Below are 72,089 nucleotides of genomic sequence, written 5' to 3'. Positions count from 1 at the left end.
AAAAAATGAAGCAATGTTTTTGTTCTGGGAAAGCAACTTCTTAATTTTTACTTTAATTACAATTATATATTTCTTATTTACCACATTTAACAATTGTAGATATTATAAAAGAAAAATGCTTTTTTCATATTTTACTAGAAACACTTAAATTGTTCTCTTTCAATTAGCATATAATAAGTAAATAAGAAATAAAAAATTACCCCTGGCAAGTAAGTAAACATAGTTATTGGGTTACTGTAGAAACATCTAGCAGGAAATTCCTTTTTAAAGTACTTTTTCAACCATTAGAGAGATCTGGAGGTCACTATTCTTATACAAATATATTTTATTTAAAAAATAACATAAAGTAACGTCACTAATTTATTAAATAATCGAACTTTTCTCGAATTCGTACTATCCTTAAATAAATTAACTGGTGGTGGAAAAATATAATACATTTTAATATCTTTGAGTTAACCTCTACGTTTTATGAGCCGGGAAAGCCTGATCGGTAGAGAGACAGAGTTCGTGGGTTCGAACCCCGCCGGCGGAAGGCTCTCTGTGTCGTAAATGTTGACTAATGCACGTTAAATCTGTCGAGTCGCAAAGTAATCCATGTTCCCATATTAAATCAATACCTCAGGGGGTACTGGATTTGAAATCAATCGTTCTCTTATTCAGGTAAAAATTACGATCTGTGGTTGAATGAATGGGTCCGTCCTATAAACGGGTGTGGCGTATGCGTGCGGCAGAAGTCGAATTCTTGGCCATAGATGGCGCCACTTTAAAACAAAAGCAATCGCTCCACTAAGTCTAAACAGGTTTACGTCAACCACAACTACGTTTTACATTTCTAAACAAATGTATTTAGTTATGAAAGTTCAGTCTTTTAATTTTAATGGAAAGCTAATAAGCAAATTCCCACTACTTGTTAAAAATATAACAACCATTTTTTTAAATTATTTAACAAACACACGAGTTTATGCGATAAATATTTTAATAAATTTTCAAATTATTATTATTTTATTCGGTCATGACCAGCAACTTTAAAATAAAAATAACACATGATTCCATGTTTATTAATACACGCAAAAATTTGACCAATGTGAAAGAGAATATTTACTCGTGACGCAATAAATTTCACCAATTCCAGTTAAGTCGCATCCGACTTTCAGACAAATAGCGAATGTTCGTATTAAATAGGGAAATGAACTTAAATTGCCTTAAAAGTTTCGGTGAATACTTTTCATTCTTTTAAGAGCAAAAATCATTGGTTTATGATCATATGATCAATACACACAACAATTAAATGAACTTGTAATTACTTTCAGTTTGGCAAAAAAAAAACTGCTAATAATTAAAAACCTCAAGGCATTTTTCCTAAGTGAGATATAATTATACAGATTTTCAAATTCATTCTCCCTGAGCTCAATAGGTGTTAAAGCTATTTTATCCTTAACGGTGAAATCAGGGATTATTACTTAAGTAATAATTTAAATTAGTTTTTTCAATTATTTATTAATTCAGGATCAAAATTTTGGCTAATTTATCTTGACTTTCAGTCAATCCGTGATGAAATGAATTTCACAAATGTCTGCTAAACAATGAGAAGCCACATTTTTTTTTCTCTTGGCAAATAACAAATTTCGTAATAAATTGCGAAATAAAGTACAATTACCGAAAAAACCTCGGTGAATACTTATTGCTATTTTGATTAAACGCAAAATTCATAGGTTTATGACTAAGGCGTAGCGTGAGAGGTGGGGGAGGGCGCATTTTTTGTTTTTAGAAAACTGATTGTTTATTTTAAGTTTTATGAATATATGCATATTTGTTTTTATATGTATGTCTTTCTATATATAAATGTGTGTATAAAACTTAAGGTAAACGAATAGTATTCAAAACACAAAAAATGTGACCGCCCTCCTCACGCTACGCCTATTTTTAATGGTCAACGTACATGACAAACATATGAATTTCTAACATAATATACTGCCAAACATGCTGACAAAAGCTCATGATCATAAGCGGTACGTTTGGGCTTAGTGTCAGACATAAGTGGTAAGTTTGGGTTTAGTTTGGGAGTCAGTTTCTTCGAAAAGAAAAATACTTTAACCCATTTTAGACCAAGAAATTTTATAAAATGTGGTTACATTTACATTGAAATATGCTTACCTTATTTTCTTTAAGACAAAAAAATTGTGTATGAAAATTTCTATTTTATATAAGAAATAAAATGCTGTGTATGGGCATACCACATTCACCAAATTAATGAACAAACCATTTAATTAAACGGTTGCTTTCTTATGAAATTTGTTTCAGTATTTTTTTTCAATTACTAAATTCCACTTTACTTCATCATAAAAACATATGATAAATCTCAAAAGCAATATTTATACATTTTCAAAAAATTCTTTCGTCAATAACCGTTTTAAGTTTTTAAAAAAATTAAATAGATTAAAAATTTCTCAACAAAAAGTGCCTATTCCAATTGAATTATTTAAAGTTTATGGATGTCTTCAGAGACCTTGCCAACAGCAGAAAAATAAAGATAGTAAAATACATAGTACGAAGAGTTAATAAAAAAATATTTATTGAAATGATGTTTTCGCGCACCTTTATTCGAAAATGGGTTAAGCTGCTAACCTGGGGGTGCTACCCTTAAAATTCCTCCAAGAACAAATCACTATAAGTGTGACATTTTAGTGAGATCTATAAATAAATAGCACCATTAATGATAGAAGCGTCAAACTTCACGTAAATCACACACATAAAACTTCAAGTCTGTGTGAGAAATCCTCTCGCCCATAACAATAATAGTTGAGCAATAATATCAGCGAATTTAAGTTTTCAGTTCTTATAAGAGGAGCATCTGTTTTTACTGTGGTATTTAGAAATTAGATTTCATTAAATAAATAAAATATTAATTGGAAAATGATGATGAATGTTTTGTTTGCTAGCGAAAACAAAGATTTATGAAAATTTGATTCATTTATCAGAAATACTGAAGAAGGAAATGCAGTGTCTAGAGAAAAGAGGTCCTTTTAATTAAAATTAAATATAAAATAAGCATGCTTTCTTAAAGCCAACGCAGAATTACTCCTCCAATATAAAATATGTTTTATGAAAATAAATTTATGTTTATACAGAACATTTACTTCCTATCTTAATTTTCATTTATCCCTAGTTACGCTTTTCTAGGATTCGTACAATGCTTATATAATTTTTTAGTGGGGGGGGGGGAGTGCGAAAATAAAATATATTTTAATACTTTTGAGTTTAACACTCTGTTTTGTATTTCTAAGCAAATGTATTTAGTCATGAAAGTTCAGTCTTTTAATTTTAATGGAAAACTGATTTAAAAAAATCCACTTCTTTTTAAGAATATAGCAACCATTTTTTAAATTGTTTAGCGAACATACGATTTCTGCTCTTTTTTTAAAACTATAGGAAGAAATTAGGCTTTGTTAGTTAAAATGTGTTCTTACAATTTTTAACGTGATAAATTTTCAACTTATTATTTTTCATTCGGTCATATCCAGCGATTTTAAAATAAAACTGACACATGATTCCATGTTTATTAATGCACATAAAAATTGGACATATGTGAACGAAAATATTTACTCTATAAGAGAAAGCACGAAATTTGAGATATAAGTATATAATCAGGACATAATATTTGAAATGGAGCAGTCACAAATAAATGTACATGCTGATCAAATATTATGTGAATCTAATAAGCTTTTAAAAATGAAGGATGTAATCGAATTAAGGACTCATCGAAGATGATTGCACAGATTATATGATATTCGATCAAATGAAAATCTAGAACAATTTATGATTCACTGCTTAGTTTTCGTGACTCATAAGAAATGAATTTATATTTCATTTCGTGGATCTAAAGTGAAGCGTGATTATTTACGTCATTTGCTTAAGTTACTGTAATACAAATTTCTGAGCCTACGTTCTGTGAATTCTTCGTTTGGAAATGAAATTGCTCGTAATAAGAGAATGTTAAAACCTTGAAATTTTTTTAATAAAAAGCATTTTAAACAAAGTTCTATCGTTTTTAAAACTTCCAAAGATATGATCTCATTTTATAAAATTCATCTTGCTTTTCATTTAATCAAATGTTATTTTTATCTGTATATATGTAGTATGTATTATTTTTATCCTGAGGAAAAAACTCAATTCATCGAAACCTTAAAAATTCATAAAATTGTAAATACTTAGGGCCAATTATTTAAAAAAATTTATACAAGTTAAATATTATTAAATCTCTGAAACGAAAGTATCATTACAATACTAAGTAATTCCAGGTTTCTTTGATTCGTAATATAAAATACTAATATTTATATATATTTTTTTATTTTCAACAATTTTTTATTGTTTTTGAATTAAAAAAAAAGAAATTCAAACCATTGTTTCAGATTATTTAATATCTAAAAGGAAAATAATACTACAATAAAAAAAATTCTCAGATTTAATTAAAAAAATAAGAAAATTAATTAAGGGAAAAAGTTTAAAAAGTAAATATAAGTTACTTGAATTTTCGTTTCCTTAGTACAACAGGCAATGTTGAATTTTCATATTTTTCGAGGACCCTTTTTCGACTCGAGATTTGCACACTGCTACGCTGGAAGTTACATTGTTTCATTGGTAGGATTGGAAACTGTTGTGTATGGCGGCATCTGACAAAAATAAATGGTTAGTGTTTATTATTCTATGAGTCAATTATCGTTAGAATGCAAAACCAATGATACTTATTAGTGTTCACTTTTTAAACAAAAGATATTTTTATAATTTTTTGTGCTGAAATATGTTCATGTGTGAGTGAATGTCAAAGTAAAGAGTGTAACAATCTATGGCAACAATTTATTCTTATCTATACTTTATTTCATTAATTTTAATTTTTAAAACTTTTCAAATTCTTTTTAAACTGTCTAACTCTAACATAATTCGTCTTTGTTTAATAGTACTCTAATAATAAATGTTTTCAAAAACTTTAACGGTTTTAGAATTTTATGATAATTGTATTTAATGACCTTTTCCGTTGACTCAGTTTCGACTCAATGTTTGCATACTGCTACGCTAGTCGTTACATTATTGCATTGGTTCGACAGGTTTTGACGACTGGATTGCATGGCTGAATCAGAAGAAAATAAATGGTTTGTGTTTTTTATTTAGAAACTCAATTATCGATATTTAGAATGTTAAACCAATGGTATATATTAGTGTTCCACTATTAGAAACTATTAAGCAATTATTATATCTTATGATGTTCAAATGAGCTGAAATATTAGGTCCATTATTTAAATACAAATTTTCTTTCTAATATGGAAAAAGATTTCAATTAACATTATAACATTAAACCAATTTAAGATTTTGTCTTCTCCCTTAAGAATTATGATGTATATAAGTTCTACGAGCTTATTATTCACTTTTCTTTTATTAATTTACATTTCAAAATTCTTTGTTTCGATCTTATAAAAGTCAAAATGAGTAAAATTTCGCCAAATAAAACGAAAAATTTAGATAATTTACATTTCGTTATTAAGTTTTAAAATCCTATTTTCGATAAGATCAAATTTCACAATTTTTTTGAAAATTTATTTCCATTAAAAGATTTTAACATAATTAAAAGTTTTAAATATAATAAATCCCTTGATAGAACTATATTTAATTATAATGATATAAGCAAAAATTTAGGGAGTATTAATATATCCGATAATGAATGTCACTGTGAGGAAGAGAAATATTTTGATTTTGTTGATAAACATCATAAACATAATATTACAGGTAATTTAAATATTACATAAAACTTAGAACTTAGGAATTTAATGATAAAAGGCGCAAAATTTAGACCCATTTACCATATATCAATCAATAAAATTCTGAAATACTTTCGTAATGATCTCATTAGTTTTTGTTTAAAGATATCAATTAGATTCTCTTTACCTTTAGGTATGCTAACAGAATGGAAATGGGGTGCTTATTATTACTTTAAAGACTTTGCTTTGAATAATAAGGATAATTTAAATAATAGCAATCCAACAAATTTTTCTAATATTTTTCAATCAATTAAGCAACTTCAAAAGACCTTTATAATTACTCCCATAGACAAAGCTAACAATAATTATGCAATCTTATGTAAAAAATTCTATACTGAACTTAAATACAGAATCAAAAAATAGTAAAAATTTTAAACTTAGTAATTTTAATGATAATATTGTCATTAAAAATTTTTAGCTTTGTATAAAAGATTAAAAATTGAAATTAGCAATATACAATTTCCTTACTTAATATTCAGTCCTAAATTTCATAAAATTCCAGTAAAATTTAGAACTGTCACATGTGGATCTAAAGTTATCCAACTAAATCTGGCAGCATTTTCTCTAACTACTTAAATAAAACTATTAACAATAATTCTAAAGAAGGTTTCTCTTGTATTATCACTAATAATCAACCGATTTTAGAATTCATTAAACATAATAAAATTAATTCTATTGCGACTTTTGATTTCCAGGATCTTTTCAATAGCATTCCCTTTTCTAAACTAAAAGAAGTTATGATTTTATAAATATCCTTTGTTGCGATTTTGATTATTGGGAAATTCTGATTAATTTTCGTCTTTTTAATAATTATCTTTACAATGGAAAGGATAAAATTTTCTTCAAATTGATGGAATAACACTAGTATCTAATTATTCATCTCTCTTAGCTAACTTACTTTTGCATTATTAAGAAAAAAATTATACTCTTAGTATTAAATTTGTTTTTAGATATATTGATGACTTAATTATCTTTAATTTCCAAGATTTTACTATTTTATTGAGTAATATATACCCTGAGGAATTAATCTTACTACGTTATCATGATGATAATATTAATTTCAATTTTTTGGATTTGGGTATTATAAAAGATGAAAATTTCTGCTTTGTTGATTTATACGATAAAATAAATTATTTTAATTTTAATATTAATAAACTAGTTATTTGGAATTCTAATGTTTCTAGGAGCATCTATTTAAATACTTCTTTTAATGAAATGAATAGAATTAAAAGAATATGTAGTAATATTTAAATATCCAAAAACAAATCGATGAACTCTTTCAAAATTTGATAAAAAACAATGGATATCCAACTAAAGTAATAGAATACTATGTAAAATCATTGAAATAATCGTATATTTTTGAGGATATATTAACTAAAAATTTACTTTGTTAATTTATATAATTTTTCCATGTGCAAATCCATTTCGGGTAAATCCGTTGCCAAAATTATTTACTAGATAATTTCTTTGTTAATTTGTATAATTTTTCCATGTGCAAATCCATTTCGGGCAATTAATGGTCAAAATTATTTGCTAAAAATTCCTTTACTAAAAAAATTCCTTCTTTAATTTTTATAATTTTTCCATGTACAAATCCATTTCGGGCCAATCCGTGGCTAAAATTATTTACTAAAAATTTCTTTATTAATTTATACAATTTTTCCATCCATTTCGGGCAAATCCGTGGCTAAAGTTATCTACTAAAAATTTCTTTATTAATTTATGCAATTTCTCCATGTGCAAATCTATTTCGGGCAAATCCGTGTTAAAATTATCTGCTAAAAAAGTTTTATTTGTTAATTTATATAATTATAAAAAAGAATTAAATTTTTCAATGCTAATTTATCTTTTCCTCAAATTCATGAATATAATGTTTTAGAAAATCCTTAAATAATGTTTAATTATAGTTTGAAATTTAACCATTTGTTAGAAACTATAGTTAAAAATGAAAAAAAAATTATAATTATGATATAAATTTCTATTGCATCAAATGAATTTTTTTCTTTCGTAACATTTTAATTGACATAAATAATGTTTAAGTACAGTTGAAAAAACTTTATTTGTTCGTTGTGTTAAAATCTCAAACAGACATTAAATTGCTTTTGCAACAAAAACTTTAATCGAGATCACGGTTTTTAATGTTTTCATGTTTTTCGTTTTTTTTTCTCGTTACCATTTTTCGTTCACTTAAAATCGGTATTAATGTCATGCAGTTACTAACTTTATTGATTTACTGAAATTAAAATTAAATTAACTAAATATATTCTGGGGCTTAATATGTAATTTTTATGCTCTTTAAGTAATTTTAGTATTTTTCATATTATCTTTATTGTCCGTCGTAATGATTTAAATTATATGGATATTGTCCGGTAAGGGTTCTTAGCGTCTTTTACATAATTACCGTCTTTTCTAATTCCCATATGTTTTATAACTAAATCTTTTTCCTCAATTTTTCTTATTATAATTATATTTCCAACAAAATCTCAAGAGCCATGCAGCTCATTTTAATTAATTCCATAACCCCTACGTATTATTGTCTATGTCTTAATTTCCCTACGTATAGTTAAATGATAAATTTTCATACCGCTGAGAAGATATGTTGCTATAGCCTATGAAAACATTTATTCAAAAGCTATAGCACACCATAATATTATGGCCAAAATTCGCTACGTAAAAAAATACTGAAGGATATCTTAATGTGGTTTCACTAATGGTAAACTATTACCTATGCAGAATCTTATAGGAATATTTTATGGTATTTTTGCTGAAGCGCCTGTTTATAATTGTCTATGTCTAAATTTTCCTATATATAGTTAAATAATGAACTTGCATAATGAACTTGCATAAATAATGAACTTGCATAATGAATTTGCATGAAAAAATGTTTCTACAGCCTATGAAAACATTTAATCAAAAGCTGTAGCACACCATTATATTATGACCAAAATTTGCTACGTAAAAAATGTCAAAGGATGTCTCAATGTGGTTTCATCAGTAGTAAAATGTCACCCTGTTTAAGGCAAAATTTTACCATAGGCAAAATCTCATAGGAATATTATATGATATTTTTATGAGAACCTTGCAAATTTTTCTAAGTATAGTGGCTAAGATGGTTTTGCGTGTTTTGCCAAATCTGATTCCCTTTTGTCAGATTAAATTTGCAAACTGGACTTAGCATGTCAAGTATCAAATAGCTTATCAAATATCAATCATATTTTCTAATTGATCAAGAATTTTTATTGAGGTCTATTATTTGGCTGGCAATTCCAATCTTATTGTCAGATTGATTTGGCAAACTTCTAATATAAAAGGTTATAAAAAGCATTCTTTTTGTGTGATTACGAAAGTTTAAATCGTGAAATGCTTTAGTGCTTCTTTTTTTAAATTCACTGAGGCAGGTGTTACTTTTCCTCTGATGCCTGGCAAATTCCTTCCCTATCCTGTAAGAAACATACAATGTAAATCAAAATTGTATAATTACATACTTACAAAATGATAATATTTCTTTCGTTTTAACCACAAAGAAATATATTTTTCCCGCTCTAATGTTAGAGCATAAAAGAGGGCATCACGTGTTTTTTCAACGCATGGTAAAATCGTAACACTCGGCCAAGAGGTTTAAGTCCCATGCAACGGAGTAAAGCTCAACTACTCGTTAGATTGATTATTTTATTATTTCCTTTTGATATTTTAATTGAATTAATGTAGTCAACGGTAATCCTTTTATTATTTGTTTAATTTTAATTGAAACAAATGCTTAGCATTTTATTTTTTAAGGATGTCGCGGGATTGAAAACATGAAGTGATTGAAGAAAAAGCTCTCTTTAATTTTGTACAGTAAATTAGGATTTACATTAAACGTTTAAAAATACAATTATATACCTTTTTTCTTAATTTTTTTTTTAAATCTTGATTGAAATGCATATTTATATGGAAAACATACACTTTAAATGCTTTTCCACTGAAAGAAGAGTATGAAAATGCGTTATAAGTATAGAAAAAATTATCGTTAACATTAAATTATACATAATAATTAGCGATCGTTTTATTATATAATGTATATATGTATATATATCTATATATATGTAATATATATATATATATATATATATATATATATATATATATATATATATATATATATATATATATATATATATATAATATATATATAATATATATATATATATATATATATATATATATATATATATATATATATATATATATATATATATATATATATATATATATATATATATATATATATATATATATATATATATATATATATATATATATATATATTACACGGCACCAAAAAAAAAGCCTCATTACAACTTCCCGAATGGCAACGTAAGAAAATCGACCAATGATTGCTGCTTAAAATGTCACATGGCAAATGTCACCTGAGGTGGCTCAACATATAGCGCTTTTAAAAACGGAAACAATAACCAGAGTGAGCATTATCATGTTGTTCAATTCAGATTCATGCCCTAAAAACATGATAATATTTAATTTAAACTCAATTAGGAATTAATTAGGCTGGCCTTCTCCATGACTATAAATAAATCACAAGGTCAGACTTTTGAGAAAATCAGTTTAGTATTGACTAAACAAGTTTTTAGTCATGGACAACTTTATGTTGGCCTGTCAAGAGTTAAGTCATTTGACAGCCTGTCAGTAATTGCTCCAAGATGCTAAATCTATAATTGTGTTTTCAAAGGAATTCTAAATGCTTAGTGTTAATTTCTTAGAGCTTTGCAGAAAAAAATGTTTTTTGGAAAAAATTTAATTGAAACTTCTACTGGCAGTAGGCAATGGGAACTGCCAAAATCAAAACTCCCCGATTAGAAATGCAACATGGTAATGCTAACAGCCATACATTTTAATTTATTGTATGTAAAACATCCTTATTTTGTTCTAAAATGTTTTGTACTTTATCACAAATGTTAATTAAAATAGAAATTGATTTCAATAATGCTGATCACCAAAAAATATTTCATTTGGCGATAAAATAAATTTTTGTGTTCTTGAAAATGAAAGACTTTTCGAGGGTTATTATCTCACAAGGAAAAGTTAGGGTTTAAAGTTTATATTTTTAAATAATAATTTTTTTTCCTAAAACTTTCAGAATTTCTAGCATTAACTAATTTATTATACACATTTAATTGAATTTAAGTGAGTAACTGCAATATTTGATAATTTATTTTGCTAATATGTTTCTCATTTAGCTAATGTTTCGATTTTTTTCACCATGTACAATCTAAATAGCTAATATACTTTTTTAAAAGCCAATAAGAACATTGATAGAATTCTTCTACATAAGTACAATACTATGTCTTTGATGATGATATACTATGTCTTTGTGCTAGAACATTGTGTTCATTGGCGAGCGAGAGCGGCAAGCCATGGTTCACGGCGTGAACCACATAGGATTGCGTAGCAATTCTCGGGGGTTGGCGAGCGCTTGCGAGCAGGGGCGGAGCCTCCTAGTATATACATACACATATATATATATATATACATTTCAAAGAAAAAAACATATTAAAAATATGAACTTACGTTGGAACAGGGTCACATTTTAAATCCTCACGGCAAGAGCAATATATATCGCTAGAATAATTGTAATCTTTGACAAATGTCACCCATAAATAAGAAGTATTTTACAAAAAAAGGAGCAATTGTGCAGAAAAAATATTTTAAGAAAATCATTTTCCATCCAGTTACATTCTTTAATTATCTTTAAAAAAACCAATTGAAAGTCTTTATGCATCCATATATTTTTCACCCTATAAAAAAAGAAGTAAAAAAAACTTTTTTAATAAAAATTTTGATCAGCGTCAGCTCCTTACACACTCGCGCCTTTTTTTTTTTTCCATTTTACTAATTCGTTTTCTGTATGAGACAAAAAGGCCCCCTGGATTTTTTTTGCCTTCTTTTTCCCAAACTGAAAACGTGTTGAATATTTCTTATTTTCATGACTTTATCCAATTTAAGAGCTTACTGAATCATTGTAGTGATAGTCTTATAAAAACGTACGTATTAAACGCTATACCTAGAATGATGGGGGTGGCCAGAATGGCTACTTAGATATATTTTTAGATGTCTCATGATCCCAGGTAGTGTTGGATATAAGCCATGCTTTGATATATATACGATGACACAGTTTCATTAAAAAAACAAGACCATCTAAAATAAGTATTTATAGAGAAAAAGAAACTCAATTATCTAAAAAACTAATGTATACGTTTAATTAAATATCAAACTTACGTAAGAGAAAAGATTTTTCATAGGCCCGTTAGTTAAAAACAGTAACGTAATGGAATCTAATTTCAGCTCCGGCCACAAAACCAAAGCCAACATTTACAATGGACATAGACCATCTCTTTAAAGCAAGAAACCTTACTCTGGTACAGAAGTGTCCATTAATACTTGCAGCTTTTGAATTATTGCTGTTAGAATCAATTTTTTATTTTAACTTCTGAGAGTTATAAATTCGGCTGAGACCTAAAAATATAAATATTTTCATTATAAAATTGCTGTTATGAAAATATAAGCGTGGTTTTAAAAAAAGTAAGATAAAAAAAAATGATTACACTGAAATTTCAATTTAAACGTATGTATGGTTATCCACAATATCTCTCTGCTATTTAGACTGATGTTAGAAACAATTTTTTTAAATCTTCTGAAAAGAATCTAAATAATAATTTATATTCTTTAAACTCTTAATTCATCAAAATTTGTAATCTATTACACTGATAACAAAGTATCCTGAAACGTATGCCACAATTTTAACGAAATCGTCTTCATCCATTATAGATGTTTGTTTTGATTTTGCTGTCAAAGTTAAAATAATATTTTTAACTTTCAATTTTTAGCAAAATCTCCAATTTTCCTTTACTTAAGTTTGATATTTCTTCACTGACGCATGCGCATTTCACCAGAACTGATACTGAAAATTTCGTTTTTGAGCAAGAACTATTTGAGAGAGAATCATATTTACCTTCTCTTGCAAGTTCTTTGCAAGTCTTGATTGAATTGCCTAGGGCAAATCCGAATAAAATACGGCAGCATTCACCTGTACGACAATCTTTGTTCTCAAAACATTCATCAGCATCGGTTATCTTAAATAAAAAAAAGTTATTAATTAATAAACGCAGTGTACTATCGATATTTCAAACGTTTATGTCTCAAAAACCGTTTTATGTCACTGCATATCCAACTAATGTTAATATTAATTCCTATGTCAAAATTTTTTTTTCTCATATCTTTTTTATGCTGAATATATTTCGAAATAAAAAACCATTAGTTTTTAAATCAGAATTTTAGTTCATTGTTCTAAAATTCTTTTCTACTTAAGGCATATGTCTTTTTGTCTAACTTTTAAAAATAAATTTATAACTGCTGTACAGTCGATTATCATTCTTCTTTTTTGACTTTACTTATTAAAATTCTATTTTAAAATGTATTTTGTAACATATTTAGCTCTGAATTTCTTTTCTCTAAAACTCGCTATAGCGAAATTCTTTGAGCATCATTTCAACTTTGTGATATTAAGAGTATAGTGTAGTTTAAATAAAATATATTTTGTATGGAATTTTATTTACAATAAGCTGACTCACTGTACGGGGAAAAAAGTGTATATACCATCAATAAACTAGTGCTGAAAAACACTACGAAGTCATGCACAAAACTAAAAAATATGTACCTACAAAATTAATATAGCTAAACAATTCTAATTTATTTCCTTTTAATAAAAAAAAACTTTCTTTGTCGGTGGCTTAACGTTGTTAGATTAGATGGAAAAAATTTTAGTAGTTCATTCCATCAAAATAAAATTAATGGCAATCAGTGTCTTTTAAAACAATGATATTGCTCTAGCTCAACTCTTGATGGTTAAAACTTGCCACGATTAAGCGATTTTCTCTGGTTCTCATCCCTGTTGAACACCAGTAACCTTCCACATTATCTATTGGTTTATATCGACTGTAATAACCTGCTAGACCCAAAAATGCTCTAATCTCAGTTTTGATCTTAGGTACAGAGAATTCGGCAACTGCTCGTATATCAGACGGTTTTCTATAACCTTGTCCGACAATACGTCTTAGATAAAGAACATGATCTTGAGCAAAACGGCATTTTGAAGGTTTATTCGAAAGTTCTGCTACTTTAATACGCTGCAGTGCGCAATTCAGATGTTCTAAATGAAGATTCCAGGCTGTGGGAAATACTAACATGAATTAAACTAATATGAGTCATCGAATAATGAAATAAAACTAAATTGCCAAAATAAACTATTTATTAAAATCTATAAAATGAAAAAAGACCTAGCACATGCTGGAACTTCCAAAATAGCCGGGAAAAGAAACTATGCACCCTGAAACTCGCATAAAAGCTAAAGTAAGCATGCGATAAGAAATCGCTAATCCAACTGAAAGCAGGCAAAATGTTCTAGTTATCAAGAGTTTCAGAGCGCATGCGTTAAAAATCAATAAATAACAAATACGAAAAGCTTTCTCCTAACAAGTTATTGTTAGATTTATATTGTTAGATTATTTTAATAAATTCCATCTAGATAGACTGTTGTCAGGAAGAGGTGTATAATCCCTCACTGGCACTGATGTTAAGGATTGTTCTGTTAGAAAATGCCCAGGAGTTAAAGGAGCTAAATCGTTGGACTCACTTGAAATTGGTGTAATGGTTCTTGAGTTCAAGCACCTTCAATTCGCACTAGAAGCGTGTAAAACTCTTCATAAGAAAGTATGGTATGTCCCAGAATGCGGAGTAAATGGTATTTCACGGATTTGACACCTGCTTCCCAGATGGCACCCAAGTGAGGCTTTGGCGGAGTGTTGAAATGCCAACTTATGTCATTGGTTAGATGATGGGATACTTTATCTGTGTGGATAATAGACCTCCAGTTGCAGTCCTCTTTCAGTATTTTGGATGCACCTATAAAATTAGAACCACAGTCACTATATAGATCAGTACACTACCCTCGTCTACTGATGAATCGCTTTAGAGCAGCAATGAATGCCTCTAAAGTCATATCACCCACTAGCTCCAGGTGAATAAATCTTGCTACAAAGCACACGAATCTTAAGAAATCTAAGAAGTATGTCAGCAAGAGAAGCAGAGTTTGAAAGTTTTTGACAATTGACTGTTTTATCTCGTTTTAACCGTCATGTGACAATACGCCGAAATAGGTTGGAGTTGAATTAATTGTGAAAACGTTGAATAGAATAGTGTGAACTGCGTCTTTTTGCATAATTCGAAAGGAAATTCAACATAGAAGGGAAAATCTAATTTTGAAAGAGGGAAAATTAAGCACTTCTTAAAAACATCTAATGAAAAAAACCCCTTTAAGGACTTTTAAAAAACGAAAATTGAAAATAAGCACCTTTAAGAACTTTTTAAAAACGCTACTCAACCTGTCTATGAACGATACAATGAATAAAGTAAATATTCAATTAAGATAAAAGTTTCAGATAATACAATGCACTTATGTATTTATTCTTCCATCTTAGAAATCATGATCTAATGTTTGTATGATAAAATTATATTTCTGCGTTGGTAACGACAGGAAACAAATCTCATTTTTTGCTTCCTTAGTCAAAACTAATTATTGATAAAATTGCATATAGATCAGATAGAAGAAAATAATTTTAATATTTTATTTCATAAAAATTCATTATACAAATTCATGAAGACATCAAACAGTCAAACCTGATTGTAACCTTCTGCAGACAAGGTAGCTTATGGTAATATGCTGTAATACGTCAACTCAACAGATTTAAAAGACGCTGGGAAAATTCTATACACATAAGAGTAAGTAAAGTTATTTTTACGATATTATATAAGGAATGTCTTATTTTGGAAGTATATACACTAATTCTTAATTTGAAAAATCGAATACGAACTAGCGGATAGAAATGATTTATTATAAAATTACTTGAAGCAATTGAGAAAGATTAAAAAATGAAAATCTGAATTAAATTATTATTTAATTAAATAGCCGTAGTACACAACGAAGAACTTACTTATATATTACTTACAAAAACTTACTTACATATTTTAATGGCGGAATTTGTTTTCTGTAGATGAATACTAGCGTGTTAGACAACAGCAAATTTACGCCAACTTATACTACAATCGTAAAGAATTTCCTCACGACATCCAAAGATAGCCTACATTGGCGTTTTCAGCAGCGAAAATAATTCCCGTATGGTGCGAATGCTTATAAGGAAGGAGAAACTTTTTCTATTATAAGTATTAAGATTTGTTTACACCCTAAAAATATATATGAAAGCTCGATTTAGGATTACTTTTTAAAAAAATCCGTCATACAATTTTCTGAGTTTCTCAACATCGGATTTAAAGAGATATTACATCAGTTCTTACAATGCAGTGTTTTAAAAAAATAAAATTACACAAATAAACCTGCCAGGGCAGTCTAGTCGGCAATATTTACTGACTTGTTTCGAGAAAAATTACAAATAATTAATACATTTCCTATAAAAACTACCCATTATGCCAAAAGCTAAACTCATTATTACTTTAAAACTTTTGCCATTCAACCCTCAACGCAACAAAAATTAAAATTATTAAAAATTTGAATAGGTTTTCCTTTATTTTTTTAAACAATATATTTTCTTTCCGTCATAAGAAGTATGATGAAGTATTATACATGCTAAATAAAGTATTAATAGTACTTTCCCACACAAGCAATAAATTTGATATGAGAATGAAAGTAAGACATTTCATTTTATATGTTATCTAATTGAAGTTTTTCATGGTACCAAATGTATTTTATTCAAAGGCTTCTTTTTTTATATAATTTTTTAATATTAAATATGTAATCTGTGTAATTAATTCTTTAGTACCACTATGGATGATACAATAAACAAAGTGAACAGCTTAATTACCTGAGTTGGTAATGGCTGGAAATAAGTTTCCTTTTTTGGCATCCTTGGTTGAAAATAAATATTTATAAAGTTGCATATATGCAGTTACAAAAAAAATAATTAGACTATTTTTTCATCTATGCATTTTACAAATTTATTAAGACATTACAAATTGCCAAATTTGATAGTAATTGCCAAATTTGAATTGCCATTTCTTAGTTTAAATTGTAACGCAGACAGGGCTCATTTCGTCAACAAGATCGTTTCATCGTCAAGGTCATTTCATTGACAGGGTCGTTTCGTCAACTGGGTTGTTTCGTCAACTGGGTTGTTTCGTCGACATTTTTATTTCGTCGGAAGGGTAATTTGGTGAACAGGTTTGATTCGTCGATAAGGTCATTTCTTCAACAGAGTCTTTTCGCTGACAGTGTCGTTTCGTGGACAAGGTTGTTTTATCGGGGATTGAATATCCAGATAGAATATTTCTGTTATTTGATAATCAAAAATTCTCTACAAATTTTGTCAAGAGGAAAAAAACTGTATCACATTTACATTTGTAGTTGCAAGTCAAAATACTAAACTTTTAAATAGAAAGGGGTTCTTGTTATGGAAGTGCAACTTCTTAATTTTTACTTTAGTTGCAATTTTATACTTATTAATCATCTTTAACAATCGAAGATATTCTATTATGAATGGAAATGCTTATTACATATTTCAATATTAACATTTAAATTACTGTTTTTCTATTAACATATAATGAGAACATAAGAACTAACTACTACATTAGGCTAAAATGTACGATAGGTGTAGGGAAACTGTGGAAACGTCTAGCAGGAATTTATTTTTATTACAATACTATTTTAACGTTTAGAGAGGTCTGGTAGGACACTATTCTCATACAAATATATTTTATTTACAAAATAGCATAAAATGGTGGTCACAATTTATTAAATGAACGAACTTTGTCTATTAAGACTGTTAGAGTTTTCTATGAACTATAAGTAACACAAATATGTGGAACACTATGCATCGTAGTTTGATTTTTTATTAAAAGCATGTTAATGAATAGTTTCAATATTTCGCTGATGCAATAATTCACTGTCTTTTTTTACTGTTATTTTCGCCCTTCATTCACTTGCACAAATTATTCACAGTTGCTACTGCAAATGATTTTGTGATGCTAATCTATAATAATGCGCTTTAAAAATTTAGCCACTAATTTTCGAAAAAAATACGTGTAAAATGTAACTAAAACATCAATCGTAAAAAAAAAATTCGTTTCTGCTACGCGATGTGAAGTAAAAGAAGTAGATAATTTTCAATTTTTAAAAAAAAAACATCTTTAATGGCAACTACAACAAAATATAAGAATTTTGCTTCAGGCTTAATTTAAAAATTTCAAAACAAATACACTAATTTACAAAAACAAAAGTAGCAAAGCGCCTGATCAAATAACGTCTATGCTAACAAATCTATTGAAGAATTATTTTCTATTGTTTTAAAAAGTCTTTTTTAAAACAATAAGAAGAAATTAGGCCTTGTTAGTTAAAATATGTACTTATACCATTTCTTAAGTGATAAATTCTCAAACTATTTTTTTTCGGTCATAAGCAGCGATTTTAAAACGAAAATAACACATGATTTTATATGTACACGTAAAAATTTGACGTTACACGTAAAAATTTGACGTAAGTGAACAAAAACATTTACTCCATAAGAGAAAGCACGAAATTTGAGATATAAATATATAAGCAGGACATAATAATTGAAATGGAGCATAAATAAATAAATGCTGATCAAATAATACGTGAATCTAGTAAGCTTTAAAAAAGAACAATGGTATATATTAGTGTTTAAAATTAAAAAAATAAAGTAATTATTATAATTTTTTGTGCTCAAAATATGTTCAAAATGCCGAGTGGCAGGGCTAAAGAGAATAGAAGAGCTGGTTCACTCCTTTGAAGTAGCTCTCGCCGCGCCAATCCTCCGATTTTCTCTAGTGACGTCACTTTGGCGCAAAGCTCGCACTTTTACTTCAAGAACGGTGCGTTCGGCCTTACCAGCTCTATCTAATATTGGAGCATTTCTTTTTGCGAGATATTCTAAGACATTTGTTATTTTCTATAATGACTTTCCTCAGTTTTTGCAGTGAATTTACAAGAATTTAAAACTATTATCGAAATGCCAGTTTGCGCGATTGCAACTTGAAATAATTTTGATAGAAAAACAAAAGCAAAAAATATAATTTTCCGCGTGTTCCCTAAAGTAAATGAACAACTATGTAAAGAATTGATTCCGAAATGACACAGTTAATATAAAACAGCAATACGTTTATTCTGTCGTTAAGAACCTTTAAAAAATTTCTTATCTAAATAGAAACCGCCTTGTTACTTAAAAAAGAAAGGCAGGTGAAAAAAATTGAAAATAGATAAAGTCAAAGCAAATTAAAATGTAAATAAAAAGTATAAATAAAATATATAGTATATAGTTGGAATTCTCCTAATTTCATAACATATTTTTTAATGTAGTTATTCTAAATATTTATGATTTTTTTTAAAAATTATATTCTCTTAAATTTAAATATCTATAAATTATATCATCGTAAATTTAAATATCTATAAACAATTGTAAAATTTCTAATGTCATTATGAACCTAAATTATTATTTTGTTTCAGTAATTAGCGTTTAAGGCTGATGTTTCCTAATGATTAAGTATAAACAAATTGCTATTAACGACATATTTTAAAATCAGGGATTCTAAATTTAACTCAACTTATTGTTATAAAAGAATACGTAGATAAAAAAGTGTTGATATATGCTTTCATTTTTCTTAATAATTAAAGTTAAAACTGAACTTTTTAAAATAAAGTAGTTATAGTGTCTTTTTCGCCAACTAGTAAAACATTTTTATAAGTTTAAAATGGTTTTTTTTTTAATATAATGGCCAAGAAAGTTTTTTTGAACTATGTTTATGAACGGAAATAATGTGTTAATTACGTAAAGTTTGAAAGCTAATAACCAGAAAAAGTCTAACTTATTTTTATAAAGAGAAAGATGCAAAGTTATCATAATATCTTTGCTTGCGATCTCCGAGATCTGTGGACACAGTGATGTCATGAGGAAGGAAATCGTAGCTTCAGCTCTAAGAGCGGAGTGAACTAGCCCTTCTATTCTCTTTAGCCCTGGCCGAGTGTAACAAACTATGACAACATTTCATTCTTATCTATACTTTAGTATGACTCATAAACATTTCATTATTTTTATTTTCTAAAGCTCTATAATTTATTTTTTAACTATCTAACTTCGTCTTTGTTTAAAAATACTCTTATAATAAATATTTAAAAAAACTTCAGCATTTTTTGTATTTTACGATAATTTTTTTATGACATGATGGAAATTAGCACTTAATATTACGGTGAGTTATAAAGGCTAATTTAAAAACCCAAACATTTAGGAAATCTTAATAGAATTTAAATATTGTCATTAACAATTTTTTTCTGAGCATAAAATTTAGATAAATGAAATATGTGCTTTAGCTGGTTTATATTCAGTTTAGACACATGAAATAAAAATGCAATTTTTTTAAAGCATACAAATAACGTCTATGCTAAGCAAATATTAATCTAAATTACTAAGTTAAGCTACCTACCACTTTGTGTTAAAATTTAGAACGATAAAGATTTAATTATCGAAATTTAAGAGTAGCATTATTTTATTGATATTTTATAAATTTTATAGAGTAATCAATTGTAATAAATACCCGCTATCATTATTTTTCAGCAGGTTGTTTTCAAAATGTTATAAATAATGATTAACTTTAGGAAATGGTACCCAGAAAATTAGAAGGAAAAAAAAGACATTGAGAAATAAGATCTGCGAGAAAGAAAAGACCTACGAGAAAAAAATGACCTATGAGAAAGAAACCAGATCTTGTTCCAGCACTACCTAGAGGTCATCAAAACATGGCATTATTTTATTGCAGATACAGACACGGAAATTTTTCCAATTAAAATATGCAAATTTTGTTTAGCCTACGCAATACCAAGTGATTATAATCTTATCGCATTAAGTTCTATTTTGTGAAACTGACTTATCATGTTTTTATTTAGGAACTATCTTATCTATTATAATCTAATCGAGTAACAGTTCTACTGCAGCTGCTTCGTTGCAGTAGTTATTAGTCGAATATATTACTGATTAGAGGATGTACATAGACTAGACAAACATAGATATGGCAAACACTAGTAGATAGAAATTCTCAACAGCTATTTTAGTCTATGCTTTATCTTTTCTTTTTTTCAAAATATGAGTGGTGCAACTTTTTCAAATTCAAGTTACAGTCTGCAAGCAACGGAAACTACTGTAGGTGCTATTTTTCTCAGTCTGTGGCGTAAATGTGCATTTTCTTATTAAAAAAAAGGAAATCTGCACGTGTAGTACGCATAAATGCAGAAGGTTTCCACACATATATTCTCTTATCTATCTAATCTCTCTCTCTCCATATATATATATATATATATATATATATATATATCGTCAAACTGCCTAGTGTAACAGACTATGGCAACATATTATTGTTATCTATACTTTAGTATAACACATAAAAATTTCCTTAATTTAATTATTTTAAGCTTTCAATTTTATTTTATATCTGTCTGACTAAGATAGTTCGCCTTTATTTGAATAATATACTCTAAAAATAAATGTTTTAAAGAGCTTGAACGTTATTTTTATTTTATTATAATTGCATTATATGACATGCTGGGATTTAGCAAATACCTTTTACGGTGCAATTTAAAAAAAAAAAAAAGAAAAAACGCACCAATTTTAAACATTTTAATAGAATTTAACGATTATCATTAACAATATTTTCTGAGCGTGTCATTTAGATAGAAAAATATATGCTTTAGATAACTTTCATTCAGTTCGGACCTATTAATTAGAAACACTAATTTCTTAAAAGCATTCGGATGACGACTTAATTAAACAGATATTAATCTGAATATCTAAATTAAGCTAGCTGCTATTTTGTGTTAAACTTCATCTATTATCTTATCTAATGAAATTATTCCGAATCAATTCAAATTTTACTTACATACATTACAGGTGTTCTATGTGTGAATCATTGGTCACACGGCATACATCAAAGCGATAGTCCAGTTCCTGCCATACTCTACTCAACATGATACTGTCTATGTTATTGATAGCACGTGTTATCCTTTCACGCAGGTCAGCTGCATCACGCGGCATAGGTGGTACAAAAACGTGGTCTTTCTCATACCCCCACAACAAAAAGTCACACGGTGTTAAATCCGGTGACCGTGGAGGCCACTTTAGAAGAGGTACGTCATCTTTGGAAGCTCGTGCAATCCATCGATGAGGTAAGTGAGTGTTCAGGTATTCACGCTCATCACACAAAAAATGGGGAGGAGCACCGTCTTGTTGAAATACGAAGTCATCCTCATGTTCCTCTAACTGAGGCATTAGCCACAGCTGCAGCATATCCAATGGTGCTCTCTGTAAGAAAGAATGGTCCATAAACACGTGAGAAGGACTTAGTACAAAACACGTTAACTTTTGGGGAATCCCGATAGTGTTCCACTACAACATGAGGATTTTCAGTGCCCCAAATGCGTAAGTTGTGGCGGTTGACAGTGCCAGAGATGTGAAATGTTTATTCATCATTAAAAATCAATTTCGACATTAGTGTTTCACGTTCAAGGACATCAGTGCAAAACGTGAAACAAGAAGTGAAATCTGACTTGCAACATTTGCAATCTGTACGGCTTCATACAAAGACGTTTCCGCAGAATTCGCCGCACTGTTGGTTGTGAGATCCCCAATTCTCGGCTTCCGCTTGATTTCGTCGGGCTCCTTAAAAACGTTTCCCGTACACGATTTACGGTGTCCGCAGATGGACCAGGTTGACCACTTCGTATCCAGTCACATAGGCATCCCGTTTCTTTAAATTTCCGGTACCTCACATGAACTGTTTTGTCAGCTAGTCCCTGTTTTCGATATTTCTTACGAAAGGCCTGTTGAGCCGACACCAATCATTCACATTTTGCAAACTCCAACACACAAAAAGGTTTCTCTTCGCCTGTAAACGCCCTTTTTCTTTACTGCAACTCGCTTCAGTGGTACATATTACTGCCATCTACCGGCAACGGCTTAAATTAAAACTTGAATACTTTCGGATGTTCATATGTTCTTTTTTTGCCATATTCGTCTTCGTTTTTTTACCATAACGCTTCGAAACCCAGGAGGGAATTATGAATAACCCTGCATTTATCAATAGCATAATACATTATTTATTGATAGCAATATAAAAACAAACTGAGCAGCTTATTATACTAGTAGGTAGCGTATCTAGACAGCTTTTTTAGTTATTTCAGTGTAGTGAAGAAACAAGGTTCTAACACAAGTCCTTTTTGGAATATGAGTGGTGCAACTTTTTCAAGTTGAATTAGTCGTGAACTACAGTCTTCTTGCAACAAAACTATTGTAGTGTGGAAGTCTACCGACTTGTCATGGCTAGGATTCGAACCCGGTTTTCTTCATTGGGAGACGAAGATGAGTGCTCTATCGCCTGAGCCACCACAGCTCCCAAGAATTCTCTTGTTTCTGGGTTGGGTTCATATTTACAAAACTACAAATTCAGACATTATTAGCCGTAGCATTAATGCTGGTAATGATATAAATTTAAAAAAAAAATATATACCGATTCTTTCTTGCTCTAGAAATATATGTGCTTATGAATTTCTAATTAGCACAAGTATTTAAAAAAAGAAATGTAGCTTATAAATAATTCAATTTAGTAGGACAAGTTAAGCAGAGTAACATACTTCTAGAATAAGGTAACTGACCTTTGCTCTTGAATATAGTGTAATACAGAAATGGAAATGATATAGGTGAATATTCAAAAAACATGTAGAACATTCCATATATAATAATTAAAGTCTTGAAAAAAAATCTGTACAATATTTTGAAATTTCGGTAAAAATCGGGGGAAACTAGGAAGATTGGACGTGAGATCTCCAATTTGCCCTGTGAGTGCCTATAGCTGCTTAGACACGCCGACATACTTCGCTTCAATATAATTTAACCTTTTCAAAAAAATCTAAAGTTTTGAGCGATTTAACCATCCAGATAAAATCATTAACATTTAGTGATTCTTTAAACTTTTATTTGCTTAGGCAAAGTAGCATTGGTATTAATTTATAAATATGTATACAAAAATTCACAAAAGCTTTTTTACTTTTTACAAAACTATTGGTTCCTCACATTAGGTATCTGGCTGGTAAAGGACACACTTTTTTTAAAAGGCTCAATTAAAATTTTAATATTATGCTTAATAAGCAGGGGGCCAAAAACTGCAAATTTAAACGAAAGTTTAAAAATTTATAAAATTACTAAAATAAGAACAAATTTGAGCTTAAAAAGAAGAATTTTTCTGCATCGCAAATAGCTCCACAACAAATTGTAGTGCATAAATAACTTCAGCTTTAGATCTATAATGTGATTATCTGTGCCTTAAATTAAAATATTCAAAAAAAATATAATGAAAGAGGCAAACAAACAATGAGACTGAACTAAATACATTAATTGAAATCGAATTTTTAAGGAAAAATTCAAAATATACATACTTATAGCTTGATAAAAGTACTAAATTTGCAGTCAGATTTCATTTCCGAACATTGCTAACATTATACAAAATCTACATGCTAAATTTCAAAGAATTCTATAATATAATGTACTTTTTTATGTAATGTATATTAGCATTAAAATTTTTTCTCAAACTAAGCGTTCTTCAGAAAATGTATTAATAACGGAAAAAAATTCAGCAATGGAAAGAAATTCAGAAAATAAAAAAAATTACAATTTGAAAATTAATTTCTGTAAATAAATTTTATCTCAAAAATATGATTTATTTAAGGATCAAAATACTTATTTACATATTAAAGGGGAAAAATATTATAGGATTAAAATGCTTATTTATATATTATAGGGGAATTATATTATAGGGGTATAATATTATAATGTTAAAATACCTGTTAATATGTATTTTATATATATTATATATGTTACCGGCAATGTATGAAATGATTTATATTTCACACATTGCCTAGACATTCTATAGAATGCCAAATGAGAAACCAGCAAAGTATAAAATACATTTCGGTTTCGTCAAAATGTCATTCAAAAATGACAATTTCAAAACGTCATCCGATTTGATATTAATTTACTCGTGGATATAATTACATTTATTCGATATTTTAATACTTACTGACGATAGATTACATTTATTCGATATTTTAATACTTACTGACGATAGATTACATTTATTCAATATTTTAATACTTACTGACGATAGATTACATTTATTCAATATTTTAATACTTACTGACGATAGATTACATTTATTCGATATTTTAATACTTACTGACGATAGATTAGAAGAAACATCAGTGTTTGGAGTATCGGGCAAATATATACCGGGCAATGGCACTAGACCTAGTATATATTTCGGATATTTACCAAAGGTCTAGTCATACTAGGTCTAGTTAAGTACCATTGCCCGGTATATCCTATACTAATGTTTCTTTCAAGGTCAAGTGCCACTGCCCGGTATACCCTACACTAATGTTTTTTTTAATGTCAATTGCCATTGCTCGGTATATATTTGCCCGGTATACCCTACACTGATGTTTTTTTAAGGTCAAGTGCCATTGCCCGGTATACCCTACACTGATGTTTTTTAAGGTCAAGTGCTATTGCCCAGTATACCCTACACTGATGTCTTTTTAAGGTCAAGTGCCATTGCCCGGTATGCATTTGTAGATGCATACTAGTGTGTAAGACGACAACAACAAACATGTGACAACTCATTTTTCAATCGAAAGAACTTGATGCATCGAAAGTGCGCCTACAACAGAGTTGGTGATACATACAGACTTGTTTCGAGAAACATTACGAATAATTAATAAATTTCCCCCCATATTCCCCCATATTCATCTACAGGCCATTTCTTCGACTGAGCTGTTACATCGGCGAGGGTCATATCGTCCTCAGGACCTTTTGATTGAAAAGGTCTTTTCATCGACTTGGTTGTTTCATCCGCAGGGTTATTGAACGGGTCGTTTCGGAATCCGTCTTGATTCGTAGACAAGGTCATTTCGTCGGCAAGATCTATTCGTTGACAGTGTCGTTTCGTTGACAGGATTGTTTTAACGGGGTTTGAGAAAACAAATGGAATACTTCTGTTACTTACCTAACAAAAGCTCGCTGCATGTTTTGGCCAGAGGAAAAAACTGTGTCAAATTTTCCTATGTAGTTGCATGTCAAAGCATTAAACAAAACGTTTAAGTATAAAAAATATGAAATAATGTTTCTGCTGTGGGAAAGCAACTTCTTAATTTTTACTTTAACTACAATTTCAGACTTCTTGAGAACTAAAAATTACACTAGGTTAGTAAGTACACGTAGGTGTAGGGCTAGTGTTAAAACGTCTAACAGGAAATTCATTTTTCAAAATACCATTTTAACGTTCAGAGAGGTCTGGAGTTCACTATGTTTATACAAATATATTTTATTTACAAAATAACATAAATTGATGCCACTAATTTATAAAATGAGTTTGAAGATCAGGACTGGAGATCGATCGTTCTTTGCTTCAGGTCAAAATTACGATCTGTGGATGAGTAAATGGATGTATGAATATGTCCGCCCTATAAATGGGAGTGACGCATGGGTGTGGCGGATTTCAAATTCTTGGCCATAGATGGACTCACTTTAAAACAAGAAAAAGCGCAACCCTCTTTCTAAGCAGGTACACGTCAACCGCAACTACGTTTTATATTTCCAAACAAATGTATTTAGTCATGAAAGTTCAGCCTTTTATTTTTAATGGAAAGCTAATAAAAAATTTCCATTACTTGTTAAAAATATAACAACCAATTTTTAAAATTGTTTAACAAGCACGATAAATGCTGCAATAAAGTTTCAAATTATTATTATTTTATTCGGCCATAACCATCAACTTTAGAATAAAAATGACACATGATTCCATGTTTTTTTAATACGCTTAAAAATTTGACCTAATTCAACGAGAATATTTACTCTACAAAAAGAAGCACGGAATTCGGAATATTGAATAGATAACGATAAAATGCAGTCGGATTAATAACTCTTGAACTTCATCTAAGACAGGTGATTGTACAAGCTATTATCATATTCGATCAAAAGCAAATCTAGAACAATTTATGATTCACCGCTTAATTTTCGTGATTCCTGGAAATGAATTTATATTTCATTTCGTGCATCTAAAGTAGAGCGTGATTATTCAGCTTATTTCATTAAATAAGTGTGATGTAACCTTCTCAACCTACATTCTTTGAAATACTCGATGGGAAATAAGATTACTTGTAATGTTAAAACTTTCAAATTTTAAAATAAATAATACATTTAAAACAAAGTTCTACCGTTTTTAAAACTGCCAAAGAGGTGATCTTATTTTGTAAAATTCATTTGTTGTTTTATTTTTCATTTAATCAAATCTTATTTTTATAAATGTATATTTCATGTAAAAAAAAATTCGAATTCATATAAACTGTAAGAAAAATATTTTGTGCCAATCATTTAAATAATATTATACAAGTTAAATATTATTAAATCTCTGAAACAAAAGTATCATTAAAATTCTAAGTAATTCCAGATTTCTCTGATTCTTAATATAAAATACTAATATCTATATATAATTTTATTATTTTCAACAATTTTTTATGGTTTTTGAATTAAAAAATAAGAAATTAAAAGTATTTCTTCAGATTATTTAATATCTAAAAGGGAAATAATACTAAAATAAAAAAATTTATTTCTGATATAATTAAAATATTAAGAAAATTAATTAAGAGAAAAAACTTAACAAATAAATATAAGTTACTTGAATTTTCGTTTCGCTGGTACAATGGAAAATGTTGAATTCTCAACCTTTTCCGAGAACTTTGTTTCCACTCGAGGTTTGCATACTGCTGCGCTACATTGTTGCATTGGTTTATTGAGTTTGGTGGCTGTTGTGTATGACAGCATCTGGCAAAAATAAAATGTTTGTGATTATTATTCTATGAGTCAATTATCGTTATTTAGAATGTCAAACCAATGGTATATATTAGTGTTCACTATTTATTTTTATCTATACTTTAGTATGACTCATAAACATTTCGCTAATTTTATTTTTTTAAACTTTATTATTATTATTTTTGACTATCTAACTCTAACATAATTCGTCTATGTTTAATAATACTTTAATAATAAATGTCTTAAAATTTTGTAACGTTTTTTGTATTTTATGATAATTGCATTTCATGACCTTTTCCGAGGACTCAGTTTCGACTCAAGGTTTGCGTACTGCTACGCTAAACGTTACATTATTGCATTAGTTCGACAGGTTTGACGGTTGGATTGCAAGGCTGAATCAGAAGAAAATAAGTGGTTAGTGTTTTTTATTTAGATATTCAATTATCGATATTCAGAATGTTAAACCTATGGTAAATATTAGTTTTTCCCTATTAAAGAATTTTAAGTAATTATTATAATTTATAATGCTCAAATGAACTGAAATATTAGGCCCATCATTTGCTAAGTGTAACAAATAATGACAACTTTTTATTCTTATCCATAACTTAATATAACACATAAAAATTAATGTAATTTTATTATTTTTCTCTTTCATTTTTATTTTTTGATTGTTTAGTCAAATAATTATAATCAAAAAATTCACCTTTTTGGAATTAAGTTCTAAAAATAAATGTTTTTAAAAGTTATTTGTGTTTTATAATAATTGCATTTCCAGACATGCTGGGATTTAGTAATACTTTTTATGGTGTAATTTGAAAGAAAAGAAAGAACACAACAATTTATGACATCTTAATAGAATTTAACAATTATCATTAACAATATTTTCTAAGCCTGACATTCAGATAAAAAAAATCTGTGCTTTAGATGATTTTTATTCAGTTTGGACATCTATTATATAGAAACGCTAATTTTTAGACGCATGCAAATAAGGCCTAAACTAAACAGATATTAATTTGAATATTTAAATTATGCTATCTACTAATTTCTCTTAACCCATATTTTACCACATTTAAAATAAATTAATATTTTTTTAAACAAATTCTAATCCACTACTAAATGTTTTGTGATCAAGCCTTTTTGGTTTACATAAAATGGCAGAAAACATTAAACGCAAAGTCCTAAGGGTGTTCCAAAATTATCTTTACAACTTCAAAAATTCATAACTTCGAACATAAACAAGATATTTATATTCTGTCTTTTGCATGTATTACTGCAACTAATAAAGTTTTTTTTGTCAATAGGCTGAAAAGTTTTAAGTGAGGATGTGGACACCGCAACAGAAAGCTCAATGCGCCTCATGGTTCATAGAAACGAAATCAGATACACAGGTTCAACGGAACTTCGGGACAAATTTTCAAAGAGACCCACCATCCAGACAATCCATCCGTGCATGGCACACAAGCTTCATGAGCACCGGATCTGTATTGCATAAAAGTGGAGCCGGACGACCCAGCACAAGTCCAGAAAATGTGGAGCGAATACGGCCATGAGACGCATTTAGCTTTCTGTTGTGGTGTCCACATCCTCACTTAAAACTTTTCAGCCTATTGAAAAATAGCTTTATTAGTTGCAGTAATACATGCAAAAGACAGAATATAAATATCTTGTTTATGTTCGAAGTTATGATTTTTTGAAGTTGTAAAGATAATTTTGGAACACCCTGTATATGTTCAGTTTGTAATTTCAAGTAGTCTGGGTTTCCTTACTGAACGCCTAAGTCTCTTTCTGTAATATTTCGAGGTGCGCTCAATCCTAAGTTAGCAACTATAATATGTCGATGAATTCGAAGAGTTCTAGAGTTTGTTAATGAACAAAAAGCTTCGAAAGTTTCCATGCTGCAAATAATGATGTCTCAAATTTGGAATGACCTATACCATTCTTTTCCTTGCAATGAGGAAAAAATGTTTCTATGAGATTGTCTAGCAAGTCTACTCCATTTTTATATCTCTTACAAGAAACAGCACGTGATGGTAAGTCTACTTTCTCGAGCCTTCAAAATTGGAACTAATCAAATATTGCTGTATGTATTGCTTCCAAAGAAAAGCTGCAGTTTCATTTCTTGAATCAAACTTTCCATCTGCTGTTCTACGATCTATCTATCCTCCCCAACATTTTAAAAGGATTTTGTAAGGCATTTTTTCCCATTATATTTTCTCTAACAGTTCCTGTAACTTTACTTTAGTGGCTAACGAAAAGATCTTAAGATGGTTAAAAGTTATCCATATAAATTTTGCGCTTTGCTGGAGTTTCTACTATTGAAAGCAAATTTTCAACAAAATTTTAATATGATTTTTTTTTATCTTACTTCATGTCAGATTTAATATCTTTCTATGCTCTCTTTTTTTTGACTAATGAGCGTTATTGCGACATCAAGGGCATTTTCAAAGCACAGTTTATCTCTAGGCAAATGTGAATGTATAGCCACTAAATGCGATAGCCACTAAAGAACATAATTCCTAAAAATTGCTTAAATTCGTCAGTTTCTAGATGAAATTCTTGATATTTTTTAGCATACTTGTGACTTTAGTGTACTTTTTTTGCGATAATACTTTTAACCATTATTCCTGAAATCCCTGCCACTTTTTTTGACTATGTTCACCATGAAATAACTGAGGACCTGAAGAAAATTTTGATCAGTCCATCTGGGTGACAAACTATTTATTTCCTCAGTACTTTTTCCGGCATAACTTCAATAAGTCCTGCAGTTTCCTTATGGTTTTTCATCAAATATAAAGTACTTTTCCAAATAAGGGCAAATTCTGAGCTTAAAAGCTAAAAACGATTTAATGCACGCTAACAACTAGCTCTGCAACAATTTGCAACACATAAATTTATTGTAATATTAAAATTTAAAAAGTTGTTTTAAATAGCATTTTTGAGGAAAATTTCTAAATATTCTTGCTTACCACTTGATAATAAGGATAAATTCACATTTTGACTTTAGGAATTAGTTCAGAACATTGCTAACATCATACAGAATCTGCATGCAAAGCTTATAATATAATGTAACTTTTTATGTACTACATATAATGTAATGCAAAAATGTAATGTTTTATGTATTACTTGTATGTTAGCGGAAAAAATGTTTCTCAAAATCAGTTTTTTCTCAAATACTGCCCTCTAAGAAAGTACTGGAAAAAATTATAATCAGAAAATTATTTTTCTGAAAAGGAATTTTATTTAGTCAAAAAAATATAATTCATTCAAGGGTTAAAATACATGTTTATATATTATAATTCAATTAAGGATTAAAATACTTATGTTATTCACTATAGGAGTAAAATATTATAGGGTTAAAATACTTATTTATATATTATTTATAAGCATTATGTATTGTGCGTAATATCTCAAACAAGCTAGAATGCGCATCTAAATAACTTGCATTGATCTAAAGTAAAATAATAAATCCGCTGTTGAAATAATAAACAAATATTTCAAGTTTTGATGATTGTACTCCGATACCGATTAAGCCAAAAATATTTAATGTGAAAATTTGATAAATTGTTATAGCTAATCTGTAAAAAAATATACTACCAATAATTGAAACAATATAAATCACATAAGCAAATATTTACTACCTTTTTTTAAAAGTTTGTTTGTGTGTATATAAAGAAGCATCGGAAACCATTCTATATTATTGCATAGCATTCTATATTTAAAAAAAAGTGTACTGAAAATATTTCAGGACGCCTGCAATCAGCGTCACTTCCACATAACTTTCTATCATAAAACTATGTTCTTTTTCTACGAAGAAACATTGTTTCATTTGTTTTTCGAAATTTTTGCTAGTAAAGTATTTACTACGAGGTACATGCAGCGAAACAATTGATGTTTACATATATCTATAGGTAAGAAGTAGAGAACATGGCAATTTTTTTTAGTTTTTTTAAGTTATTATTAATATTGTTTTTCAGAATGTGTATTCAAATGTTTTAAAGTCTTATGGATGTCTTACTTGCCTTCCTCTTTGTAATATATTTTTACTGGAAATGGATTAAAAAGCAACACACGCATTTCTGAATATTGCACACATGGAAATTGTTTCAAAAATCTTATAATGTAAATTATTAAATGTTTGAAAAAATATTTTTTCCAGACATTTAGTTACCGCCATGACAACAGGAACTATGTTCAGAATAATTTTAGTTAAGTCTTTATTGCTTGCCAAAACATTATAATAAGTTGCATGTGCAAAGAAAACATTACAATATGTTGCATGAACAAAAATGTAGTAATATGTCGCATGTACAAAAACAATAAAGTATAGTGCATGAGTTAAATTATTATATTATGGAGCATGTGCAAAAGTAATAAAACCACAGTATCATCAAAACTTTTTTTAAGTTATTACTAATATTGTTTTTTAGAATCTGTATTTTATATTTTATTTTATAACCGTCGTTGAACAGCTGACCCAATTTTTGGGTTTACGACTACTGTTATTTCTCTTAACATGAGACACAAACCACATATTAACGCAGCGGACTGTTATTTTATTTGCACATTGAATTCACACACTTGCCTCTTTCGAGGTAATACACACACTAGTTCTCGTTTCTTACACAGAGGGCGTTGCTCGCATACAAAACTGAACATACCGCCCCACATTGCACTGGTTCAACCAGGCAATCATTGTTATACTCAATAACATAAATCACTAAATACAATTAACATTGTAATATAAAAGACATTGAGATATAAAACTAAAGCTAATTTTTCATTTACACAATTACTCTATGGGAAGAATACAAATGTCACGAATATTTCTTTGAAGTAGTTTGCCATTAGGTAAACTTAACTTCACTACTCTTATTTTTCTGTCATGGCCAGGCATCACCTCAACAATTCGTCCTACTAACCATTGTGTAGATGGTAAATTCTCCTCCTTCATCAAACACAGGGTTCCTATTTCTACATTATTCTTTTCAAATTTCCATTTATTACGTTCCTGTAAATTATTAAGGTAGTCTCTTTTCCACAACTTCCATATTCTCTGACTATACTTATTAATCTTTTGCCAGTTAGAAAGCCTATTCTCAGTTATATCTATTAGTTGGGGTTCAGCGAGTGAGGAGATGGGCCTACCTATCAAGAAATGACCAGGTGATAGAGTTTCAAATTCATCAAACTCCGGTGAAAGTGGAGTGAGAGGTCTGGAGTTCAAAACACCTTCGATTTCAGTCAAAATAGTTAAGAATTCTTCCAAAGTTAAATTTTGATTGCCGATTACTCTTTTTAGGTGGAACTTAAACGACTTCACACCAGCCTCCTAAATTCCCCCAAAGTTTGGTGACCTTGGTTTGATAAATTTCCAATCAATCCCTTCGTTAGTAAAATAACTGGCTAACGTCTCATCTGGGCAATTTATCATTTTCCTTAACTCTTTAATCTCAATGTTAGCACCGATAAATGTTTTTGAATTATCGGTCATGATTTTTGAACACTTGCCCCGTCTCCCAAAAAACGTTTTAGACTGGGAATGAATGATTGAGACGTTAAATCAGTTACAAAATCTAAGTGTATTGCCTTGGTACACAAGCAAATATAAACAGCAACATAAACCTTATTTGTGACCCCTTTCCTCTGGTTTTTTAACTTAATAGAAAATGGGCCACAAAAATCAATTCCCATGATGTTAAATGGATAATTGGGTCTTGTACGCTCCTTTGGTAGATCAGCCATTATTTGATTACTCATAACAGGTTTGTTTTTAAAACATGTGATACAACTATGTACAATTTTCCTACAATTATTTCTACCGTTAAGAGGCCAGAACTTTTGTCGAACTTGATATAATAATGCTTGTGGTCCCAAGTGCAAATATTTTAAATGACAATATCTCAAAATCATTTTGGTTAAAGAATTCTTACTCAGTAAAATGATGGGGAACTTAGAATTAACAGGCAAGTCAGACAAAGATAATCTACCACCAACTCTCATCAGCTTATTTTCATCTAGAAAAAGACACAAGGAAGACAACTTACTGTTCCTCGGAACTGGCTTACCCTTTTCCAAGCTTTTGATTTCCTCTGGGAACTCACTTCGTTGTAAACATTTTATCAACCAAATTTCAGCTGCATTTACTTCACTTACTAACAAGGGACCAATTTTTCTTGCAGCTGGATTTTTACAATTGTAAATGAATCTGAAAAGAAAACTCACAACACGTAAAATAGTTATATAGTTATTGCTTAAAGCAAGTAAATCATTTATAAAATTATTAGTATGGATATTAAGCACAGGCGGAAAGTCCTCAAAGTCTCCAGTGGTGGAGTTTCTCAGTTCTGAATAGTACTCATTGTGTTTCTCACTACAATTTATAGTTCGATTTGGATAGTCATTTTCGGCAAGAAACATCGGACCATGAAACCATAAGTTGTTATGCGGAAGTTTATCAGGATCAACACCTCGTGAAACTAAGTCTGCAGGATTTTCATCAGTTGGTACATGTCTCCATCGCTGATTAGGAAATAGTTCTTGTATTGTGGCCACTCTGCTTTGAACAAAGGTTTTTAAATCTATGGGTTCTTTTTGAAGCCACGCTAGAACTATCATACAGTCTGTCCAAAGGTATATTTCAACAGTTTCTAACTTTAACGCAGCAACAACTCGTTTCACAAGTTTTGACAGAAGAACAGCAGCACATAACTCAAGTCTTGGGATAGTCAGACTTTTTATAGGCGCAACTCTTGATTTGCTCGTTATCAAACTAACCAAAGTCTCATTCATTGAATTTTTAGATTTACAGTAGACTGCTGCACCATAACATTGCTGAGATGCATCAGCGAAGCCATGGATTTCTACAATTTTTGGAATAGTGACGAAGATGCGTCTTGGAATCTCTATATTGTTGATGCTCTCTAAAGACACTAGAAATCGATGCCACTCTCGATATTCTTCATCTGGTAAAGAGTCATTCCAGTCCATTTTGATTCTCCACAAACGCTGAAGGAAAGCCTTTGCTATGACCGGGGCCATTAGACCAATCGGGTTGAAGAGCTTGGCAATAGTGGACAAAACGTCACGTTTTGTGTAAGAATTCTCCAAGCATACCTTTACTCTGAATAGAAAACAATCTAAAATTGGTTTCCAGGATACACCTAAAGTTTCTGTCTCTATTAACGTTGCAAAATTATAATCACATTCAGAATCTGGTGCTAGTTTCACGTGATTGGCGCAGAGCTTGTGTAGTGTCATGTCAGCACTTTGCAAAATCCCTTTTAATTGTTGCTTGAGTTCAATTACCTCCTCTAATGTGTCTGCACCGCACAAACAGTCATCCATGTAAAAATTTTTTGCAGGACGGGAGCAGCCATGGGGAAATTGGTTTGTTTGTCAACTGAGAGCTGTTTAAGCGTTCTTTGCGCTAAGTAAGGTGCGCTTACCGTGCCGTAAGTAACGGTAGATAGTTCGTATATTTTTGGCGGTTCATCTTCATTTTCACACCAAACGATTCTCTGAAGATTACACTGATTTGGATTGATTAAAATAGTTCGATACATCATTTTGATATCCGCTGTAAAGGCATATGTATATGTGCGGAACCTTAGCATTTGAGTATTTAAGTCCTCCTGAATCACTCCTCCGCTATACTGAATATCATTAAGGGATATTCCCTCAACAGTTACTGAAGAACAATTAAATACAACACGAAGTTTTGTCGTGGACTTTTCTGGACGATAGATTCCATGATGTGTAGCATAATATGCTACCTCTGGTTCAATTTCTCTAGTAACCTCTCTCATGTGTCCCAGTTTCTCATATTCTTTTAAGAAATCACGATATAAATTTAAATAAATTTCATCTTTAGCTAAGCGATTTCACAGCGATCTGAGACGTTTGAGGGCTATATCTTTTGAGTTTCCTAAACATGAGGGATCTTCCTTTAGGGGCATTGAAACAACGTATTTCCCTTCCCTTGTTCTAAAATGAGTATCCTCAAAGTGTTTCTCGCAAATTAAGTTTTCTTTACTCTTTGTTATTGTTTCCTCGACATTTTCTATTTGCCATAATTGTTCTATGTTTTATTTAAGTCCTCATCGCGAATCAAACCGCAGTGAACCTTTGGTTCATTTATTGAATCTAAATTTCCGGTCACTATATACCCAAATACACTATTGACCAAAAGCAATTGTGATTTTTTTATTTTAATTCTTTCCGATTTTATCAACTCGTAAAATATATTTGCACCCAATAATAAATCTATTTTTCCCGGAATATTAAAAGTGTCATCTGCTAATTCGACGAAATTTGAAAAATCGACATTTATATTTAAAGTTTTATTCGGAATAAATTCTGTGATTTTTTTAACTATGAGCATATCTAATTCTCTTTCAAAAGATTTGTTTTTATTTGAAATCGCCACTTTAACACACCCATTTACCATCATAGAAGTATCGTTTAAACAAGAAATCAATGTATTTATTTTTTCACTCTTAAGTTGCAATTTATTAGCACGTTCATTTGAAATTAGACAGGTTTCATTACCAGAATCCAGTAACGCTCTACACATCTGCCATTCCGAATATTTATCCTTTACGAGGATTAATGCCGTACTTAATAAGCATTTGTTTTTAAAACATGCGGTCGCCACCATTTGAGTAGTGTCTTCTCTCCGAACGAATGATTCAGCACTTACATTAAACGCGGTTGTTTGTGATTTATTTTGATCATTAATTGGCGCCATATTGGGAGTGGAGGAATTGTTTTTAATTTCTCTCGGATAATGTAAAAGTTTGTGATGAGTCTTTTTACATAGAAAGCAGTTTCTCATTCTGCATATATTAACTTCACATCTGGGGGAAAAACACTTAAAACAAAGTCTATTATTTTTTACAAACTCTACTCTACCGTGTACAGACATTCTTTTGAATTGTGGGCAAAATTGTAAAGCATGAGACACATTGTTTTTACATAATACACAGTTCTAATTTTTTACTTCAGATTAAAATACATTTGTTACTTCTCTCTGTACACTCGAATTATTAACTCTATTTTGTTTATTAAATTCTTAACGCTTAGTATTTCCACTGAAAGATTTCGAAAATGTTTCATTTTTGCTTTTGCCTTTCGAAGATAAATAAATATCACACTCACGCCCTAATTCATGGGGTTTAAAATACTTTTCTCCCTGTTTTACACTAATATGAGTCATCAAATCTCTATCGAGAGTACTCATTATTTTATCCAAAACTGTTAACTCACAGACGGATTTAAATTCATTTACATTACGTAATTGACAATAATATTCAAACGTCGCACTAAGCCTTGACGCAAATTGTACATAATTCTCTGAACTTATTTTTTGTGCTCTTTGGAATTTATTAAAGCATTCTTGTGGTGTAGGGGAAAATTCGTTTAGCACTAAATCTTTTAGTTTATCGTAATTAGTTAACTCTTCTTCGGAAATGTGAACCATTAAGTTGATAGCTCTCTCACCTAAAATATTTAAAAGAATTTCACATTTAAATTCTTCGGGAACCTCTTTTGTTTTGAATGCCTTTTCCAACGACTGAAAAAATAAATTATAAGATTCAACTCGTGAGGATACAGGTATAGTTAAGGTTTTACCGATTTTAATAAAGTTTCGATATTAATATTACTCGGATTCTCAGAAACACTTTCTTTTGCGATTACGGAATTATGCGGTAACTCTTTTTGAACATTAGCTAGCGCTAATTGTTTTCTAATTGCGCTAATTTAATTCGCTCAAGTTCTAATTTAGATTCACTATCGGCTAATTTAATTCGCTCAAATTCTAATTTAGATTCACTATCGGACTTTTTATTTTTTACTTCCTCTATAGCATAATCCAGTGCGCATTTAAATAGCTCTTGATCTGTTTTATACACTTCGCTGTTTTCAATTAAAGTTTTTAAATCGGCAATTTTTGCACCCTCCGGTACATTTAAGTTTAATTCTTCTGCGACGAGTCTTAATTCGTCTTTTTTTAATTTAGTCAAAGACATGTTTATAGTTTAATTCACTTAAATATAAATTTAACTTTCACCTACCTTCTCAGATCGCTGTTAGACGCACTTAAGTTTCGATTTAGATTCTCGATCGTACACGTACACTTTTCACTGAATCTTTTGCACTAATTTCAGCTTAATTTTCACAAAATTCTCTCGTCCATAGATCGCTTACCCACTCAGGATCGGGTAAGGACCATGTTATTTCTCTTTACATGAGGCACAAAACACATATTAACGCAGCGGACTGTTATTTTATTTGCACATTGAATTCACACACTTGCCTCTTTCGAGATTGGTAATACACACACTAGTTCTCGTTTCTTACACAGAGGGCGTTGCTCGCATACAAAACTGAACAACTACTAATGTTCAACTCCGTAGCCTTGTAATTTTGAACCCAATCCAGAAGACAAGGTAACTCCTGAATCAAGTATTGGGAGAAATTTAATTTCGTGGAGGACTTTTTGATGGAACTAACACGTATTCGCGTTACATAGAGAGGAAGACCATGAAAATCTTCCACGGTTAACCTGATGGCAAGGGGACTCTAATCCTTTGAATATGAGTTTTAACCATTTGTTTGAAACAGCAGATAGAAATGAAAAAATATATATATAAATTTCTAATTCTTCATGCAATTTTTATCCTTGACAACTTTCGTTTGTTATAAATACTATTTTAGTACACTTAAACACTTTTACTTTTGTATGCTCTGTTGAAGTCTTAAACAGAGATTAAATAGCTTTCGCACCAAAACCTTTAATCGAAATACCGTGTATTAAACCCTTGCATTTCGTTTTGTATACATCTGTATCATTCATTTTTTAAATCTACGTTTGCATTGATGATTGTTTAAAAACTTACCAAATGCTTTCCCAATGCAATTTCTTTTTCATAATGGAAACATTTCTTTCTAAATAGGAAAAAAAACATATGAAAGTGTAGGAATGTCGAATTAATTGGTGTGGAAATCTTCCACGTGATTACACATTAAGAGTTATAAATTTTTAAAAAGTTTTTTACAAATATAAAACTATTTAGACTGCTTACAAATGAAATAAAAGGAAAAAAGTAAATTATTTCTTAAGTTTTATAATTTTTTGGAATCGTTTTTTATTTCTTATTTCCTGGCTAAATTATTAGACGTACTAAAAGATTTTATGTAAAGTCTTAATTATCAGGTGATATTATACAGCCTTAATGTTTTCACGCGGCTGAAACCGGTTCACACTTATTTATGTTTGCGTATCGATTGGTGAACATTGTAATGCAATACGTTAGAAATAAATTCAAATAGAAAGTATATGAGAAATCTCTTGGATTAAAACCCATTACATGTTTGTTTAAATATAAAAGTATTGCATATAAAATCGTGTAAAACATGTAATTATTAAAGCACTACAGTGCGTCTAATAATTTGGTCTAATTATTATAATATGCTAATGTAATACCTGATATAATAAATATTCTATATTTATATAATATATCGCCACATTTAAACAATCGTCGAATTTATATTATATATCGTCTAATTTTACCAACTGATACACTAAAGGCCTGGTTTCTTAGGACAGGACGCCGTCAGCTGGAAATCAGCGCTAACCTCTGATTGGTCCATTTGTGAGTTTGATAGTATACGTCATCGAACGCTCATCTTGAACTACAATTGCCGTTCAACTCAACTGCAGTTGGATTACAACGTGACGTTAACCACAGAAGCAATGGCGGACAACATACAACAGCACATTGAAATACGCCAAGATTTTGATTTTGACATTAAACATAGCTTCTTCATTAGACATAGCACTCTTCATTTAACTCAGCTATTATGTATTTTTTCTCGGACAAAGTCATTATTTGTTCTCTAAAACACTGGTCGACAATAACAAAATCAATACAAATTCAAAATAAATGTTTGTTTACGTTAGTAACGCATGCACAATGAGAGATAATGTCTGCGTTGGACCGACTGCTCACGCTGAGCTAACAAAAAAGTATTTTTTTGGCGTCAGCTCTACATCAACTTTCCGCTGACGCCCAGATAAGGCGCTAGTTCTAAGAAACCAGGCCTTGAGCAAACAAACCAGTATTTTGTTGGCGTCAGCGGGACGTCAACGTCCCGCCCAGATAAGGCGCTTAGATAAGGCGCTTGTTCTAAGAAAGCAGACGTGAACTAGTGCAAAACAGTTTCAGTCTTTAAAAACACTAAAGCCGTATAGTATCACCTGATAATTAAGATTTTGCATAAAATTTTAAAGTGCGTCGAATAATTTGACCAAAGACTCGAAAGTTGGATTTTTTTTTATTTAATATATTTTTTTATTTATTAATATTATTTTATTTATTTAATCTTTTTGAAAATTCTTTGGCATATGTTTTGTGTATTATTAATATTTTTATACACACTAACAAATCAAAAATCTTTTAACACAATTTATCGATTTAATAAATCTAATATCTTTCTATTCTAAATCGCAGTGTTTAAGGGCTTCATTAATCTAATAACACGTTTTTTTCGTACACATATAAGATAACTTGTAAGTGGTTTTGAATCTATATAACTTTTTCAATTTACACTGAAACTATTTTTCACATTGACTCCACGAGTTTGCGAAAGTAAAAAAAAAGTTCTACTCAATGCTGTAACTTTTTTTACACTACGAAAATAAGTTTAAAATCTGCGCTTTCTTGAGAATGGCATTAATGTCAAGCAGTTACTTAATTTATTGATTTACTGTAATGAAAAATAAATTATCCAATGATATTCTGGGGCTTAATGTATAAATTTTACATGCCTTAAGTTATTTTAGTTTTTTTTCCTTAATATTTTTACTGCATTTTTCTTCTGAATTTACTGAAAAAATATCTTTCATTTTAAGTATAATTAATTTCGATGACTAATTATACTTCAGATTGAATTAATATATCCCATTTTGTAGCTTGTTATATGTGATGTGCGTTTATGATTTTTGGTGGGGTTCTGATATTTGAGTTTAGAGTCTATTAGGCAAAAGTTCGTTTCGAAACAGTTAATAGTGAAAAAATATTTAACTTTAAAGAGTTTTCAATCTCAATAAATTAATAAATAAAAATGGAATAAAATAAAGAAATTATTGGTAAATTTTGCAGGGAAATAAATAATAAATAAACAATAATAACTGCCTATTTTATGTAAAATTTATTTTCATGCAAACTTTACTATCAAAAGAAATAAAACAGAAAAACTATTGACTGCAGTTTGAAAATCTGTTATTTAAAAAGAGTAAGCGTTAGTTTTATCATTAAAAATATGCTTTATTTTAATTTTAATTATGCGCATTCCATTACGTAGGTTACATAATAATGTTTGGCTAATTTAATCTTAATATTGCTGAACAACAGTACATGTTTGATGGAACTGCGTTTTAATTGGTCTTGAGGATTTTACCTGACAAATGTAAATTTTGCATTATTTTATAATTTCGAATTTTATATTGAAATTCTCGATAAAATTGTGGTCTCGCAGTGAACTGATCGTAAAAGCGCGGTTCACAGAAGAATACCGAAGTCAAGCATCACTGGCTGCTGTCGGCAAGCTGATGGGTGACTATTTTCAACAGCATCTGTACTCTCTTAAAATGAAAGATTGATTTCCCCTACTCAGAAAAAGAGTTAAATTTTTTCAACTCAAGTTGAGTGAAATATACTCTTATTTGAGTGAAATTTATTCTTTGCGTTTACTCTAACTTGAGTGGAATTTATTTAAGCAATATTTGAGTGCTTTTAGCTCAAACTTGAGTGATTTATTTATTATTTAATTGCTATAAGCTGGAATTTCTATCGATTTATTTTAAAAAGCAAAGGATAATAAATCTAAATAAAATTGATATGTTCTGTGATCTAAATAGATTAAGTCTTCGCTTAATTTTTTTTCTCGCTTAATTTCGCTACGTTTAATTTTTTTCTCTGCAGAATACGTCATTTAATATTTTGAATTAAGAAGAATTAAAACAATTTTTATTTCTCGATGGTATTTCTGAAGAAGACGCTGTTTTACTTTTTGGTAAGTAGATATACCTTGTTCTTATATTAAAATACTTTTATTTAGAATGTGTTATATGCACATTCCATTTAAATTAGCTGTTTTTCAGCTTTTTTAAATAAAATACTGTTCATTTAAATAATTTGTCAAAAAAATTTATTAAAATTGAAAGTGTTAAATGTGGATGATGATATGGAATATTAAAAAAATCCGATTCCATGTTAGAATCTTTGTCAAAGCATGTTGGAATATATTATATCTGATAAGAATTTTAAAATTTTTTCAGATCTCATATTAAAGTTCTAACGTTTTATTTTAATGCAATAAATTTATATCCATGTTTTAATTTTTTTGATGTATAATTTTGGAACAAACCATTTGTGGATAATTAATTTCATATAATTCTATACTTCTTTTACAAAATATATTTACGAAATTATTGTTCATACAGTCTATAATTGCAGCTACTTGAATTGCTTTCTTTTAATAAAGTTGACTGTTTGTTAAAGTTGACAAATTTGTGATTTTGATTATTAGGAGGGATCAAGCTTGTTGTCGCGGTAACATTGACATCACCTTTAAAAGTAAGACAACTGATCCCTTTAAAAGAAATTTCATGAGATAGGCAAAAAGCTGCCATCGCAAATGTACGATCGAACATTCTGTTTAACGTTAATTGCATCAGAATGGCTTCCAACTAAAAGATCTTTTAATACTTCTGAATATTCCAGATTGGCGAGCTCAACTTTGCCATGTTGGCAGCAATTAATTTTCGTTCTGTCATGCTCTGCTGGAAACGAAAGAGCACCATAGCTTATACATTCATCACCAAATGTTCCAACGAAAAAAGGGGGTATAATGTCTGATAAAGACTCACCAAGGTATTCTTTTTCATTTAAACGTCTTGACTCTTCAACGTTTCTTTGCCGCGCAATCCGCCGTCGCGTATTGATAGCTCTACGATTATTTTCCAGGTAATTTTGTGCTGCTAAATCATGTTCAGCTGTATGTCACTGTTGACATCGCCTAAGATATTCACAGCGATCCATTTTTTATAAAAGATATAAATATTTTAAAGTAAACTCTGTTCAATATATTTTGATAATTTGGAATGTAAATAGTTTTTTGAGAGAGTGTTGATTCGTGCTTCCAATAACTCTACCCGATTTGTCAGAGCTATTAAAATATATTGGAATTCTAAAATAAATAACTGAGTTCTATCAAAACAAACATTTTATTATAAAACTTTAGAACAACTATGTTTTTACATTGCCACTCAAAATTATTAATTAACACTGGATAATATTGCGTTAATGACACTTTTATCTAATGGCGTCATAAACAATCGTTTGCATAAAGTTTATTCCATAATAATCATATATAATCGTTTGCATAAATAATCGTTCAGTCTTTTTATAGCTTTACGTAACAAGTGTGAGATTTTTTTTTTTTTTTTTTTTTTTTTTTTGGTATGGCGATGTTATAATTTTGTTGTTGAGTTAATAAATCTTCCTTTTTATAAACGTAATAGTAGAGTTTTCTTAATTATTTGATTCGAAGTCCTCTGAGTTTTATTTGAGGTCAGTTTGTATTTTGTATTTTTTGACAGCATTATTAAAAATTATTACCTCTTCACACACATGCGTTCTCAATTTTGATTGGCTGTTTTGTGAGTTACTATTCAGAAGTCTTATGTGATTGGCTATGAGTTATCATTCCTTTCTCTTCTTATATGTAAAGATATGAATATATATATATATATATATATATATATGAATACATATGATTGAGACAACAGAGACTTCCTTTTTTAAATTTATTTCGACAACTGAAATAGGATTTAACTTCAAGAAGAAACAAGAAAAAACCTGAATGTTGATGATATTAACTTTAAAATTTGCAGCATGATAAATAAATTTTTGTCAAATCAAAGAGTACTCTCTTTCGCATTAAAATGAAAATAAATTAAAATTTAGACGATTCCCTCTGAAATTAAGAAAATTGTTTTTAAATTTTTTTCCGCGCAAGCCCTGTATAAAAGAACATCTTTAATTATTTATGTTTTGCACAGTTTTAAACAATTTCTTTCTCAAATTTCAAAACAATTTGTTTGAAAAAAAAATTTTTTTAATGAAAAATTATGTGAACTATTATGTTATGTTTTTTTAAATGGTTATGTTATGTTATGAACGGTTATGATATGAATGGTTATGTTATGTTATATATGTTAAATAAAAAACTATATAAACTGATAAAAAAAAATTTTATTACAAAAAGTTAAAAATCCTTAAAATTTTGTACTGATGCCTGTTACAAAGCTTTCAATCTCTAAAGAGTATTATCTTGCAATTATAATCAGCCTATTGTCAAATACAGATGGACTACTAAGCTTTCACTTTTTTTATCACCTATCACTGTTTAGTTTTAAAATAAAAAAAACTTATTAATTACCGAACAATCCGTGAATGAAATTTAAAAGAAATGAATGCTGATAAATTATTTCTGTCACACATGCTAAAAATATTTTTCTTTTCATCTTTTTTATGATGAACATTAAAGGATTCAGTGAATAGTCGAAAAAGTATAACTTTAATTCAAGGGAAGCAAGACGTTTTCGATGTCGAAAAAATGATTTTTTCAACCTTATCGACTAGCCATTTTTTCTTAATATTAAATACATTTTAAAACTTTAAACTTTACATTTATGACAGCTACATATTAATATAATTCAATAACAATAAAAGAAATTTAAAATTTTTATAAATTTAATTTTTATAAATATTTGAAAATTTAGTGTAAATATAATTTTTTTTTACCAGACATAGCTTTCGGTACGCTCGTACAAAAAACAAATCATTGTAAAGTTATGAAAATTTCTATGCTTGTACATATACCTTATTTACATTTAATTAACTATATAAAGTTTATTTTTTTCATTATAATTTTGCTATACAGAGGAAGTTTTTCAAAATTTGAACGAAATTTTGGCATTTTTTCAGAAATACTACACTTATTTTGCTTATATATAATATATTCTGTACATATTATGAAACAAACTATTTCACCTGATTTTTCTTACATATTTACTTGAGTGTATGCCAATTTTTTGTTGATATTTCATGTAGAAAATTTTTTGAGCGTACCGAAAGCTATGTCTGGTTTAAAAAAAATTATATATACATTAAATTTTCAAATATTTATAAAAATTAAATTTATAAACATTTTAAATTCCTCTTTATTGTTATTGAATGATATTGTTATGTAGTTTTCATAAATGTAAAGTTTAAAGTTTTAAAATTTATTTAATATTAAGAAAAAATGGCTTGTCGATATGGTTGAAAAAATCATTTTTTCGACATCAAAAACGTCTTGCTTCCCTCAAATGTGATTTAAATGAAATTCAAGTCAAACGAATAAATAATGATAGTATGATTAAAATATATTCACTTAAATGATGCTAACAATGAATAAAAAAATATTGAAATTCGCACAAATTCAAGTTAAAGGGTCCCAATCAAGTGATACACATAATCACTCAAACTCGAGTGAAAATCACTGAAGTTTGAGTGAAAACGATCCACTCAAGTAATACTGAAAATCGCTCAAACACGAGTTAAAATCACTCAAGTTTGAGTGAAAAAGATAAACTCAAGTAATACTGAAAATCACTCGAACACGAGTGAAAATAACTCAAGTTTGAGTATTTTTTTCTCTCAAACTTGAGCTATTATCATATAACTCTTTCACTTGAGCGTTTTTAACTCTAGAAGAGAAGGCCGCCTTTTTCTGGATGAAATAGTTAAATAGCACTCAAGTTGAGTTAGTTTCACTCGTTCATTTTAAGTGAGTAGGGACTGAGGTTATGTGGTTCTAGTTAATCTGTTCAATCGTAAAGTGCTCGAGCAGGTCATCGGGCTACCAAAATAGGGCAGCCGTCCCCTCTGCAGATGATCAAAATTACATGTCTTCGGATCATCCTCAGGGATGCTTCTCCCAGATAATTTCCAATAGCCCATTGTGCAGCTCTATTGCGACGCAAATAAAGTACCTGCCTACATATAAAATCGCATGAATGATTATTGTATTTGAAGTTAATAACGGATTCTTCGTTCAGGCACACTAAAAACGTTGCAGTTAACTATTAGCATAAATAATTGATATAGTCTTGAGGCAATCTAATCTCTCTGCATGGGTGACATTTTGTGGGTGAAGCAGGATGAGGTTTTCGGAGCTCCGTAAATTTGACGAATAGTTGTTGTATATGTGAACTATTTAATTTAATTCTTGTGTGAATGTTTTAAATGTATTACAATTTTAACAACCATTATTAAAAGGTTATAATTGCGTAAATTCAAAAAAATCACAATGTATGCCTAATGAAAATTTGCCCCAGGTTTTCCGTCATCAATAAACAGTTAGTTTTAATAATTGTTTTAAATCGTCTGCCGATATAATAACTGCAATTTTAAATTGTCTGTTGATAGAATAACTGCAACTCCAGCTGGTTGCTAGGCAACCAAACGACTTTTTCTTATTATTGATGTTTTGTTTATCGTTCGTCTCTGTATGTCTGTGGAAATAAAAGAATGTAAAAGCTAACACCAGGTACGCTTATGGTAACCTGTAGGTTGCATAGAAATTTATATGGCAAAGTACCTTAAGCCTATGGTAACTATAAAAACTAGTATCGCATTTATATGACTCCATACGCTAATGATCTATGGTTTCATTCATATTACACCATACTCCTTTGATTACAATAGAAATTTGTCTGGCATTCCAATAGAAGGACACCATTAGCCTATGGTAACAATAGAAATTTGTGTGGTATTATATGGATGCGCCCCATAGTCTTATGGTATGATTAGATGGAAGTACCGTGCATTTAAGGCAAACTGCACTAAATGCATGTGTCATTTACATGGGAGAGTAGATATGGTTATAAAAGGAAGTGGGTGTGTATTACTGCAGCTCCAAAGATCCAACCCAATTCTCCTTTAATTTAACCAATTCATTTAAAATAATAGTAATTTTTAGCTAAGAACGCCCACTTTATAGAAATGTATAGTTATTTAAAATTATTTTGGATTATTTCAACGAAAAAACAGCATTTCAACTTTAAAAATTTCCATTGCCGAATAAATCGTCATCAAAGCATACACGTGACACCGATACCTCGACGGAGCATTATTCGTCTAAGGAGACTTCGAATGCTTGTTATTATTATTTTATACTCGCCAATTTAATATTTTTGTCCGAATTTCTGACTAAATCAGTTTTTAAACTTTTTGAAATTACCCAACTACCCAACTACATTCGACAACTTTTTTTTTAACTTCCTGAGCTGAAACTACTTTATAAAACACTTGATAACCTAGAACCAAATTAGCTCGAACTGCTACAATAATATTGTATGAATTTCGCTAACATCAAAATTTGAGATTTGCTGCCTTTCTTCGATATTGTGAATAATTGACTTTGGAATAATAAACGGCAAAAGAACCAAAAAATCTGTAAGTCTATTTTTTTCATTACTAATAATACCTTCATTGTTTTTTGAAAGAATTTAAATTATCTGGATATTGTCTGGTAAGGGTTCTTTGTTTTCTTACATAATTACCGTCTTCTCTCATTCTCAGATATATTTTATTATTTAATCCATTTCTTTAATTTTTTTTATTACAATCATTCTTGTAGCATAATCTTTCTTGGGAAAAACCCCGAAGCTCAGCGCAATTCAACAGACCTTGTTTATTATTGTCTATATGTAAATTTCTCTATGTATAATTAAAAGATTAACTTCCATAGGACTGTGAAGAAATGTTGCCATAGCCTATGAAAACATTTCATCAAAAGTGGAAATACCATAATATTATGGCAATATTATGGCATACCATAATATTATGGCAAAGTTTGATAATTAGAAAACAAGTATCAAAGGATATATTCAATGTGGTTTTACCCATGGTAAAATGTTACCATACACTTTCATCGTATACGTATTACACAAAATTACTTCGACGGAGCATAATCCGGCCGAAGAGACTTAGTTTTTTTCTTTTAACTATAATCGAGTTTAAAACTTCCAGAAATTAATAAATATCCCATTAGTTTAGATAAAGTTTTTCTAAATTTTTGAGCCTAGCCCATTTTATAAACAACTTATGCTTGGATTAAAATGTTCTTGTTGTAGATGTTTGTTGTAGTTTATTTACGTCGCACTAGAGCTGCACGTGGATTAAAATGATTTTAAGAACATCTAGAAATAAATCAGCTCTCACGGCTATAATATGATGCGTGAATTTCATTAATATCAAGAATTGTGGTTCATGTCCTTCTCCGATATCGACCTGAATCTTTTATGTTGGGATTAATTTCAGATTAATGTACAGAAGTGAAACTACAAATCTGTAAATCCATTCCACTTTTTTTTCGCAATTACTCAAAATAACATTATTTAATTTGTTTTCCAATTAATTTTTGTAGAAAAGATCTGAATCATCCATGTATATTTTCCGTTGCTTTCTCATTTAAGTATTGTCATTTCTCATATGTTTAATTACTTAATCTCTGCCCTTAATTTATCTTATTATTATCATTCTTGTGAAAAAGATTCCAAGGGAAAAGATCTTACTCAAATTTAATGACCCTTTCTTATGTATAAATTTTCCAATATGTAATTGCGCGATAAAAATCCATAGGGCTGTGAAGAAATGTATTATGGAAAATCACCATGGGAAAAATTTCATAGGCAATGGAACACCATAATTTTAAGGCAAACATCTGTATATCCGTTGGAATACCCTTTGATACTCTTTATAGCAAACCTACTGCGAATTTTCTTAAGGGAAGTGGCGAAGATGGCGGTTTGCTTGCTTTGCGTACTGGTGAAATGTGAGTTTCTCTATTCGGATTAAATAGACAAACTGGACTTAGCTTATCAAATATCAAATAAGCTTCACACTTAATAATTGAGCAAGAATATTTATTGTTGTCCATAATTGTGCAAACAATTCCAGTCTTCTTGTCAGGTTGTTTTGACAAACTTCTAATATAATAGTTCGTAAAATACATTATTTCCGTGTGATTACAAAAGCTTATATATCTTGATGTGCTTCAGTGATTTTTTTTAATTCTCAGATTCAGGCATTACGTTTTCCCTGCTTTCACACAATATCCAACAAGAAGTCCCTGTAAAAAGCATAAAATTTAAATCACAATTGTATAATTTAATATGTTACCATGTTACCATTATATGTTACCATTATAATGTTACCATGTTTTTAGTTTTTACCAACGAGAAATACGTCTTTTCCACTTTAAAGTTAGAGCTTACAAAATGGCAACATGTTTTTTTTTAATGCATGGCAAAATGACGACACGAGCAGTTTCAGCTGCAAGTAACGGCGTGAAGTTTAAGTTTCGGATATAATTATTATTTCACCGTTTTCATTTAAAATTTTAATTGAATTAGTTTAGTCCACTGCAATCTTTCGATTCTTTGTTTCATTTTAATTAAAAGAAAGGTTTTGAATTGAACTCTTTATGAAGGCATGAAGTGATTGAAGAGAAAGCTTACAATAATTTTCTTCGGTAAATTAGGATATGTATTAAATATTTAGATTTTTGAATATTTTCCTTTTTTTCATAATTTTACTTAAATCTTGATAAAAATACATATTTATGCACATAACATACACTATTGATGTTTTTTAACTTTAAGAAGGCAAAAGTGTCTTATAAGTATAGGAGAAATATATATATATATATATATATATATATATATATATATATATATCGTTTGCAAAAATCATAGTACAGAATTAATATAAAACGTCAAATTTTGGTGGTTAATTCTGCATTTGAAAAGAAAATTCATTAACACTTAATGACTGTTTTGTTCCCTTAAAAATTTACTAAGTATACGTTTCCAATAAACAAGATTGGATTATTCGAATTGAAATAATACTGTTTGTGTGATATGTGATACATGTTTATGTGATACTACCCTTATGACCTTTTTCTAACTTTTCTTGTACAACATAGAATTTTTAATGGTAACCAAGCTGATTGCGCAGTCAACATATCAGATATTTTAGTATTTTCTTAAAAATAATGACAACAAAAACAAATTTTACATTGAATCTAAATTTAAAATTGAAATTAAATTATTTTCTCTCACACTTTAAGTATCGCGATAATTAAATTACAAGAAAATAGAATAAATGAAAGTTATGCAAATTATATATATATATATATATATATATATATATATATATATATATATATATATAAAGAGTTAAACCTCTTGGAATCTTAAAGGAAGACAAGCTCATTTTAATACTATCATGACATTTTAATAAGGAGATTTTGCATTTTTACGTTAGCTTCAGTACGTTCCCGTACGTAAGATTTCAGGAACTGCTCATACTCGCGTTTATTTTAGATGTTACGTTTATTTACATTATGGTGGCGTAATTTATTCTACTAAAACTAAGGCTCCTTTACAATGAAAGCTGAACTATCAGCCGCGTTGGAGCAGGCAAGCTCGCAAGTTACGTTATGTCGGTATTAGCGAGATAGTTTGAAGGCTATTTGGAAACCTAAAACTATTGATATGGGTGGTTCTGCTGTGGCAAATTGTGCAAACTGTTCAAAAAAGGGCTTCGGATTGTTCAGATTTCCTTCAAATTTGCATAGAAATATGAAATGGAAAATAATTTGCAACAAATATAATTTGCAGCCTGGAAGTGGAGCTCGCTCATGTGAGGTATTTACTCATTTATTTCATAACTTGTTAGATTTATTTACTTATATATGTAGTATATAAACGATATTATGTTGTTAGAATTTGTTCTTGAATGCTTGCTTTCGCCTATTTTTTTTAAAAAAAATAAGCGAATAACTTTCAATCTTATTTGGATTGTGCAGCTTTATCTATGTACCAAATATAGGAAATTTTATTGAAAATTGCAATTAATAAGTATATATTTGTTTTAAATATGACTCTCAAACAACATTTATTAATTTATTTAATAATTTTTAGTGTTTATGTTAAATATAACCAATAAATAAAGGCAAGAGACAGGCTAAAAGCAATCTCCAAACTTATTTCGGAATCCCCAAGTTTTGTATTCACTTTTAAGTATTTCTTTTTGTTATACTTACTGCTTTTTATTGTTATTGTTTGTATTTAATAATTACCTGCACTGTTAAAATTTTCCTTCTAAAATTACGGTAATATAACTGGCAGCTGTCTGTCCATCTGATTAACTGTAAAGTTTAAGGAAAAGAAAATTTTCGTCCTTTATGATATTTTAACCATTCACAAAAATATAGTTATAAAACCCTGAATATAAAACTATACAGTTTTTTAACCATTTACAGCTAGCATTTTATAAAAACTTTATATTTTTTTAACTAGACGTAGAAACTCGGCTTTTCGTGAGTTAATGGTCATTGGAGAGTGCCGGACATTGGGAATTCTTCACGTGTTGAACGGAATAGAGAAAATATTGTAGTGTCAACACTAGGACTCGAACTCCAGTTCTGATGGTCATAAGATTGACAGATAATCCCGCTCGGCTATGACATGTACGCAGTAGCGAATAACTAAGTAGCTTCATTAGGTTGTTCTAGTTGGTGCGATAAAATTCTGGTTGTTTAACCGTATTAGGTTAAAGCAGTTAATAAACAGTTTTTCTTAAACTTAACAGTTTGATTACCATTTTATTTATGGTTATTTGACTGTGTTGATTAAATATGGTAAAATAGCCATGCAATCAATTGTTATTTAACCATTTTTTCCGAGAAGTTTCTAACAGTGTGCTTTTTATTGTATTCCTTTTTATTTCCTTTTTATTGTATTCCTTTTTATTTCCTTTTTATTGTATTTCCCTTTTTTTGTATTCCTTCGTATCAAGTAGCTACTTTCTTAATCTTGCCTAATTTAAGTTTGTTTTTTAGCTATTTCTGGCAATATATCGCTATAAGTTCGAACTATTTTTTTACATTTATCATGAGAAATCTACTTCATATGCGATCGTTTATATAATTTTGGATGTACCAATGTTTTTTTTCTTTGTAATTCTTGTGAGAAATGAATTAGTGACTGAAGCAATTAGTTTCTGTGTTAGAAAATTTCATGGGTGTATGTTTAAAACTTGTAAACTCAATTTTTTTTTAATTTAATTTATTTTAAGCATGAAAATAAATAATTTTAACTATTTTAACTATCATAACTAAATTAATATACTAATAATTATAACTATTTTAACTAAATAATTTTGACTATTTTTGCAGCTTCATTTCAAAGAATCTCAGCTAGAAATAGAGAAGAGGGTAACAATAAATTAAGATCTGTTGCTATTCCAACAATTTTAATGTTCTAAATTCCTTAAAAATTCTTAAAAAAAGCCTGAAAGTAATAAACTGTCCCAAACCTGGATCAATTTCAGATAAGCTTAAATCTAATGTAAGCTAATTCCGCGCCATTTCCTTAATTATTATTTTTTTTATTATTAAAGAACCAAAAATGTGTAATATATATATATATATATATATATATGTATATATATGTTGTGCCTGTTCCGATTTACAGTACCAGTTCCTGTGCTGTAAGCTGATCTAGCTAGAAATCCAACCAGATTATGCCAGATTATGTAAGCTGCAAGTTAGACCCCGTGCGAATTTCCCTAAGACACGAGAGACACGGGATCGCGTTGTGGAACAAACCAAAAAGGAGACGCTGATGGATTCCAGAGAGGAGTAGCAATGATAATTTTCTTTTAACTTCACGATGACGAACTCATTTATTTTGTGTTATTTCTGTGTTTGTTTATCGTCCATCTTTATGTAAATTTAGCGTTTAATATATGTTTCGTTAAAGTACAGTGTCTCTCATTTTCAAAGACGACCACTCATGCGCATGCCGTCCCCATATATATATATATATATATATATATATATATATATATATATATATATATATATATATATATATATATATATACACTACCGGTCAAAAGTTTGCGAAAATTTTGAAATCTACAAAGAAAAGGTCTAAATTCAAATGTTCATAGAACTGCGAAAAATCATTCAAATTGCATGAAAATTTTATATGTTCTAAAGTGAACCCTCTACAGTTAGTTACATATGATCAAATTGCAATACTTTGCTTTTTGCGAACTGAATCCAGCCTTTCATCACGGATTGTTTTTATGGTGAAAAAATTTGTAAACTTTGAACACTTGCCAAACTTGCAAAAAACAATTTCCGTGCTTTCTGTTAATAGAAACCGTTATATGTAAGCCCTCAAAATTTCAGATCGATTCGATTTTTTTTTGACGAAGTTATAGAATTTTGAAAAACATGTGTACTTTTCATGATTTTTGAGCATTCCACATATACAGTCTTTTGGTCTATACATCTTCTACCAAAGAGCTTTTTAATTTTAATGTTTTCTATATTTTCAAATAATTAATATTTATTATAAAACAAATACTCTTATTCATTATTGTAATTATTATTGTTTAAATTTATTGTTCATATTTATTGCTTTTATGTATTAGTTTTGTTGTGATATTTTTACTTTACATTAAATTAAAATAAAAAGTTATAACAATAATTACATAAATAATTCTAAAAAAATAATAGAAATGGTATAAAAAATTTGCATTTTTACTAAACTATTTCATTTAAACAGGTCAAATATTTTACATATTCTTATTCGTATTTTGTAATTAAATAAATTAACATTTAAATCTTAGATTCCTCGAACCATCCACCTTTTGCTTTTATTATAGCATTACATATGCGTGGCTTTCGTTCTAACAATCAAGTGATATTGAGTTCCATTCCTGTTGTAAACTGTTCCATAACTTATTTCGATTCGAAATATCAGAGCATCGTTTGCAAGAACAAACAAATTTTCGATGAAATGTGACATCCATGAGATATTGTTTTAATTATATTCATAATAAATACTTCACAATAACGATAATTACAATAATGAATAAGAATATTTGTTTTATAATCAATATTAATTAGTTGAAAATATAGAAAGCATTAAAATTAAAAAGTTCTTTGGTAGGAGATTTATAGATCAAAAGACCGCATATGTAGAATGCTCAAAAATCGTGAAAAGTATACATAATTTTCAAAATTCTATAACTTCTTCAAAACAAATCAAATCGATCTGAAATTTTGAGGGCTTACATAGAACGGTTCAAATAACCATTTTCTGTAAGCAGAAAGTACAAAAAATGTTTTTTCAAGTTTGGCAAGTGTTCAAACTTAACAACTTTTTTCACCATAAAAACAACTCATGATGAAAAGCTGGATTCAGTTCGCAAAAACCAAAATATTGCGATTTGATCATATGTAACTAACTGAAGAGGGTTCACCTTAGAACATACAAAATTTTACAAATACATACAACATTTGAACTTAGACCTTTTTTTTGAAGATTTCAAAATTTTCGCAAACTTTTGACCGGTAGTGTATATATATATATATATATATATATATATATATATATATATATATATATATATATATATATATATATATTTAAATTGTATTCCTTATTTTACTATATCTCATTTAAATAAATGTTATGAAAATGTGATTTGAAATAAGATGTTTATTTAAAAACCTTATTTTAAAATTTATCATTATTATTATTTTAAAATTTATCTTAATTCATCTTGTCTTTTTATGTTTTAACGAAACATAAAATTTAGAGCCAAATTTATTTCGAAATCAGTAAAGAAAAAAAGATTATTGTAAATGGCATGTAGCACAAATAAAAATTTTTATGTATCACTTTTAATCGGAAATAAAATTTGCAGTGAATTTGTATAAGTTTTAAAAAAATGTTTCCGAAAAACAATAATTATCGATGAGCGCTTTTCTTTATGATTATTCTATAGTTGAGGTTAGCGTCGTTTGTAGCGATAAATTGACAAATCTTGTAGCTCTTCATTATTGATGGAAAAGCTTTTGCTCCGAAATGGATGATAAGTCGGCCTAACTAATTTAGGGACTCTAGCGTAAACAAAGTTAGAATCACGCTGTTTACAGTTATTAAATGTTGTGTTCTGTTTAAGCCAACCTACGTACTAAAAACATGAGATTATAATACGAATTTTTGAGATGTATTGATGAAATTTGGAAAATGAATCGTGTGATCTTACAAGATATGGCTCATTCAATAAATAAATAATTGTATCGGTGTCTGTTTTATATTATGGTTGTCTAATTGCACTAGTTTCATAAGTAAATAAATATATTTTTGTTATTTGAAGAATATAAATTAAATTTATATTTGAACTGTTCCATACAAGAAGTTACAGAAGTTAAATAATCAATAGAAGTTCAAAAATAGTTTTTTAATATCATTATTAATATTAATAGTAATAATAGGCAGCTTTTTTAATTGCTGAATTTGTAATAATATCATGATCTGCCAATCGATCAAACATATAATCTACTTAATTTTTCTGCACGCAAAAACTCTGTTTTTGCGAGCAAATCCGCCGAAGTAGAGCAAATCCGCTTGAATCATCTGCCACAGTCTTAAAGAAATAGTCTATGTCCATATTAAAACTTTGTTTTGTTTTTGTGGTCAAAGTGAAAATGATATTCCAATATCTTAGGGTTTTTTATTTGCAGATTTTTTAAAAATCTCTTATTTTAACATACGTGAGTTTGATATTTCGTCACGGGCTCAGGCGCAATTCACCATAACTGGCGTACGGAAGCTGATGTAATAGTAATAACGTAAGGTTATATTATGGAAGCTAACGTGAATTCGCGAAATATCCCTAATATTAATAAAAAAAAAACTATAGAGTGGAATTTTGTTGTTTTGAACCTGGTTTAGCGATGTTTAAAGATCGGAAAAGATGCATAAAGGACTTTCAAATGTAAATATGCACTTACTCCGCCAGGGTAAGGCTTGCATACTAATCCCTTAGAGCAAGGACATTTCATTTCTAAATACGTGCCGTCATCTGTATTCTTATGAACTGGACATTCTTCATCTATAAATAAGAAATATTTTACAAGAACAAAAAGTGCAGAAAAATTATTTTGTATACAGTTAAATTTTTTATTAACTGAAAAAGCGCACCAATTTATGTTTTTTCAGCCATACATTTTTCACCAATAGGAGAGGAAGAAAAAAAATTTCTCTAATAAAAATTACGATCAACGTCATCAGGAGCTAATTACGTTCGTCCCTTATTTTCGTGTTACACACACACTAATGGACACCTAATTTTTCTTATTGGAAGGAGGGGCTATCTCATTTTTTTTTATAAAAATGTATATATTTAACCCTATATAACAGCACTATACATAAAAACCCTAATAATACCCTATATATGAAAACTCAATTATATAAGAAACTAATGTATACGTTTAATTGAAAATACGTTTAAGCATAAATTATGAGTTAATTATAAGTAATTATGAATATATTTTAAGATTTTTATTTCTAATATATTTACACACAAGCAATCTGGGATCGGCCAAACTGACCACTGCCATGCTGAAATATGCATAACATGTTTCCTAACATTTAAAAATCAAATAATTGTACTTTTTGCCAAATAATATAAGATTAATATAATTTGTAATATTGTTATATCGTAACTTTGAATCGAGTGCATTATAAAGTCTCCTTTCTAGAGATTCCCTGTACATCTGCCTAATATTTAACAAAGCTCCGTTTATAGCTGTTAAATGTTGTTTTCTGTTTATGCCGACTTTCAAACTAAAAACATGGACATGGAATGTGAAATTAAGAAATAATGTCTGGATGAAATTTAGTAATGAATCGTACTATATAACTTCTAACTTACGTGTGTAGTTTAAAGTCGAATTACTGTAAATTATGTTATTTGTGCACCTCATGCAGAAACTAAATTTCTTTAATCTATGGCCACGAATCAAAATAATAAGCTGCATTCCTTATTACTGAATTCATCATAATTTACCAATTTTTTCTGCTCACGAAATTGCAGTTTTACGTAGAACACAGAAACTTGAGTCGCTCGCCGCAGCCTTTTAGAGATCATCTACGTTCATTTTAAAGGTTTGTTTCGAATTTGTGGTAAAAGTTAAGGTGATATTCCACCACGTTAGCATTTTTAACTTACGGATTTTCGCAAATTCTCTTATTTTTCCTTACCTAAGTTTGATATTTGTTTTCACGGGTGCGAGGAATACAGAATATAGTTAGCTTATCGTAATTAATTAGTTGCATGCATGACTTTTAATTTTGCATGGCCTTTTGACTTATTTGAGCAAAGTTTTTAATCCAATATTACCGAAAAGCAAAATTTTGTTGATATGAGCAAGAACTACACAGTCCAGTCACATTAATGTGACCACCTGTCAAAAGCCAGAATAACCACCTTTGGCAGAGCGAACCGCTACGAGACGTGTAGGAAGAGAGTCAATTAGGTTTCTGAAAGTGTTCACTGGGATGTAGAGCCATGCCGACTCCAGTGCCGCGGCCAGCTGCGCTGGATTACGTGGTTGAGGATCCATGGCGCGAACTACCCGATCGGGGTGGTCCCACAGATTCTCGATTGGATTTAAATCCGGTGAGTTTGCTGGCCAGGGGAGTACGGTAAATTCATCCTGGTGCTCTTCGAACCACGCACATGCACTGCGAGCTGTTTGACACCTCGCATTGTCCTGGTGGTAGATGCCATCATTCTGAGGAAAAATCATTTGCTTGACGGGGTGGACATGCTCCGCAAGGACAGATACGAACTTGTACTGATCCATCGTGCCTTCCACAATGATGCGTGCACCCAGTGAATGCCAGGAAAACATTCCCCAAACCATAACGCTCCCTCTTCCATCCTGCAGCCTTCCGGCAATTGTTGCAGGGTGTTTGCTTTCAGACGTTTCACGCCGTATGCGCCAACGTCTATCTATTCCATGGAGCATAAAATGTGATTCATCGGAAAAAGCCACCTGTTGCCACTCTGTGGACGTCCAGTTGCGGTACTGGCGTGCAAACTCTAGCCTTCGTCCCCGATGAACAGCAGTCAGCATAGGTGCATTAACAAGGCGTCTGCTGCGGAGGCCCATGCGCAGCAACGTTCGCTGAACAGTTGTTGAGGATACACTCTTGGTAGCCCCTTGATTCATCTGGGTGGTCAGTTGCTCAACAGTTGCACGTCTATTCGTCTGAACGCATCTCCGTAGCTTTCGTTCGCCTCTGCCATCTTTGGCCTGTGGTGCACCACATGTGCCACGCCGCTTGTTTTGTATAGTGACATTTTGCCATGCACGGTATACTTTTACCACGGCGGCACGCGAACAGTTCACAAAATCAGTCGTTTCTGAAATGCTTCCACCCTTGGTCCGAAAGCCAATAATCATGCCCTTTTGGACGTCGGATAAATCGCTACGTTTCTGCATTGCGCCAAACACTGAAATGCTTTTCGATGCCCTAGGACATCCAATATATACACTACACTGTAATGTGCTGCCACCTGCACTCTCTGATCGGTTATTTCACGTTGACGTCGAAAGTAGGTGGTGGTCACATTAATGTGACTGGACTGTGTATTTGAGGAATAATCATATTTACCTTCTCTTGAAAGTTTTTCGCAAGTCGTGGCAATATTGGAACGTCCAGCTGATAGCCTGCAGCATTCATCTGCAGGACATTCTTTATTGGCATTACAGTATTTCCCTCTATTTTCTACATATTTATACCCCTGCAATTTTTATACATTAATAAAAACAGTATACTCTCGATACCTCACACTTCTATATCTCGAAAATCTTTGTATGTCAAAAAAATATTTTCCCTTGCCATTGCATATCCACATAATAATAATTTTAATTCCTCTGTCGAAGTATTTTTTCAAAACCATGTTATGTCGAATATTTTTTGAGATAATTTTGGAAAAACCACAATTTAAGTTAATTGTAAACCTATTCTTTTCTTTTCTATGATTAGTTATTTTTGTCTTACTCTTAAAAATAAAATTATCATTGCTGTATTTAGACTTAGAGTCTACAACTATTACATACATAATTATTAGAAGATATTCTTATGTTTTTAGGTTTTATTTCTTAGAGTACTATTTCAGAATATATTTTTCTACTCTTTAGAACAAATTTAGATCTGAATTTGTTATCTCGAAAACTCGCTATCTCGAAATTTTTTAGCATCCTTTTAACTTTGATATATTGCGAATATACTGTAGTTAATAAAAATTTCGTACGCGATTTTATTTATAGTAAGCTGACTCCGTACGTTGAAAAAATAAAATAAACCATCAATAAATTAAAACTTAAAAACAGTACGAAACAATGCACAAAACTAATGGACAAATGCCAACACAATAAGTAAAGCTGAAACAATTCCAATTACTTTTTCATTATTATTATTATTATTTGCCGATAGCTTTATGCTATTAGATTAGGAGAACAAATCTTTAGTAGTTCCTTCCATCAAAAAAAAAAAAAAAAAGATTGACCGAACTCAATATTTTTTGAAATACTGATATTTCTCGTGACCAACTCATGATTTTTTTTTGGCACGAGTGCTTATTTAAATTACACCCGAAAAAATGTATATGAACGCCTGATTTAGGGTTAATAATAAGTAAATTGTTTATTCATACATTTTTTTTAGTCTTTCAACATCAGACTTAAAGAGATATTACACCTGTTCTTACAATGCAATAATTAAAAATAATAAAATTTCACAAATAATGTTGCAAGGGCTGTCCAGTTGGTGATATATACAGACATGCTTCGAGAAATATTATAAATAAATAATATATTTTTCCAAAAAATTACCCTTTCTGCTTCAATTTGAACTCATTATTAATCGTAAATTTTTGTCCTCAACAAAACTAAGAGCATAATTTAATTGAAAATTTGAATATGCTATTTCTTCCGTTTTTTAAAGCAATGCATTTTCATTATCGTTAGTAAAAGTATGATGAAGCAAAATACATGCTAAATAAAGTATTAACAGTACTTACCCAAACAAATGATAAACTTGAAATGAGAATAAAAATAAGAAATTTCATTTTGTATGGTATCTAGTTGAAGCTTTTCAGGGTAGCTAATGTTTTTACTGTCAGGCCTCCCTTTTATATAATTTTGAAAGATTGAATATGAAATCTCTGTAATCACTTTAGTACCTCTATGAAAATGCTGATCAAATAAGATATAAATCTAGTAATTTTTATATTAAATGGCTGTTGCCTGATTAATTACTCTTCAACTTCATTAAAAGAGATGATTGTATAATATTTTATCATATTCAATCAAATTAAAATCTAAAACAATCAATACTTCCCTACTTAGTTTTCGTGATTCCGCAGAAATGAAATTATATTTTATCTCGTAGACATAAAGTAAAACGTGATTATTCCGATCATTTAATTAAATAAGTGTGATATAACCTTCTCAACCTACGTTCTATGAAATCTTTGATTGGAAATGAAATTACTCTTAATTTTAGAGTCTTGAAATTTTAAAATAAATAAGCATGGTAAACAAAGTTCTATCGTTATTAAAACTGCCAAAGAGGTGATCTTATTTTTTAAAATTCATTTGTTGGTCTTTTTTCCATTTAATAAAATGTTATTTTAATAAATTTATATTTCATGAGGGTAAAAAATGCAATTCATAGAAACAGTAAAAAATAGTATAATTGTACATATTTTGTGATAATCTTTTAAATAAATTTATACAGCTTAAATATAATTAATTCTTCGAAACGAAATTATCATTACAGTACTGAGTAATTCCAGATTTCTTTGATTCGTAATATAAAATACTGATATTTAAATATTTTTATTATTTTCAACAATTTTTTATGGTTTTTGAATTTGAAAAAAAAGAAAATAAAAATATTGTTTCCGATTATTTAACATCTGAAACGAAAATAATACTGCAATGAAAAATTTTAATCAAAATAAGAAGAAAATTAATTAAGAGAATTAGTTTACAAAATAAATGTAAGTTCTTTGAATTTTCGTTTCACTAGTACAACGGACAATGTGGAATTCTCAACCTTTTCCGAGGACTCTGTTTCCACTCGAGGTTTGCATACTGCTACGCTAGACATTGTTGCATTGCTTTGTTGAGTTGGGTATCTGTTGTGTATGGCAGCATCTGATAAAAATAAAAAGTTTGTGTTTATTATTCTATGTGCCAATTATCGTTATTTAGAATGTCAAAACAATGGTATATATTAGTGTTTAAAATTAAAAAAATAAAGTAATTATTATAATTTTTTGTGCTCATAATATGCTCAAGCTGCCGAGTGTAACAAACTATGACAACATTTTAATCTTATCTATACTTTAGTATGACTTATAAACATTTCGTTAATTTTATTTTTCAAATCTTTATTATTATTATTTTTAATTATCTTACTCTAACATAATTCGCGTGTGTTTAATAATACTCTAATAAAAAATGTTTCAAAATTTTTTAGCATTTTTTGTGTTTTATGATAATTGTATTTTATGATCTCTTCCGAGGACTCAGTTTCGACTCAAGGTTTACATACTACGCACGACGTTACATTATTGCATTAGTTCGACAGGTTTGACGACTGGATTGTATAGCTGAATCTGGCGAAAATAAATGGTTAGTGTTTTTCATTTAGAAATTCAATTATCGATATTTAGAATGTTAAACCAATGGTAAATATCAGTTTTCTACTATTAAAGAATTTTAAGTAATTATTATAATTTATAATGCTCAAATGAGCTGAAATATTAGGCCCATCATTTGCTAAGTGTAACAAATAATTACAACATTTTATTCATATCTATAATTTAGTATAACACATTAAAATTTAACTAAATTTATTATTTTGATCTTTCATTTTTATTTTATGACTGTTTAACTCTACAATAATTCACCTTTTTGGAATTATGCTCTAAAAATAAATGTTTTTAAAGCTAGAGCATTATTTGCATTTTATAATAATTGCATTTGAAGATGTGCTGGGATTTAATAATACTTTTTATGGTGTGATTTAAAAGAAAAGAAAGAACTCAAGAATTTATGAAACCTCAATTGAATTTAACAATTATCATTAACAATATTTTCTGAGCATGACATACGATGAAATTTGATTAAAGAAATTGTGCTTTAGATGACTTTCATTCAGTTTGGACACCTATTATATAGAAACGCCAATTTTTTGATGCATGCAAATGAAGCCTAAACTAAACATATATTGTTCTGAATTTTTAAATTAAGCTGGCTACTAACTTGCCTTAGCCCATATTTTACCACATTTAAAATAAATTAATATTTTTTGAAACAAATTCTAATCCACTACTAAATGTTTTGCGATCTAGACTTTTTGGTTTACATAAAATGGCAGAAAACACTCAACTCAAGGTCCTAAATTACATTTTTTTTGGCACACTGTTTTAGGTTTTTTAGGTTTTAAGTTTTTAAGCTGACAACGGTGTTTCCCAATAGGATTTTTTATTATTATATGTTCAGTTTGTAATTTCAACTAGTCGGGTTTCTTTCATGATCGACTAAGTCTCTTTCTGTAATATTTCGAGGTGTGCACAATCCTTGGTAAGCTACTATAATGTGTCGATGAAATTTGAGGAGTTCCTGAGTTGGTTCAGGAACAATGAGTTTGGAAAGTTTCCACGCTGAAATCAATGATGTCTCAATTGTGTAATGACCAATACCAGTAGCCAAAGAGGAAAAAATGTCTCTATGAGATTGTGTAACAAGTCTACTCCATTTTTATATCTCTTATATGAAACAACACATGATGCTATGTCTACTTTCTACTCACATCTTTAAAATTGGTACTAATCAAATATTACTCTATCATCCTTAAAACGAACAGCTGCAATTTCATTTCTTGAATCAAACTTTCCATCGGCTGTTCTACGAACTATCTATCATCCCCTACAATTTTAAATGATTTTGTAAGGAATTTTTTTCCCATTATATTTTCTCTTAACAGTTCCTGTAACTTTACTTTAGTGGCTAACGAAAAGATCTTAAGATGTATTAAAGTTATCCATATAAATTTTGTGCTTTGCTGAAGTTTCCACTATTGATAGCAAATTTTCAACAACCATTTAATATGACTTTTTTTCTTTCTTTATGTCAGATAAAATATCTTTCCTTGCTCCTTGATATAGTATTATATTAAAAGCATCGAAAGCGTCAAAGTGATTGTATCCAAATTTAATGGATTTCTCTTTCATATACATTTTGCAATCGGGTTTTCCAAAATAACGAACCGTTCTTTCTTCAAAATATAAAAGTTCTGAAAACGCACCAAACTGTTGTATAGCTTCAACTTTTCATAATTTGAACGAACTTTGTAATAGCTATCTGAGGTATCAATAGCAGTATTATCACTGCAAAGAAAATAGTTCTTGATGTCTATATATATATATATATATATATATATATATATATATATATATATATATATATATATATATATATATATATATATATATATATATATATATATATATATATAGACATCAAGAACTATTTTCTTTGCAGTGATAATACTTTTTATATGTTTTTATGCTTCTTTCTCCTAGATACAAATTTTCCCCTGTTGCTTATGCACGCGGTTATTTGTTAAAGAGATATTTTTCTTCCAAATTTTGTATATATTTTTTATATAATTTTTTGGTCCCCTGCTGATTCAGGTTAGCACCCTGCTTCAGTTTAATCAAATTGCTAATAATTCCAATGACAAATTTAAATGTAAGGATAATCGGTGATTAACCTGCAAATCGCTCATCAGTGCTAATTCCTCTTTAAATTTCCCTCTTTGAAAGGCTACCAACTGTATTTATAAAATTAAATGTTTAATTTGTGATGTTATATATATTGGACAAACCTCCCAACCCCTTCACAAAAGAATTAATTTACATAGGTCTTTAACAAACAAGTTTCACTATAATAATAACAATAGCCTCGAAATTAAGCATTTTTCTGAACACGGGTTTAAAAATATTTCAATAGAGGTTCTGGATTTCGTAAAAAACCCTAAAAAACGTCTTGAGGCTGAAAATAAATATATGATCATTAATGAATCTATTTTTCCTTACGGTCTAAATACTAACTTCAATTTTAAATCTTTTGATAATAATGAGTGTATTTATAATATTTTCAAACTTTTTAAAAATTACAATAATAATAATAGAGGAAAAAGAGGTAACAGTAAAAATAAAATTAAATATAACTTAAAAGATTTTGTTAATGATTGCATTAACTGCTATGATCAACCTAATGCCATTAAATCTATTAAAACTAAAATTCTAGGGGTTAAACTTAATTTTCACAACAAACTTTTAAATTTTTTAAAGTTAGATCAAGTAAAAATTAATTCAAAACAATATTTTTCTAATTTTTTAAACTTAGTTGAAGATCTAGCTAGATATAGGTTTAAGAATAATTATAAGCACAAGGATTTACCCAAACCAGATTATTTTGTTTTAGATTTTACCAATAAAATTTTTAATAATCTTAACATAAATGCAATCATAGGTAAAAATAAAACCCTTCTTCCTATCCAGCTTAAGCCAACTTTTAGATACACTAAGAGTCTAAAAAATTTAATCTGTAATTACAGAAATTTAGCTACAGATAATTTAAACTATGTATGTAATTGTGATGATTTTAAAGATACCCATTTTTTTGATAACTTCCATAAACACGTTATTACAGGGGATTTAGATATTATTGACAACGATAAAATTAAAAAATTTATGTCTTTAGGTTCAAAATTTAGACCATCTTTTCCAACTTCAAAAAACAAAATTATTTCCATTTTTATTAAAAATCTCGATGATTTTATTTTAAAATTATCTTACAAACATAATTTTCCAATTGAAGGTTTCTTTGAATGGAGAGAGAATATCATTAAAGATTTTAAAATCAATATTAAAAGGGACAAATTAGTTTTTCATAAGGATTTAATTTTTAACTCTGTTCTAAGACAAGATATTAAAAATATTCAAAATAAATTTTGTATTACCACTGTTGATAAAGCTAGTAATAATTTTGCAATTATTTGAAAATTTTTTTACAAACAACTCCTTTCCAATGAACTTAACAGCAATATTACCTACAAAAAACTTAACACCAACAGTGATATTATTATTAATAAAATTAATGCTATCTATAAAAGACTTAAAATTAAACCAAATAATATTAACAATTTTCCTTTTCTTTTTGCCAATCCAAAATTCCATAAGACTCCAACCAAATTCAGGTTTATTGCAAGTGGCGTTAATAGTAACATGAAAAAAATCGGTATTTACTTTGAGAACATTCTTAAAAAAGTTTATAACAAAATTAATAAACTTACTAAAAATAATAACTATTTAAATTGGAATATTAAAAATAGCATTCAGGTTTTAAATACACTAAAAACTTTAAAAAATGTTGCTTCAATTCACTGTTTTGATTTCGAAAACCTCTATACTTCCCTTCCAACTAATAAAATTCATGATGACCTTCTTCAAATTCATAGCATGTTTAATCTCAGTGACATTATTAATGAAAATAACTGGAACTTTCTAGTACATATTAACCTTAACAACAATTATATTCTTTTCAATGACCACCTTTTTCAACAAATTAATGGTATTCCCATGGGAAATAATTTTAGTACTAACATCTGCAATATTTTTCTTTTTCTACAAGAATATAGATTTGTAAAATCACATGTTAATCTTCCAATTGATTCTCTCTTTCTCAGATTCATTGATGATCTATTAGTTATTAATTTTAATGATTTCGATATTCTAGCAAAACATATTTATCCAAATGAATTAATTCTTAATAAAACAAATAATAGTAATTCTTCAGCAAATTTTTTAGATTTGACTCTTAATATTAGTGCAGATAAACATATTACATTTAAACTTTTTGACAAAAGAAATGATTTTAAATTTCCAGTTAAAAAATGCATAGATTTTAACTCTAACTTAGCCAATAAGGTTTTTTCTAATATTATTGCCAATCAAATTCATAGATTTTACAGGAATAATTCTAACTATAGCGAGTTTTTATTAGATACTGATATATATAAAAACGATTTAATTAATAGCCATTTTCCTAGTTCATTTCTTAAATTCTATTTTAAAAATATCTTAAAAAATTTGGTACATTAATTTTTTATTTTTATTTATTTTTTCTGTTTTAAGAATTAGCTCTGATTTTTTCAAGGTAGGAACTAACTATGATAAACTATTCCTAAAGCCACTGGACGGAATAGTTTGGATGTATGACCTTTTATACTGGATTAGTTAAATATTTTTTAGTTACTTTTTAATTTTTGTAGCCTCTTAAAATTAATTTAATTTTAATTGTCCAGTATAATAAACAGTTTATTTATTTATTTATTTATTTATTTATTTATTTATTTATTTATTTATTTATTTATTTATTTATTACTTTTGTATAAGTGGAATGGGCTCTGGTTCGTAAAGAACCACCCCAAATGAATGCAGATGATACGTGTATACTTTAAAATTATGTAAGGTTGTATGAATGAAGAATAAAACCTATAAACGGTTTTCTATTCCTGTATGCAGGCTCTGATTTTTAAATAAGTCACCCTATGAAAGATGGATATGTGTATTCGGTAAAATTATGTAAGAATTTATGAATGAAGGATAAGTCTATAAACGGCTTTCTATCCTGACAGACTGACTTTTTAAATTATTTCCCTATTAATGATTTTTTTTCTGCTAATTTAATCAATCCGTTAAACAAATTTTTTTATTATTTTTTCAATTTTATTACATTTTTACTAATCGTTTCTCATAGATGGCAGCACTAACATTTTACCTAAAAAATTTTATTCTTCTTCTTCGATCAAACATATATTTTTTAAATTTTTTTTATTCGATTCAAGCTATAAGCACAACTTCCAATATTTTACATCTTCGCGATTTTTGTTAACTGTTTTATTATTGTACTTTTAAACCTAAACCGCGTTTTAATTCACGCCGGTAAGTTTGATTTCCTTTTACATTTTTCTTTTATTTCATGACTTTTTACCACATATGGTTTTTTGCGATATCGACACATATAAGGAATAATTTTTATCTTAGGATAATTATTCTTTATTCAGAAATATCGCATTTATAGCAAATAGATGTGTCTTGAAAACGACTATTTGCCTTTACCATTCTTATTTCTTTATAATTTAGTTTTTATTTTATTCATGTTTTTCATGTTAATTTGTGTATATATATATATATATATATATATATATATATATATATATATATATATATATATATATATATATATATATATATACTTACATCTTTTTCTGACATTGCTTGACGAATGAGCTTTATTCCATCAAGGGCATTTTCAAATTACAGTTTCTCTCTAGGCAAATGTGATAGCCTCTAAGGAGCATAATTCCTAAAAATTGCATAAATTCCTATGTGCTGTGACGAGATGAAATTCTTGATTATTTTTTTTCAGCATACTTGTGACTTTCGTGTACTTTTTTTTAAAATAATATTTTTAGCCATCATTCCTGAAATCACTGCTACTTTTTTTGACGATGTTCACCATGAAATAACTCAGGAGCTGACGAAAATTTTGATCAGTCCATCCGGGTGATAAACTATTTATTTCTTCAGTAGTTCTTCCCCGTATGACTTCACTACTTGCTGCAGTTCTTCCCCGTATGACTTCACTACTTCTTTGTAGTTTTGCATCAAATATAAAATACTTTTCCAAATAAGGGCAAATTCTGAGTTTAAAAGCTAAAAACGTTTTATTTCAAGCTAACAACTAGCTCTGCAACAATTTGCAACACATAAAATTATTGCAATATTAAAATTTAAAAAGTTTGTTTTATTTCACATATTTGAGGAAAAGTTCTAAATATTCTTGCTTACCACTTGATTACAATGATAAATTCACAGTTTGACCATAGGAATTAGTTCAAAACACTGCTAACATTATACAGAATCTATATGCCAAGTCTTACAATATAATGTAACTTTTTACGTACTACATATAATGTGTTGCATAAATGTAATGTTTTATGTATTACTTGCATGTTAGCGTAAAAAGTGTTTCTCAAAATCTATTTTTTCTCAAATATTGCCATCTAAGAAAGTTCTGGGGAAAAAGCATAATTTGAAAATTATTTTTCTGAAAAGTAATTTTATTTAGTTGAAAAATATAATTCATTCAAGGGTTAAAATACATGTTTATATATTATAATTCATTTGAGGGTTGAAATACTTATATTAAATACTATGGGAGTAAAATATTATAGGGTTAAAATACTTTTTCATAGACTATTTATATGTATTATATATTCGGAGTAATATCTCAACTAAATTAGAATGTGCATCTAAATAACTTACATTTTTCGAAAGTAAAATAATAAAGTCGCTGTTGAAATAATATATTAATATTTCAAATTTTGAAGATAGTACTTCAAGGCCGTTTAAGTCAGAAACATTTCATGTGAAAACTTGCGAAATTATTTTATTAAATCCGTAAAAAAATACTATACTGCCAATAATTGAAACTATATAAATCAAATAAGCAGATATTTACTACCTTTTTTTTAGAAGTTTGTGTTCATATAAAGGAACATTGGAAATTATTATGTAATATGGTATATTACTCATTCATATGTACTGTAAAGAGATTTTCTAGGATTCATTCATTCTATTTCAGGGTTTTCAATACTCCAAAAACTTTCGAAAAAAATATGTCCGCCAGCAATCAGCGTAGCTTCCTATTTCACTGCAATATTTCCTATCATCTCAAGCAAGCCGTTTGAAAAATACTTCTATTGTGTGATTTGAACTCCCATAACTTTCATTCATAAAACTATGTTCTCTTTCTGCGAACAAGCATTGTTTCAATTGTTTTTCGAAATTTTTGCTAGTATAGTAGTATTTACTACGAGGTACATGCAGCGAAACAATTGATGTTTACACATCTATAGGTAAGAATTAGAGAAAACAACAATTTTCTTTATTTTTAAGTCATTATTATGTTTCTTAGAATATGTATTTTAATGTTTTTAAGCCTTATTGATGTTTCACTTGCCTTCCTCTTTGTAATATATTTTTACTGGGAATTGATTGAAAAAAAAATCTCACGCACATATCTGAATATTGCTGCATAGAAAGTCACACAAAAATCTTAAAAACCCTATCATTGTATTTCAAAGAATATTAAAATATTTTCAAGCATTTAGTTGCCGCTATGACAACAGGAACTATCTTCATAATCATTTTAGTTAAGTTTTTAATGCTTGCAAAATATTATAATAAGTTGCATGAGCAAAAAACATTGCAATATGTTGCATGAACAAAAATGTAGTAATATGTCGCATATGCAAAAACAATAAAATATAGTGCATGAGTTAAATAATTATATTAAGGAGCATGTGTAAAAATAATAAAACCACAGTATCATCAAATATTTTTTGAAATATTACCAATATTGTTTTTTAGAATATGTATTTTATATTTTTACATAACCGTCGTTGAACAGCTGACTAAATTTTTGGGTTTACGACTACTAATGTTCAACTCCGTAACCTTGTAATTTTGACCCCAATCCAGAAGACAAGGTAACTCGCGGATCAAGTATTGGGAGAAATTTAATTTCGTGGAGGACTGTTTGATGGAACTAACACGCATTTGCGTTACATGGAGAGAAAGACCACGAGAATCTTCCACGGTTAACCTGATGGCAAGGAGACTGTAAACCATAATCCGTCCTTCGCTGAAGATGTTTCACGTTAGCACTGTGGTCTTTGCAAGCACGATGCGAAATTCGTAACGACCAGCTATAGCCGGGATCGAACCCCGGTTCATCTAATTGTAAGGCTAACGCTCTATCCCCTGAGTCATCGCCGCTCAGAATATGTATTTTAATGTTTTTTAACCTTATTAATGTCTTACTTACCTTCTTCTTTGCAATGTATTTCTTACATGGGAAAGATTTAAAAAAAACATACGCTCATATCTGAACATTGATATAGGGAAAGTCACGCAAAAATCTTATAATGTAATTTAAATGTTTCAAAAAATGTTAAATTGCTTTCAAACATTTAGTTACCGCTATGACAACAGGAACTATGTTCAAAATCATTTTAATTAAGTTTTAATGCTCGCCAAAATATTATAATAAGTTGCATGAGCGAAAAACATTACAATATGTTGCATGAACAAAACTGTAGTAATATGTCGCATATGCAAAAACAATGAAATGTAGTACATGAGTTAAATTATTATATTATGGAGCATGTGTAAAAACAATATATAATTAAAGTTTCATCCAAACTTTAAATTAAACTTTATATAATATTCTAACTGTGCTCCGTGCATGCTTGATTTAGAAACTGATTTAATTCGAAGACTTATAATGCATATTTTTTCTGAATTAATGATTCTTGCTTTATATAGAATCGTAAAAATGAACTTTACTTATGCGTATCTTACCTTACTATAACTATTAATTTTAGTGTTACTGAATAACAAAAATGATTGGGGCTGCTTTGCACCATGTAATGTGAAAGAAATGTTTGGTGCAGTGAAAAACCTAGATCCAAACACTATGCAAGGTGTTTCACTGCACCTTGGTGTCAAGTAGTCGCCTCTATATTCGGTGTGACAGTATAATGTTTGGCAGTGTAATTGTTTTCAACAATTATTAAAAAAACACTTAAAAGATCAATTCGAAGAAAAAAAAAAATCTTTATTCAAGAAAAACAATGAATGCCACATAAGTATACAATAATAGTTTGTAAGACAATAAATACTAAATAATGTTTTGAAAGGAGTTTAGATGTAGCTATGCAAAATTCCTAAATTATGATGAACTATCATCAAATTAACAAAAAATACTATTGCTTACATTGCTTGAAATTTCTCGGAAAAATAGTTAAATAACAATTTATTACTTATTATTTATTAATACTTAGTCTAATTTTTTTCATTACTAACAGTACCTTTATTGTTTTTCGAAAAGATCTAAATGATATGGATATTGTCTGGTAAGGGTTCTTTGTTTTCTTACATAATTACCGTTTTTCTCATTCTCATATATTTTATTACTTCATCCCTCTCTTTAATGTTTCCTATTATAATTATTTTTGTAGCATAATGTTTCTTGTGAAAAAACCCGAAGCTTACCGTAACTCAATGACCCCTTGTTTAGTATTGTCTATGCATAAATCTCTCTTGATTAACTTCCATACGCCTGTGAAGAAATGTTGTCATAGTCTATGAAAACATTGCATCATCTTTACTAATTGATCAAGAATATTTATTGTGGTCGATTCTTTGAAAAGCAATTACTATCTTTTTGTCAGAGAGTTTTGACAATTTTGTAAAATAAATGGTTATAAAATGCATTCCTTTTGTGTGATTACAAAAGTTTAATTCGTGAAATCGAATGCTTATTTTTTTAAATTCACTGAGGCAGATCTTTCTTTTCGCCATATTCCCGGCAAATTCCATAATCCTGTAAAAAACCTACAATGTAAATCAAAATTGCATTATTATATACTTATAAAGTGTTAATTCTTATTTAGTTTTTGCCAAAGTTAAATATATTTTTTCCATTTTAATGCTAGAGAAAAATAAAGTGCAACACGTCCTTTTTCAATGCGTGGTGAAATGGTAAAACTCGAACATGAGGCTTAAGCCCCATGCAGCGGAGTAAAGCTTAATTACTGGCTAGATTAATTATTTTATTGTTTTCTTTTCATATTTTAATTGAATTAATGTAGTCTACGGCATTAGTTCATTTTTTTTAATTTTAATTCAATAAAACGTTTAGAATTTCATTCTTTAAGGATATTACGTGATTGAAGACATTTAGTGAATGAAAAAAAACGAGCTCATGCCCATTTCACCATAACTGACGCACGGGAGCTAATGTAATAGTAAAAACGTTAGGTAATATTACGGAAGCTAACGTGAATTAGCGAAATCTGAAAAATATTAATGAAAATAATTATAGAGTGGAATTTTGATATTTTGAACTTAGTTTAGAGATGTTTAAAGATAGGAAAAGATAGATAAAAACTTTTAAAAATAAATAAGTACTTACAGTGTAAGGAATTTTTCCGCATTCTAATCCCCCAGAGCAGGTACAATAATAAGTGTGATACACTTCGTAATCCGGAACGCGATATTCCACTTTGACTAACTCTGGGGCA

General features: G+C 29.1%; 3 protein-coding genes across 3 annotated transcripts; all 3 read right to left on the bottom strand.

The window, feature by feature from the left end:
- Positions 1-32,582: 32,582 nt before the first annotated feature.
- On the bottom strand, positions 32,583-35,050 carry LOC147804304 (uncharacterized). The gene is made up of 2 exons (XM_087151509.1): positions 33,724-35,050; positions 32,583-33,052 (listed from the first exon to the last, which is right to left on the bottom strand). The coding sequence occupies exons 1-2, from the start codon at positions 35,048-35,050 to the stop codon at positions 32,583-32,585; spliced, it is 1,797 nt and encodes a 598-aa protein (XP_087007635.1).
- A 53-nt stretch (positions 35,051-35,103) lies between these two features.
- Positions 35,104-35,598, bottom strand: LOC147804303 (uncharacterized). Its single transcript, XM_087151508.1, has one exon. It carries the CDS (start codon positions 35,596-35,598, stop codon positions 35,104-35,106), a length of 495 nt encoding a protein of 164 aa, XP_087007634.1.
- Positions 35,599-48,822: 13,224 nt separating this feature from the next.
- On the bottom strand, positions 48,823-60,015 carry LOC147804302 (uncharacterized). The gene is made up of 4 exons (XM_087150619.1): positions 59,875-60,015; positions 58,464-58,593; positions 55,793-55,893; positions 48,823-49,039 (listed from the first exon to the last, which is right to left on the bottom strand). The coding sequence occupies exons 1-4, from the start codon at positions 59,920-59,922 to the stop codon at positions 48,998-49,000; spliced, it is 321 nt and encodes a 106-aa protein (XP_087006745.1). The 5' UTR covers positions 59,923-60,015; the 3' UTR covers positions 48,823-48,997.
- Positions 60,016-72,089: the final 12,074 nt, after the last annotated feature.

Source organism: Parasteatoda tepidariorum, chromosome 9 (genome assembly GCF_982258835.1).
Source record: "Parasteatoda tepidariorum strain Cologne lab strain chromosome 9, Ptep-v5.0, whole genome shotgun sequence".
Lineage (NCBI taxonomy): Eukaryota > Metazoa > Arthropoda > Arachnida > Araneae > Theridiidae > Parasteatoda > Parasteatoda tepidariorum.
The sequence above is the reverse complement of the archived record's forward strand: the minus strand, read 5'-3'. Positions and strand labels throughout refer to the sequence as shown.

What these genes read in the sequence shown, in the direction of transcription:
- LOC147804304 (XM_087151509.1), bottom strand. Translation starts at nt 35,050, where the DNA reads ATGACACTACACAAGCTCTGCGCCAATCACGTGAAACTAGCACCAGAT. An exon ending in GTTCCCCATCATTTTACTGA is followed by an intron (nt 33,053 to 33,723) that starts GTAAGAATTCTT and finishes TAACTTTGGAAG; the next exon opens with AATTCTTAACTATTTTGACT.
- LOC147804302 (XM_087150619.1), bottom strand. Translation starts at nt 59,922, where the DNA reads ATGAAATTTCTTATTTTTATTCTCATTTCAAGTTTATCATTTGTTTGG. An exon ending in CGAAAAACTTTCAAGAGAAG is followed by an intron (nt 55,894 to 58,463) that starts GTAAATATGATT and finishes TCTTATTTATAG; the next exon opens with ATGAAGAATGTCCAGTTCAT. An exon ending in GCAAGCCTTACCCTGGCGGA is followed by an intron (nt 49,040 to 55,792) that starts GTAAGTGCATAT and finishes TGCTTTTTACAG; the next exon opens with GGACTTCTTGTTGGATATTG.
- LOC147804303 (XM_087151508.1), bottom strand. Translation starts at nt 35,598, where the DNA reads ATGAGAGAGGTTACTAGAGAAATTGAACCAGAGGTAGCATATTATGCT.